Source organism: Pseudophryne corroboree, chromosome 10, assembly GCF_028390025.1.
Source record: "Pseudophryne corroboree isolate aPseCor3 chromosome 10, aPseCor3.hap2, whole genome shotgun sequence".
In the NCBI taxonomy this organism is placed as follows: Eukaryota; Metazoa; Chordata; class Amphibia; order Anura; family Myobatrachidae; genus Pseudophryne; species Pseudophryne corroboree.
The window spans coordinates 116,724,037-116,796,125 of record NC_086453.1 but is presented as its reverse complement, the minus strand read 5'-3'; the positions used below and the strand labels follow the sequence as shown (position 1 = coordinate 116,796,125).

At 44.7% G+C, this 72,089-nt stretch overlaps 1 protein-coding gene across 1 annotated transcript; it reads right to left on the bottom strand.

Moving 5' to 3' along the window:
* Positions 1-20,179: 20,179 nt before the first annotated feature.
* Positions 20,180-53,992, bottom strand: LOC134965230 (uncharacterized). The gene is made up of 5 exons (XM_063941733.1): positions 53,914-53,992; positions 24,947-25,087; positions 24,659-24,871; positions 23,674-24,043; positions 20,180-20,195 (listed from the first exon to the last, which is right to left on the bottom strand). The coding sequence occupies exons 1-5, from the start codon at positions 53,990-53,992 to the stop codon at positions 20,180-20,182; spliced, it is 819 nt and encodes a 272-aa protein (XP_063797803.1).
* Positions 53,993-72,089: the final 18,097 nt, after the last annotated feature.

Below are 72,089 nucleotides of genomic sequence, written 5' to 3'. Positions count from 1 at the left end.
ACATGCATTGCGTGTGTGTGTGTGTGTGTGTGTGTGTGTGTGTGTGTGTGTGTGTATGTATGTATATATATATATATATATATATATATATATATACAAACCATACTTGCCTACTCTCCCGGAATGGCCAGGAGGCTCCCGAAAATCGGGTGACCCTCCCGGCCCCACGGAAGAGCAGGCAAGTCTTCCGGTTTTTCAAGTTCCCCCTGCCCGGCCACCCACTTTGAGAGTAAAGTGGGCGGTCCGGACAGTAGATGACGCGATTCTTGTTGAATCGCGTCATCATAGTCACGCCCCCTGCTGTAAAATGCCGGTTATCGCGGCATTACAGAGCGGGGGGCGTGGTTTAAACATGTAAATCTATAACCCCGCCCTCGTTCCTCCTCCTCCTCCTCCTCCCCGCCCCTTTCCACCTCCTCCCCGCCCCCTCCTCTCGACATTGCCCAGCCCCTCCACTGAGCCGTCCTGGCAGCTCTCTCCCGGAGATAGCTGCCAGAAGGTAGGTAAGTATGATACAAACGTAAGCAGGGTGGCACTCTTGGGACTTGCTGGAAAAGAATGAATGACTGGCAGAGTCAGTTCCGTTCAATGTTTCGGTTTATCACCTTTTTCAAGAACTCCATGCAGACATAGATATAAACATACCTTATATGCACGCCTCAGCCCTCCGTTTTCCCGCGTGTCCGCCCCACCTGATGCGTCACACCCTGATGACGTCAAACGGCTGTGCCTGTTGCCACAGCAACACAACAATCAAGCGTCCCTGCGCTGTTCTGCGCCGGACACACCATGCCGCGTCATAGATCAGGTGTGCGTCCTCGAGGAGGCGGCCTCACCCGGGCCCCGAGGTTACTAGGCAACAATGGCATAATAACATCCTTAATGTACAAACAAGATACCCACATACCAAAATAATAAAAAACCACAAGCATGTGTTACTACTATATATAACACCAGTGAACTAACAAAATAAAATAAAAAAAGGATATATGCTATAGCGTGGGTCCTCTTCTTCACTCTTGCATGGACACCTCGAGGTACTAGTAACACATCACTTCATGTTGTTGATTTACTTTATGCACTTTTCAGGGGTTTGTTCTGAACTAGTATATGGTTAGTATTAGTATCAGCATCTAAAAGTAACTAGCTATTATTATTCATTTAGTTTGCCTGTAGAATTTGTCTGTTGTACAGCAACAACTGTAATTTTAAATCCTTTTTTTTTTATTGTTGTGTGTCTGTGGCAACAGGCGCAGCCGTTTGACATCATCAGGGTGTGATGCATCAGGAGGGGCGGACACGCGGGAAAACGGAGGGCTGAGGCGTGCATATTAGGTATGTTTGTATAAATGTCTGTATGGAGTTCTTGAAAAAGGTGATAAAGCGAAACGTTGAACGGAACTGACTCTGCCAGTCATTCATTCTTTTCCAGCAAGTTCCAAGAGTGCCACCCTGCTTACGTTTGGATAGATTGGGGTTCGGAAGACCCGGGAGGGCACCAGGGCAAGTAAAAAACTGGTCGGCAAAGGAGTGCCGGCACTTGTGATTGAATATATATATATATATATAGAGAGAGAGAGAGAGAGAGAGAGAGAGAGAGAGAGAGAGAGAGAGAGCTAAACGCAGGTGTAAGGAAAAAATATTCCTACCAGGGGATGCTGCGCAGTGAAAAGGTTACTAATGCATCTGCTTTACCTTCCATTTCATTAAGGGATGGATTGATAAGAGAACTCTGGTGCCCCAAGAGGGAAGGGGGGGGGGGGGGGTTAGCAAAATATATAGCAGGGTAGCAGGTTAGAGAAGGAGCTGAGATTAAGAGCACTGCTCCCTCTCTCCCTTCGGAGGGGCCATCTGCATCAGCAGGAGGAGGTCCTTTGTCAGGCAGCCTTCAAAATGCATACACAAGTTCTCCATTGGACACTAAGATCCAGGACCCCTAACAGTAGCGATCCCATTGTCATATCACCTGGGCAGCTTGCCCATCATCAGGAGCAATGCTTCTTGTTTCTAAAATCCTTTTAGCACAGACTGACAGGTGCTGCCTGCAGTCAGCTGCTTCTCAACCCTGGCTAACAACAACACCTGGCCTGGATTTTCTCCAGCCACAGTCCTACAATTTAAAACTCAGATTTGTACTGTCTTTGTCACACTCCTTCACCCTTAGCTTCAACCACCTGGTGAAGCTACCAGTTCTTTAGACCAACATCTTGATTCACCTACACCAGATCTTACCAGACATCCAGAACAGCACCACTTGTCTACCCTTTTCAGAGTTCCTCATCTTCAACCTCTCCTTCGCCCACCTCTAGCTTCATAAAGGAGGCTACCCACCATCTTTTGGGTCGCAGTGGCTGAGTGTGATGTCACACAGCCACCGCGGCCCACCCTGCAAATGGTCCAGACATGTCTGTGTTGTCCGAGCTGCGCCCCCCAACACCACAATGCTGCCCCCGAAATGCAGATGCAACGCCCCCGACCGCCCCGCGAATGCCTATGCTGTTGCATCTCACTGTGTGCTCACACTTCAGTGCAGCTTCTGCGTGTGCACACACTGTAAAAGAGCTTCAGCATGTGAACGCATCGCAGATGCGTTCCATGATGACTCGGTCCCATAAATCAGACTATGAACACAGCAGTGCTTTTACAGCGGTTCAATGATTTAACATTTTCATCACGAATAAAATACAGACAGTACAGATGACCTTAAATAGCAGCACCATAAGTGAAATACCACAGCCGTAATAGGTGTGTGCCAAGTGTACTCTGCCCACAAAGCATAGGCACTGTGGGTAGAGAACCAGCACATCACCAGCCCATCCTCCACCACTGCCGCCCGCATCCACCAACTGGCACCCACGTCTGTCTGCCACCGCCCGCCTGCAGCTGCACTGGCCTGTGTCATAGGTAGCCAGGTAGCACTGCAGCTTCCCGTCCCTCATTAGGCTCCATTTCTGGGCTTCCCCTGTGTGTCTGCAGCATTCGGGCAGGAGGAAAGTAAGTATAAAAACTCTAACTCTCTCTCTCCCCCCAGACTTAATGTGTAAAAGGGGACTCTACCTGCCATGATATGTAAAAGGGGACTCTACCTGGCGTACTGTGTAAAAGGGGACTCTACCTGTCGTACTGTGTAAAAGGGGACTAAACCTGCCGTACTGTGTAAAAGGAGACTCTACCTGCCGTACTGTGTAAAAGGTGAATCTACCTGCCGTTATGTGTAAAAGGAGACTTTACCTGGAGTAATGTGTAAAAGGGGGCTCTATCTGATGTAATGTGTAAAAGCGGGCTCTGCCTGTTGTTAGTTGGATAAGTGGTGGCGTAATTTGAGTAATGGAGACTACTGTGCGGCATGCACTGGCTCTATTTTAAATATGAAGGTGGGGCACCAATTCTTTCTGGCACAAGGAACCAAAATGTCTAGTTACGGCTCTGTGAAATACTCTCTCCAGTGCAAGGACCATGCACCCGACTGGCGGCAGCCAAAGTATGATGTCATCCAACATGACACTCTGGACTCCACAGGTGCTCAATGATGACCTTACACAGTGACATTCCTATCACCTAGTAACAAACATATACATTAAGGGCCTAACTCAAGGTTGATCGCAAAAGCAAAATCTTATGGGCTCTACACACAGCGCGATGTTCCGCAGAGGTGCCCGATGGCTAATACGGACAACGACCAACTCGGTGGGGTGGGGGGCATTGGGGTGACGCATTGGGGTGACGGGGGGGAGTGAAGTTTCTTCACTCCCCACGTCACCCGGCCCCATAGCCCTGCATACTAATATGGACGAGATTGGCCATATTGGCCTGCATGCATAAACGAGCCGGCACCAACGATGAACGAGTGCGGGGCCACGCATCGTACATCGTTGGTGCCTACACACTGAAAGATATGATCGTTCATATCTTTCAGTGTTATCGCTTAGTGTGTAGGGCCTATTACTCTAATGGGCAAAACAATGGTGGTAATTCCGAGTTGATTGCAGCCAGCAACTTTTTTGCTGCTGCTGCGATCAACTAGTCCACGCCTATGGGGGAGTGTATTTTAGCTTAGCAGGGCTGCGATCGCTTGTGCAGTCCTGCTAAGCTAAAAAAAAAATCCAAGCAAAACATGACTAGCCCTGGACATACTTACCCTGTGCGACGATCTCTGCGATGCTGGGGCGGGCTTTGACGTCAAACATCTGCCCTCCGTTCTCCTGGACACGCCTGCGTTTTCCTTACCACTCCCCGAAAACGGCAGCCAACGGTCCGGATCCGCCCAGGAACGCCTTCTTTCTGTCAATGTTCTTGCGGTTGGCTCTGCGACCGCTCTCTTCGTAGGACGCAATATAACCCGGCACGCCGCGCATGCGCATTCTAGACCCGTTCGCACTGCAGCAACAAACCGCTGTGTGCGAACGGGTCGGAATAACCCCCAATGTACACTGCAGGTGGGGCAGATATAACATGTGCAGAGAGAGTTAGATTTGGGTGGGGTGTGTTCAAACTGGAATCTAAATTGCAGTGTAAAAATAAAGCAGCCAGTATTTGCCCTGCACAGAAACAATATAACCATCCCAAATCTAACTCTCTCTGCACATGTTACATCTGCCCCCCCCCCCTCTTGCAGTGCGCATGGTTTTGCCCATTAGAGGAAGATTTTGCTTTTGCAATCAACTTTAAATTAGGCCCCAAATCCACTATTATGCCTTGGGTTATCATAAGTTTACATACTCTAGCAGAATTTGTGATTTTCTGGCCATTTGCCAGAGAATATGAATGATAACTCACAAACTTTTCTTTCACTCATGGTTAATGGTTGGGTGAAGCCATTTATTGTCAAACAACTGTGTTTACTCTTTTTAAATCATAATGACAACAGAAACTACCCAAATGACCCTGATGAAAAGTTGACATACCCTGGAGATTTTGGCCTGATAACATGTACACAAGTTGACACAAACGGGTTTGAATGGCTACTTAAGGTAACCATCCTCACCTGTGATCTGTTTGCTTGTAATCAGTGTGTGTGTATAAAAGGTCAGTGAGTTTCTGGACTCCCGAAAGACCCTTGCATCTTTCATCCAGTGCTGCACTGACGTGTCTGGATTCTGAGTCATGGAGAAAGCAAAAGAATTGTCAAAGGATCTGCGGAAAAAGGTAATTGAACTGTATAAAACAGGAAAGGGATATAAAAAGATATCCAAGCAATTGAGAATGCCAATCAGCAGTGTTCAAACTCTAATTAAGAAGTGGAAAATGAGGGATTCTCTGGAAACTAAATCACGGTCAGGTAGACCAACAAAAATTTCAGCCACAACAGCCAGGAAAATTGTTCGGGATGCAAAGAAAAATCCACAAATAACTTTAGCTGAAATACAGGACTCTCTGAAAAGAAGTGGTGTGGTTGTTTCAAGATGTACAATAAGGAGGCATTTGAAGAAAAATGGGCTGCATTGTCGAGTCACCAGAAGAAAGCCATTACTATGCAAATGCCACAAAGCATCCCGCTTACAATACTCCAAACAGCACAGAGACAAGCCTCAAAACTTCTGGAACAAAGTCATTTGGAGTGATGAGACCAAAATTGAACTTTTTGGCCACAACCATAAACGTTCCATTTGGAGAGGAGTCAACAAGGCCTATGATGAAAGGTACACCATTCCTACTGTGAAACACGGAGGTGGATCACTGATGTTTTGGGGATGTGTGAGCTAGAAAGGCACTGGAAACTTGGTCAAAATTGATGGCAAGATGAATGCAGCATGTTATCAGAAAATACTGGAGGAAAATTTGCACTCATCAGTCCGGAAGCTGTGCATGGGATGTACTTGGACGTTCCAACATGACAATGATCCAAAACACAAGGCCAAGTCGACCTGTCATTGGCTACAGCAGAATAAAGTGAAGGTTCTGGAGTGGCCATCTCAGTCTCCTGACATCAATATCATTGAGCCACTCTGGGGAGATCTCAAACATGCAGTTCATGCAAGACAGCCCAAGAATTTACAGGAACTGGAGACTTTTTGCCAAGAAGAATGGGCAGCTTTACCATCTGAGAAAATAAAGAGCCTCATCCACAACTACCACAAAAGACTTCAAGCTGTCATTGATGTTGAAGTGGGCAATACACGGTATTAAGAACTGGGGTATGTAAACTTTTGATCAGGGTCATTTGGGTAGTTTCTGTTATTCATTATGATTTAAAAAGAGTAAACACAGTTGTTTGACAATAAATGGCTTCACCCAACCACTAACCATGAGTGAAAGAAAAGTTTGTGAGTTCTCATTCATATTCTCTGACAAATGGCCAGAAAATCACAAATTCTGCTAGGGTATGTAAACTTATGAGCGTAACTGTACATAATGTAGTAGTTGCTTTAATAAGGTATCTAAGAAACATTAGCCACTTATTCAGTCTGACCCGGATTTAGGTTTGTCAGACACTAGGCTAATGTCCTGTTATAAAAGGGCAGCAAAATCAGAGATTTTTTTGTATAAACTGATGTAACAGATATGATTCATATAAAAACAGGTAATTTCTTGCAACATAAAAATGGATGTTTTGGTAGCACTACTTGTAACTATTGGATTAAATGGAATAAATGTCAACATCCGAGATCAGGTAAAACATATGATATTTACACCATTTTACATGCAGTTCAAAATACGTTGGGTACAACAGTGTACAGCAGAGGCGGCCAAAACGTTGATCGGGATCTACCGGTAGCTCGCGGAGCTCTCGCCGGTAGATCGCAATCCAAGTGTGACTTGCTGACTCTCTGAGTCCGGAGCATTCCCAATGATGCTTCGCGCGGGTGACATCATGACGCCAGCCGCGCACCCACACAATGCACGATTGGGAACTCGATGTGAGGAGCCTGTGCGCCTGCTGGATCTGGTTTGATCCAGTCAGTGCCGGTGGCAGCAGGACAGCAGCAGTGGGGATCCAGCCAGCCAGCGGAGAGACAGCCAGCGGGGATCCAGCCAGCCAGCGGAGAGACAGCCAGCTGGGATCCAGCCAGCCAGTGGGGATCCAGCCAGCCAGTGGGGATCCAGCCAGCCAGTGGGGATCCAGCCAGAGGGGATGCACTCAAACTAGCCAGCATAAGGTAAAGTAATGTTAGTGTGGGCACATGGCACTGTGGGGGGGCATATCTAGCACTGTGGGGGCATATCTGGCACTGTGGGGGCATATCTAGCACTGGGGAGGCATATGTGGCACTGCGAGGGCATGTCTGGCACTGTGGGGGCATATCCGGCACTGTGGGCACATGGCACTGTGGGGGCATATGTGTATCTGTGAGTATGTCTGGAGCTACTCAGAAACTGCAAAGAAATTTCTATTCGCAATTCTGCTAATCTTTCGTTCGCTATTCTGCTATGCTAAGATACACTCCCAGAGGGCGGCGGCTTAGCGTGTGCAATGCTGCTAAAAGCAGCTAGCGAGAGAACAACTCGGAATCACCCCCACGGTTTTGTCCATTAGCTAACAACTTTGCTGCTGCAATCAGATCTGAATTACCACCTATATTATATTGGTAAAACTGAGTTCATGTTCAAATAATACATTACTGTTCATCGTTATTCTAGTCAAACTGCTTAAAGTACAGGCAGCTCTGATCAGCCGGTTGCTAGGCATTTTTTGGAGGTTAATCATAGTTTGGCTACATTGAGATACTGTATGATAAATCATATACCAGCTAATATCAGTGGAGGTGATCGTGGTGCAAAACTGTTACGTTGTGAAACAAGGTGGATAATGAGATTGGATAACTTGACCCCTATAGGGCCAAAAGATCATTTGGGCCTAAATTGCTTTTAGATTTAATTTTTGGATGTGATAAAGCTAGCACAATAGATCACTGTATTGAAACTGTATTTTGTCCTCAAGTCTATTTGTGTTAAAGTGATCTATTTTAATATACTGTACATATTGATCATTTAGTATGAGCCTGGTATTTAGTATTCTCTTTCTTTGTATTTTTTTTTTATATTGATGTACAGGTTGAGTATCCCATATCCAAAATGCTTGGGACCAGAAGTATTTTGGATATCGGATTATTACGTATTTTGGAATAATTGCATACCATAATGAGATATCATGGCGATGGGACCTAAGTTTAAGCACAGAATGCATTTATGTTTCATATACATCTTGGGGGTCATTCCAAGTTGTTCACTCGTTGCCGATTTTCGCTATACTGCGATTAGTAGCTTACTGCGCATGCGCAAGGTTCGCAGAGCGCATGCGCTTAGTTATTTTACACAAAAGTTAGGTATTTTACTCACGGCATAACTAAGCTTTTTCATCGCTGTGCTGATCGTAGTGTGATTGACAGGAAGTGGGTGTTTCTGGGTTATGTGTAAAAGGAGACTTTACCTGGAGTAATGTGTAAAAGGGGGCTCTATCTGATGTAATGTGTAAAAGGGGGCTCTGCCTGTTGTTAGTTGGATAAGTGGTGGCGTAATTTGAGTAATGGAGACTACTGTGCGGCATGCACTGGCTCTATTTTAAATATGAAGGTGGGGCACCAATTCTTTCTGGCACAAGGAACCAAAATGTCTAGTTACGGCTCTGTGAAATACTCTCTCCAGTGCAAGGACCATGCACCCGACTGGCGGCAGCCAAAGTATGATGTCATCCAACATGACACTCTGGACTCCACAGGTGCTCAATGATGACCTTACACAGTGACATTCCTATCACCTAGTAACAAACATATACATTAAGGGCCTAACTCAAGGTTGATCGCAAAAGCAAAATCTTATGGGCTCTACACACAGCGCGATGTTCCGCAGAGGTGCCCGATGGCTAATACGGACAACGACCAACTCGGTGGGGTGGGGGGCATTGGGGTGACGCATCGGGGTGACGGGGGGAGTGAAGTTTCTTCACTCCCCACGTCACCCGGCCCCATAGCCCTGCATACTAATATGGACGAGATTGGCCATATTGGCCTGCATGCATAAACGAGCCGGCACCAACGATGAACGAGTGCGGGGCCACGCATCGTACATCGTTGGTGCCTACACACTGAAAGATATGATCGTTCATATCTTTCAGTGTTATCGCTTAGTGTGTAGGGCCTATTACTCTAATGGGCAAAACAATGGTGGTAATTCCGAGTTGATTGCAGCCAGCAACTTTTTTGCTGCTGCTGCGATCAACTAGTCCACGCCTATGGGGGAGTGTATTTTAGCTTAGCAGGGCTGCGATCGCTTGTGCAGTCCTGCTAAGCTAAAAAAAAAATCCAATCAAAACATGACTAGCCCTGGACATACTTACCCTGTGCGACGATCTCTGCGATGCTGGGGCGGGCTTTGACGTCAAACATCTGCCCTCCGTTCTCCTGGACACGCCTGCGTTTTCCTTACCACTCCCCGAAAACGGCAGCCAACGGTCCGGATCCGCCCAGGAACGCCTTCTTTCTGTCAATGTTCTTGCGGTTGGCTCTGCGACCGCTCTCTTCGTAGGACGCAATATAACCCGGCACGCCGCGCATGCGCATTCTAGACCCGTTCGCACTGCAGCAACAAACCGCTGTGTGCGAACGGGTCGGAATAACCCCCAATGTACACTGCAGGTGGGGCAGATATAACATGTGCAGAGAGAGTTAGATTTGGGTGGGGTGTGTTCAAACTGGAATCTAAATTGCAGTGTAAAAATAAAGCAGCCAGTATTTGCCCTGCACAGAAACAATGGCCCTCATTCCGAGTTGATCGGTCGCAAGGCGAATTTAGCAGAGTTACACACGCTAAGCCGCCGCCTACTGGGAGTGAATCTTAGCTTCTTAAAATTGCGACCGATGTATTCGCAATATTGCGATTACTAACTACTTAGCAGTTTCTGAGTAGCTCCAGACTTACTCTGCCTGTGCGATCAGTTCAGTGCTTGTCGTTCCTGGTTGACGTCACAAACACACCCAGCGTTCGCCCAGGCACTCCCACCGTTTCTCCGGCCACTCCTGCGTTTTTTCCGGAAACGGTAGCGTTTTCAGCCACACGCCCCTGAAACGCCGTGTTTCCGCCCAGTAACACCCATTTCCTGTCAATCACATTACGATCGCCGGAGCGAAGAAAAAGACGTGAGTAAAAATACTATCTTCATGGTAAAATTACTTGGCGCAGTGCGAACATTGCGCATGCGTACTAAGCGGATTTTCACTGCGATGCGATGAAAAATACCGAGCGAACAACTCGGAATGAGGGCCCATATAACCATCCCAAATCTAACTCTCTCTGCACATGTTACATCTGCCCCCCCCTCTTGCAGTGCGCATGGTTTTGCCCATTAGAGGAAGATTTTGCTTTTGCAATCAACTTTAAATTAGGCCCCAAATCCACTATTATGCCTTGGGTTATCATAAGTTTACATACTCTAGCAGAATTTGTGATTTTCTGGCCATTTGCCAGAGAATATGAATGATAACTCACAAACTTTTCTTTCACTCATGGTTAATGGTTGGGTGAAGCCATTTATTGTCAAACAACTGTGTTTACTCTTTTTAAATCATAATGACAACAGAAACTACCCAAATGACCCTGATGAAAAGTTGACATACCCTGGAGATTTTGGCCTGATAACATGTACACAAGTTGACACAAACGGGTTTGAATGGCTACTTAAGGTAACCATCCTCACCTGTGATCTGTTTGCTTGTAATCAGTGTGTGTGTATAAAAGGTCAGTGAGTTTCTGGACTCCTGAAAGACCCTTGCATCTTTCATCCAGTGCTGCACTGACGTGTCTGGATTCTGAGTCATGGAGAAAGCAAAAGAATTGTCAAAGGATCTGCGGAAAAAGGTAATTGAACTGTATAAAACAGGAAAGGGATATAAAAAGATATCCAAGCAATTGAGAATGCCAATCAGCAGTGTTCAAACTCTAATTAAGAAGTGGAAAATGAGGGATTCTCTGGAAACTAAATCACGGTCAGGTAGACCAACAAAAATTTCAGCCACAACAGCCAGGAAAATTGTTCGGGATGCAAAGAAAAATCCACAAATAACTTTAGCTGAAATACAGGACTCTTTGAAAAGTAGTGGTGTGGTTGTTTCAAGATGTACAATAAGGAGGCATCTGAAGAAAAATGGGCTGCATTGTCGAGTCACCAGAAGAAAGCCATTACTATGCAAATGCCACAAAGCATCCCGCTTACAATACTCCAAACAGCACAGAGACAAGCCTCAAAACTTCTGGAACAAAGTCATTTGGAGTGATGAGACCAAAATTGAACTTTTTGGCCACAACCATAAACGTTCCATTTGGAGAGGAGTCAACAAGGCCTATGATGAAAGGTACACCATTCCTACTGTGAAACACGGAGGTGGATCACTGATGTTTTGGGGATGTGTGAGCTAGAAAGGCACTGGAAACTTGGTCAAAATTGATGGCAAGATGAATGCAGCATGTTATCAGAAAATACTGGAGGAAAATTTGCACTCATCAGTCCGGAAGCTGTGCATGGGATGTACTTGGACGTTCCAACATGACAATGATCCAAAACACAAGGCCAAGTCGACCTGTCATTGGCTACAGCAGAATAAAGTGAAGGTTCTGGAGTGGCCATCTCAGTCTCCTGACATCAATATCATTGAGCCACTCTGGGGAGATCTCAAACATGCAGTTCATGCAAGACAGCCCAAGAATTTACAGGAACTGGAGACTTTTTGCCAAGAAGAATGGGCAGCTTTACCATCTGAGAAAATAAAGAGCCTCATCCACAACTACCACAAAAGACTTCAAGCTGTCATTGATGTTGAAGTGGGCAATACACGGTATTAAGAACTGGGGTATGTAAACTTTTGATCAGGGTCATTTGGGTAGTTTCTGTTGTCATTATGATTTAAAAAGAGTAAACACAGTTGTTTGACAATAAATGGCTTCACCCAACCACTAACCATGAGTGAAAGAAAAGTTTGTGAGTTCTCATTCATATTCTCTGACAAATGGCCAGAAAATCACAAATTCTGCTAGGGTATGTAAACTTATGAGCGTAACTGTACATAATGTAGTAGTTGCTTTAATAAGGTATCTAAGAAACATTAGCCACTTATTCAGTCTGACCCGGATTTAGGTTTGTCAGACACTAGGCTAATGTCCTGTTATAAAAGGGCAGCAAAATCAGAGATTTTTTTGTATAAACTGATGTAACAGATATGATTCATATAAAAACAGGTAATTTCTTGCAACATAAAAATGGATGTTTTGGTAGCACTACTTGTAACTATTGGATTAAATGGAATAAATGTCAACATCCGAGATCAGGTAAAACATATGATATTTACACCATTTTACATGCAGTTCAAAATACGTTGGGTACAACAGTGTACAGCAGAGGCGGCCAAAACGTTGATCGGGATCTACCGGTAGCTCGCGGAGCTCTCGCCGGTAGATCGCAATCCAAGTGTGACTTGCTGACTCTCTGAGTCCGGAGCGTTCCCAATGATGCTTCGCGCGGGTGACATCATGACGCCAGCCGCGCACCCACACAATGCACGATTGGGAACTCGATGTGAGGAGCCTGTGCGCCTGCTGGATCTGGTTTGATCCAGTCAGTGCCGGTGGCAGCAGGACAGCAGCAGTGGGGATCCAGCCAGCCAGCGGAGAGACAGCCAGCGGGGATCCAGCCAGCCAGCGGAGAGACAGCCAGCTGGGATCCAGCCAGCCAGTGGGGATCCAGCCAGCCAGTGGGGATCCAGCCAGAGGGGATGCACTCAAACTAGCCAGCATAAGGTAAAGTAATGTTAGTGTGGGCACATGGCACTGTGGGGGGCATATCTAGCACTGTGGGGGCATATCTGGCACTGTGGGGGCATATCTAGCACTGAGGAGGCATATGTGGCACTGTGAGGGCATGTCTGGCACTGTGGGGGCATATCCGGCACTGTGGGCACATGGCACTGTGGGGGCATATGTGTATCTGTGAGTATGTCTGGAGCTACTCAGAAACTGCTAAGAAATTTCTATTCGCAATTCTGCTAATCTTTCGTTCGCTATTCTGCTAAGCTAAGATACACTCCCAGAGGGCGGCGGCTTAGCGTGTGCAATGCTGCTAAAAGCAGCTAGCGAGAGAACAACTCGGAATCACCCCCACGGTTTTGTCCATTAGCTAACAACTTTGCTGCTGCAATCAGATCTGAATTACCACCTATATTATATTGGTAAAACTGAGTTCATGTTCAAATAATATATTACTGTTCATCGTTATTCTAGTCAAACTGCTTAAAGTACAGGCAGCTCTGATCAGCCGGTTGCTAGGCATTTTTTGGAGGTTAATCATAGTTTGGCTACATTGAGATACTGTATGATAAATCATATACCAGCTAGTATCAGGGGAGGTGATCATGGTGCAAAACTGTTACGTTGTGAAACAAGGTGGATAATGAAATTGGATACCTTGAGCCCTATATGGCCAAAAGATCATTTGGGCCTAAATTGCTTTTAGATTTAATTTTTGGATGTGATAAAGCTAGCACAATAGATCACTGTATTGAAACTGTATTTTGTCCTCAAGTCTATTTTTGTTAAAGTGATCTATTTAAATATACTGTACATATTGATCATTTAGTATGAGCCTGGTATTTAGTATTCTCTTTCTTTGTATTTTTTTTTTATATTGATGTACAGGTTGAGTATCCCATATCCAAAATGCTTGGGACCAGAAGTATTTTGGATATCGGATTATTACGTATTTTGGAATAATTGCATACCATAATGAGATATCATGGCGATGGGACCTAAGTTTAAGCACAGAATGCATTTATGTTTCATATACATCTTGGGGGTCATTCCAAGTTGTTCACTCGTTGCCGATTTTCGCTATACTGCGATTAGTAGCTTACTGCGCATGCGCAAGGTTCGCAGAGCGCATGCGCTTAGTTATTTTACACAAAAGTTAGGTATTTTACTCACGGAATAACTAAGCTTTTTCATCGCTGTGCTGATCGTAGTGTGATTGACAGGAAGTGGGTGTTTCTGGGCGGAAACTGGCCGTTTTATGGGAGTGTGCGAAAAAACGCCGGCGTTCGAGTTGCAAAACGCAGGAGTGGCTGGAGAAACGGGGGAGTGGTTGGGCAAACGCTGGGTGTGTTTGTGACGTCAAACCAGGAACGAAAAGGACTGAGCTGGTCGCAATGGCTGAGTAAGTCTGGAGCTACTCAGAAACTGCTAAGAAATTTCTATTCGCTATTCTGCTAATCTTTCGTTCGCACTTCTGCTAAGCTAAGATACACTCCCAGAGGGCGGCGGCCTAGCGTGTGCAATGCTGCTAAAAGCAGCTAGCGAGCGAACAACTCGGAATCACCCCCCTTATACACACAGCCTGAAGGTCATTTTAGCCAATATTTTTAATAACTTTGTGCATTAGACAAAGTGTGTGGACAAACACACAATTCATTTATGTTTCAAATACACCTTGGCCCTTATTCCGAGTTGTTCGCTCGCAAGGCGATTTTAGCAGAGTTACACACGCTAAGCCTCCGCCTACTGGGAGTGAATCTTAGCTTCTTAAAATTGCGAACGATGTATTCGCAATATTGCGATTACAAACTACTTAGCAGTTTCAGAGTAGCTTCAGACTTACTCGGCATCTGCGATCAGTTCAGTGCTTGTCGTTCCTGGTTTGACGTCACAAACACACCCAGCGTTCGCCCAGACACTCCCCCGTTTCTCCAGCCACTACCGCGTTTTTTCCGGAAACGGTAGCGTTTTTATCCACACGCCCATAAAACGCCGTGTTTCCGCCCAGTAACACCCATTTCCAGTCAATCACATTACGATCGCCGGGGCGAAGAAAAAGCCGTGAGTAAAAAAACTATCTTCATAGCAAAAATACTTGGCGCAGTCGCAGTGCGAACATTGCGCATGCGTACTAAGCAGAAAAACGCTGCGATGCGAAGAAAATTACCGAGCGAACGACTCGGAATGACCCCCCTTATACACACAGCCTGAAGGTCATTTAATACAACATTTTTCATAACTTTGTGTATTAAACAAAGTTTGTGTACAATGGCCCTCATTCCGAGTTGTTCGCTCGCAAGCTGCTTTTAGCAGCTTTGCACACGCTAAGCCGCCGCCTACTGGGAGTGAATCTTAGCTTATCAAAATTGCGAACGAAAGATTCGCAATATTGCAAAAAGACTTCTCTGTGCAGTTTCTGAGTAGCTCGAGACTTACTCTTCCAGTGCGATCAGTTCAGTGCTTGTCGTTCCTGGTTTGACGTCACAAACACACCCAGCGTTCGCCCAGGCACTCCCCCGTTTCTCCAGCCACTCCCGCGTTTTTCCCAGAAACGGTAGCGTTTTTTCAAACACTCCCATAAAACTGCCAGTTTCTGCCCAGAAACACCCACTTCCTGTCAATCACATTACGATCACCAGAACGAAGAAAAAACCTTGTAATGCCGTGAGTAAAATACCTAACTGCATAGCAAATTTACTTAAAGCAGTCGCAGTGCGAACATTGCGCATGCGCATTTAGCGGAAAATCGCTGCGATGCGAAGAATTACCGAGCGAACAACTCGGAATGACCACCAATGAGCCATCATAAAACAAAGGTTTTACTATCTCAGTACTACTCAAAAAATTCCGTATTTCAGAATATTCCGTATATCGGAATATTTGGATATGGGATACTCAACCTGTATATGTTTGTTAGTATGTGATGGGACTGTCACAGTTTAAGGTCATCACTGAGTGCCTGGGAAGTCCAGAGCATCAGGTGGGATGACGTCATTTTTTGGATGCCGATGTTTTTCAATACAGCCAGTCCTGCATGCTAACAATAGTGCCCAGGGTCGTAGCCAGAACTCGAATGGGCTCCTGTCCAAATGCTTCTATCAGTGGCGTGCGGTGAGGTCGGTGGCTGGGGAGGCACAAGCAGCCACCCCACCCCTCCATAGAGTGGGGTAAAAAAAAAAGTGTAGCCCCCCCATTCGTGAAACCAGCTCCGGGCAGAACCAGCCAGGGGGGGGGGTGGGTAATGCCATAGCAGGGGAGACACTCGGTATGGGGTCCCCCTGCCATAACATTAATCTGCCCCCCCAAACCAGTCAGCCCAGGGCTGGAATTCCTCGGAAGTGGGGACTCCAAAAAATAAAAATGGGGTCCCTCTCCCGAGCAACAACCAGCACTGGGCTGATAGCCCAGTGCTATGCCCCGCACCCCTGGTGGCGGTGGGTGCGGGGTTCATTGTTCTTGACAGGTGCCCTACAGGTCCCAGCAAGCCTGCCCCAGCATGCCGGCACTTGGAGAACCACAAGTGCCAGCATGCCCGGACATAAATGGCCCGCTGGCACCTGTGGTCCACCTGTAAAGAACAGTAATATTGTTCTTTACAGGTGGCCAACAGGTCCCAGCAAGCCTGCCCCAGCATGCTGGCACATGGAGAACCACAAGTGCCAGCATGCCCGGACATAAATGGCCTACTGGCACCTGTTCTCCACCTGTAAAGAAAATATTAAAATAAAAACACCAGTCTCTTTAAAAAAAAAAAAGTTTATTTGACAGGGTCTTCACCTGGGGGCAGCGGCCTTTAAGCTCTTTTGCATGGCCGCCGCCTCCCCAGGGCTTCCGGCGTCTTCACCTGGGGGGGGGCGCCACCTCCCCAGGGCTTCCAGCGTCTTCCTCCGGCGTCTTCACCTGGGAGGCGGTGGCCATTAAGCTCTTTTGCATGGCCGCCGCCTTCCCCAGGGCTTTCAGCATCTTCACCTGGTGGGCGGCAGCTGCTAAGCTCTTTTGCATAGCCGCCGCCCATCCAGGACTTCCAACGTCTTCTGCCTTCAGGAGCTCTTCTCCGCTCCTCCTCCGCCGTCGGACTGACAGCCGCTCCCTCGCGCTGACTTATATAAGTCAGCCGGAGGGGGCGGGGCGATGACGCAGCGAGCCGTGATTGGCTCGTGGTGGCCATCTTGAATTTAAAAAATGACGCTATGGCACCATTTTTGAAATTGGTACCGCTACGCTGCCCAAACTCTGCACCGCCGCCCGCGCCCGGCCGCCTGCACCTCCGTCGCCCGCACCTCCGCCGCCTATCGCCGCCAGCACCTCCGCCGACACCCGCACCTCCGCCGACACCCGCACCTCCGCCGCGCCCACAACAGTGATTGACAGCGGATCCAGTGAAGGATCCGCTGGCCAATCACTGTGGCCTGACTGACATGGGACGTGCTTTCATAGGTTGAAAGCACGTCCCTGTGTGAAAGCGGCACCACTAATGGTGCCGCTTTCCCATGTTATTTCAATGGGCTTTTAATGCCCATTGCTAGGCCCCGCCCGTGCCCGCCCCCCGCTCTCCATACCTTTCCCTATCTGACAGGGAGGCACCACGATCGGTGCCTCCCAACCCCATTTTACACACTAGTAATGATTAGGATAATATAAAGCAGATACTCATGACACAGAATATGTGTCATAAGTATCTTCTTTATAATATTTTAATCATTAATGACAGGGGAGGCACTGCCTCCCCTGACTGCACGTCCCTGGCTTCTATAGAGACACTTCTCTGCAGCAGTTGTTAATTTTATGCTTCATAATAATGCCCTAGTTTATTTTATGAACCACTGTAGTACCCTAGTTCACATTATGTAACACAGTACCCCCAATTCATGTTATGATAGTGTCTCCATATAATATTGGGGGTCATTCTGACCCGATCGCTCACAGCAGTTTATCGCAGTGCAGCGATCAGGTCGGAACTGCGCATGCGCCGGCGCATGCCAGGCGGCCAAAGGCAGTCGTTGCCTAGCGATCGCCTGTGCCTGATTAACAGGCAGAGGCGGTTGCTGGGCGGGAGGGGGCTGGACGGCGGTGTTAAGCCGCCGTTTAGGGGGCGGGCTGCAGCGGCTGCGTAACGTCACATGCAGCCGCTGCGTCCCGGGCAGCGAAGAGGTTCTCCTGGCCAACCTCAGGAGCTGCGTTGGCCGGGAGTTACTCCTGAAATGCAAAAGCATCGCCGCTGTGCGATGCTTTTGCATTTGTCCGGGGGGGAAGGGGGCCCGCACTGACATGCCGGGCGGACTAGTCCTGTGCTGGGCGTGCCCCCGCATGTCTGAGTGCCTGATCGTAGCTGTGCTAAATTTAGCACAGCTACTATCAACTCGGAATGACCCCCATTATCCAGTGGCATAGCTAGATATATTGTGGTCCCCATGGCAAAAGTTTTTACTGGCCCCTATGTATCTACCAATGTTGAAAAATGTATATGACACAACTTTGTCAGGAAAAGGTGGGCCCCTTTCAGCACTGGGTCCCATCGAAGCTGCACTCCCTGCACCTATGGTTGCTACGCCCTTTTATTGTTGCAGAATTTACATTTGTGATTGGGACACATATTCTGTCTAGCTACAGTTTACTTTATGCATGCAAGATGGTGAGCCCAGATGAAGAGGATATAGAGCAGTAAGGAACTATTGCAGTTGTATGGAGGTGTGGGTGCATTGGTGGATTTCTCACTGAGGCACGTGCCTAGGGGCGGCACACCAGGCTGATTACGCCAGGTGATTCTTTTTTTTGTCAATTTAACTTAGATTTTTTTATACTTTTTGTAGCAAATGACGGAAGTGGGACAATAGGTACCAAATTGTGGTCCAGGTCCAGGAGGTGGTAGTAGTGTGAGGTTGGGGCTGCTTTGGCTGGTCTCGAGGCATCCAGACGGGCTCTGAAATGAAGAGAGAAATAACGTTATTGGGGGGTTGGGGGGTGCGGCAGCCAAAAATGTGCCTAGGGGTGGCCTGACCCATAAATCCACCCCTGGGAGGGTGGTCATAGTAGCTGATCTGTATGCAACATTGGTAGTTCTACCACTGCAATATAATCTCAGTGCTTGAGCACTGTATAACAAACTACACATACTCAGGTCTCTGCATACAGTTGAAATAACCAAGAACATTCATGAAGACTAAACCAAGGAAGTTTGGATATTCTGCAGTGCTTCCAAGCTAGGTCATCGTTTGAGCAAGCTGTTAATTAAGAAACGTTTTTTTCTGTCTAGGGGCTAAATTTACTAAGATGGAAGTTCTATCTAAGATGGGATGTTGCCCATTGCAACCAATCAGATTCCAGGTATTATCTTCTAGAAGGTGCTAGAAATATGAGAAGTAGAATCTGATTGGTTGCTATGGGCAACATCTCATCATAAATAGGACTCCCATCTTAGTAAATTTAGCTGTTGAAAAACATAGTTCTGTTTATAGTGACCTCAGAGCCACTGAGAGAGGTGGGACAGGTACTAATTTCCTGGGCCCAGGCTTGTTGGAGGTTCTGCTGCTAATGAGGATATTGTCCCCCTCCTGTACACCTCCCAGGGTTGGCAATACCCCTCCCCAATACCCAGACCTGTGGACACTTCCACAAGCCTGAGTGACCTCTCAATATAAATTTTGAGAAATAATTTTTTGAGCTATTGATCATAGTTAAATAGAAAAATCATGTTTGCTCATTCAGAAGAATCACTTCCCAGCCTCACGTTCCACTTCCATAATCGCTGAGGGAGAATGATGTGTATTTGTTTGTTCTGCCTGAATGTGCAGCAGCATGTATGTTCGGATACTGCTCATCAGATGGCAGCCGTTCATAATCCAGACAGCAAACCGTCAGTTACAAAGATAGAGAATGTGTCTACGGTGACTACTGTAGGAGTGAAAATAGCAGAGGGGAGGTGGTATTCCAGCAAAGCGGACAAACCAGCAGCAGCAGCACTATCACTAAAACAAGCACTGCCATAGTTGTTGTATGGGCAGGATCTGCAGTGACATATGCAGTATCCAATTCTGTCACAGGCATGCCAGGGAGGGTTAGGATTAACCTTGGGGGATGACAGGTTTAAGCACTACAAGGTGGGTTAGGGTTAGGCTGCGGGGTGGGGGGGGGGGGAGGGTTAGGGTTAGGCACTTAGAAGAGATGGTTAGGGTTAAGAACTAAGGGGGGACAGTTAGGGTTAGGCTGCTGGGGGGGGGTTAGGGTTAGCATGCAGGTAGGGAGAGTTAGGGGTAGGTGGACAGGGTTTGGACACTTACCTATGAGCACTGGGATGCCAGTGTTGGCCTTCCTAAGCGCCGGGATCTCGTACCAAGCCCTGTGTAACTAAACATCCATAGGTTATCCAGCTAATGCAGCAGCAGACTTTGTGCTGGTGGCTACCACTTTTGATGTGGATAATGGGTGCTGATGCTCCAACTGTTTAAACCACTTAACTGTCATCACCTCTAGCAGGGACAAGATGAACATTAGCCTACATTAATGTAGCTCCTATTCAGCCTTCTCTATAAATTATCATCTTTTAAAATGCCAACATCTTATACAGCAAAACATATTAAGGGACTGTTACGTAATGACATGAGAAGGTCACAACCTAAGAGTAAAGTTGCCGACTTTCTGGCTGCCCCTTCCAGGAGGGGTAAGCCAAGTCGGCAATACAGCGTGATGGGGTCAAGTGGATGGTGCAGGGGCACAATCGTGTTATCATGGCCTCATCCGCTTGCTATAGAATGTTGCAATTACAAGCACTGAGAAGCGGGGGGGTGGATCAATGAAGATGCAATTCATCTCAAATCGCATCATCTGATGCCTGGATTGCCCACTTCACTCGGGAAGTGAGCAGCCATGAGCCTCCAAGACACTCTCCCACTCTTCTGGGTACACAAGATTTGCCAGTGTCCCAGACATCTCACAGCAGTTACAAATAAAAATAGGTATTTTGTTCCAAATTTGCAATCGAAACATATGACAGTGATGCTGAAGCAGTGGAAGAATCGATTGATGCGGCTGAGGATTTGATTCATCAGAGGCTCTATCTTTGGATGCATATAAAAATGTTAGCATTGGTCCTAATATTAACTTTGTAAAATGAATACTGTTGGTGATACATGCATCACGGTTGCTTTATATCACCAATGTTACTTCCAAAAGAGCCTTCTGGTATATGTGGTCAATCAAAATATGACAGAACTGAAAAGATTGCTCTATATGTACAGTAGACAAGGGCGTAGCTATCATAGGTGCAGGCAGTGCAGCTGCTATGGGGCCCAGAGCTGAGAGGGGCCCACCTTACCTGACAAAGTTCCATGTGTTATATACATTTTTCGCCATTAGGTAGTACGTAGGGGCCCTTTCAAACTTTTTCCTTGGGGACTGCAATAAATCTTGTATGCCCCTGGACCTAATCACTGTAGTGTGGTATAAAATGAACTGTAGGGCATTTTAATGTTATACAATATGAACCAGGGCACTGTAATGAGATGAGACACAATATGAATGGGGAGCACTATATATAATAATGTGAATTGGGGGTACTATGCAGCATAATGTGTTATTGATATTCATAAAAATTGTCTACAAAATATCACACATTCACAGGGGTAAATTTAATAAGCTCCCGATTTTGACCGAGATGGCGTTTTTTCATCAAAGTGTCATCTCGGTAATTTACTAAACTGAAATCACGGCAGTGATGTGGTCATTCGTAATATTTTGGAAGTTCAAGTTAAAAATCACGAATGAATACACCATCGGTCAAATTACGCCTGTTTAGATATGAATCTCGGTCATTTACTAACCATTCGTAATTGTAATTGCTGCCGTGAAAATGCATTTGCGGCCGCGAAAAATTACACATCGTAAAAAATTCCTAAAGAAAAAACGCGCCAGCATTTGAAAAGCGTGTTTACATGTGTACTCAATTATCCATTAGTCACACCTGAATGTTTGGCCCTATAAAAGTGTTCCAGGCACATTTTGAATTTCTCTCACTCTGAAATGGCGGCTGTGGTGTGTGCCAATGAATTTATGTTTGCTGTGGGATACCTTAGACTGCTCCATGAGGCTTCCAGGAATCAGGCCCAGGTAAGTGAACATGGTCAACAGGTTGTCCAGGTGCCGCGGAGGCTGCGCCAGCCTCGTTTTTTTAGAGGGCGTTTAAACTTAAACGCATTGTCCGATGATAGGGTCATACAGATGTTCCGCCTAAATAGAACCAACATTTTCCACCTGTATGACTTTGTCAAACTGGGCCTAGACCCTGAGACAGCACGCTCTCGCTCTGTCTCAGGCCTACACAAACTCCTGGCTGTGTTACACTTTATGGCTACTGGGAGCTTCCAGGCTGTGGCAGGCGACGTCATTGGTATCTCACAGCCCACCTTTTCAAGATATTTGAATCAGGTGAGTCTAAAAATACATATGCGGTTATGGGTAAGTGTTGCTTCTGTAAGTACAAACAACACAGTATTGTATAGAATACCTAACATGACACTCACCTTAGCTTCTTTAATGTCCACTCAGGTTTTGGATGTGTTGGATCCACACATTAATGCCTCAATCTGCTTCCCTACCGAGGAGTCGGAGTGGCGTGCTGTCAGGGTAGCTTTCTATGAGCTTGCTGGCATGCCCAATGTGCTGGGGGCCATAGATTGCACACACGTTCAGCTGAGATCACCTAGGGGCCGGCAATACATATATACAAATAGACATCTGGCACAATCAACTAATGTCCAGGTGGTCTGTGATGCAAACTTTAAAATTATGAGTGTTGTTGCAGGTTACCCTGGTGGCTGCCATGACTCCTTCATCCTCAGTCAGTCATCGCTCTTCGATAAATTTGAGGCCGGACAAATGCCTGATGGCTGGCTGTTGGGTATGTTAAAAATGTTTTGTGTGTATGTCTTTTAACAACAAACTCTAGTTTTGAGTAGGGGAAAGAATAATCTAACACATGTACTAATGTTGACTATATCTGTTTTTCAGGTGATGGGGGTTACGGCTGCTACTCTTGGCTCCTTACTCCATTGTCCCAACCTGATTCTCCTGCTGAACACAGTTACAATCATGCACATAAGGCTACGCGGAATGTGATAGAAAGATGTTTTGGTGTGCTGAAGTCACGGTTTCGGTGTCTGGATAAATCTGCAGGCCTTTTGTTGTATAGTCCCTCAAAGGTGACTAGAATTGTGTTCTGCTGCTGTTTTCTCCATAATCTGTGTTTAAGTCAACATCTGGCACATGATGAGGGAGAAAGCAGTCAGCAAGCAGAGGAGTTAGAAGCATCTGGTGACAGTGTGAGTACATATGTAGGGAGGCAGGTACGGCAAGAAGTGATCCTGCGGTATTTTTCAGGTAAGTTTTTGTAGGATGTAATTATCCTTGACTAAACACTTTGCAATACTTTCTATTGTGTGTTTTGTTACTTACTGTTTGTTGTTTATAGTGGTGTGTACATTGTACTTAGTTTATGTTATAAATACCTTTTCAGTCATTACCCATGAAAAACATACATACATACATACATAGCAGCTTCAACAATGTTTGAGACGGACACAGGAAGTTGTGTGTTTGTCAAATCCAAATTTTTATTGTTTAAATAACATTTGTCAAAATTGTTATTTTTTTCGCTTGTGTGTGCTGGGTGCTGTGCTTTGTGCTGGCTCACTGGCACGTGCTCTGGAGGAACGCCGAACAGGGGAGGTTACTGGCGTTTGGATAGGGGTCGTGGTCCCAGAGCTGGAGGTCACTTGTTGAGCTGCCATCAATGTTATGTTGTTGCTCAAATTATTAATGCTAGCATTCAGTTGTGTGTTGGTTGCAGTGTGGCTGGCTACAATCCGGGATAACGACTCATTCACAACCTGGTTGTGCTGAATGAGTTGAACGAGTGCCTGCTGATGGCGCTGTTGCTCATCAATGATGTGCGTTAAATGAGCCAGCATTTGGTTGTTGTCAGCCCTTATTTGCTCCATCGATGTTGCGATTCGGCCTACTTGTACAATCAGTCTGCCCGAGTTGCGACTAATGCGCGGTAGATGATGGGGCAGACTGGCAAGGTGTTGGGTATGTGCGGTCAGGCTGGCATTGCTTTGGGCCTGTTGGCTTGTCCAACTGGCCCAAAAGTCATCTGGTATTTGTGTTTGGGGTGGAGCTTGTGCCAGTTGTGGACTCATGGAGGCTTGGGGGATATCCTGCAGCTGTATTGGCTGGCTCGGGTCAACAGGTGTAAGTTGCAGTGTGATGGTTGCCTGTTGGTCTTGTCCCTGCTGGTCCACGTTGGCCATCAAGCTGGGCTCTGTATGGGGTGGCCAACATGCAATGTTTATTTTTCTATTAATTTATTTGCTAGTTCTACACATTACTACATTCATAATACTCCATTTTACAAGTTTTTTGACTTGTTTTTGTAAACTTATAATGTGTTTTTTCGCCAAAAACATATATACCATCACAGGCGTGCACATAGACAGACTTGAGTAATCCTCACCTAACTACCTCCCCTCCACAGCATTACAGTGTTATGTCACCTCCCCTGGCCACGATATAGACTGCTTACCTGGATAGTCCAGAGGAGCGGAGCAAGTAAGCAGTCTACATACCGGACAGGGGAGATGTGTGAACACTATAATGTTGTGGAGGATTTTTTTTTTTTTACTTTTGGTTTTTATATTTATTTTAATGTGCACGTGTGTGGCCTAAATTTGTACAAATGTATGTTCTTTTTTAATAATGATGTTGGCGATATCAACCACTAAGACCTTGAAAAATTAAACATTTTCACCTTTAGCAATTGAAGACGTAACATCACATTGCTTGTTATGTCAAACATGTAATCTCAACTCCAACTCACAACATAGTAACTGTACTGTGTAGATTATTTGCTATGTGTTTAGTTTCTGTTTTGACTCACCAGATAACTGAGGTGATCGGGGCTCATCACTCTGTGGACTCGCCAATAGTGCCAGTGGTGGCTGGGGTGACACTGCAGAAATGCGCCGCCTGGGTGGGGAAGATGGAGCCGCAGAGTCCGTGCCAAGACGCCGTGTCTTACTTGGCCTCCTGGGTAAGTGGCCCGAGCCCTGTGATGGGCGCCTTACAGGAGGTCGGCTTACAGAAGCAGAACCTATGAGAATATATAAACATTAATATTTTGTACTTCTATGTGTTTGCAGAATATGTGACTACAGTGAAGTCTTACCTGCAATCCCAGCATCATCCTGAGTTGTCTGAGGCCTGTCTGGCCGGCTGGTCTGTCGGACTGTTGAAAAAGTGGAGCAAACATTATTACCATGCTTTGTGTACAAATTACAACTGCAAAGCCTTAGTGTACTGTAACCATCTATTAGGTATTCGAAAATAAACTAATTTCTGCTTAAGATCTTCGTGCTTCCTTAATTTGTGGTGTATATCAAAATGTACATGGTGTTGCACAAAATAAATCTGTTACATTTGAGAATTATGCGTCAGATATTGCATAGATTGACTACTTGCAAATGTTACCAAAATGTAATTTTGAATTAATAGAACCTTTTTTAGGAAGTAAATAAATCAAATATTTAAAAAAACAATTAGATACAACACCGATGTCCAAGCAATATCGCAAAATTATTATGGCAAATACACATACCAGCAGGCATTGCACCTGTTTTAGCGCAAAATTTAAAAAAAAATACAGCCAAGGCAAGATGGAAAATGCCATTTCTAAACACAAACACACCTTAAGGGTGCATAGGCCTGCAATATCTGACCAACAATTTTTGCATCCTTTACCCTTAAAAAATGATTTAAAAAACATTTAGAGGACATTTAAATAAAAATATAACAAATCAAACTCACCATCCTGCGTGGGTCGGTCCGAATCCCGGACATGAGTAGCAGACACCACTTCTGCAGGAATCAATGCCCGCACAGGCTCCTCCCACTCCCGATAGGTTGCCCGGAAAGGGGGGCCACCTCCGGTTTTTCGGGCTGATTTTGCCTCTTTGGCCATCTTGGCCTTGACACGCCGCTTTATGTCATAGAACCTCTTGCGACACGTGTCCTCAGTCCGCCTCCCCACACCCTCACTATTGACAGCAACTATTACTTGCCCCCACAGGACAGACTTCCTGCGGGAGGACACCTTGCCAGCATCCTGACCAAACAATTGGCGATGGTGCTTCATCAGCTCACGCACCAACTAGAGATGAGCGCCTGAAATTTTTCGGGTTTTGTGTTTTGGTTTTGGGTTCGGTTCCGCGGCCGTGTTTTGGGTTCGAACGCGTTTTGGCAAAACCTCACCGAATTATTTTTGTCGGATTCGGGTGTGTTTTGGATTCGGGTGTTTTTTTCCAAAAACACTAAAAAACAGCTTAAATCATAGAATTTGGGGGTCATTTTGATCCCAAAGTATTATTAACCTCAAAAACCATAATTTACACTCATTTTCAGTCTATTCTGAATACCTCACACCTCACAATATTATTTTTAGTCCTAAAATTTGCACCGAGGTCGCTGTGTGAGTAAGATAAGCGACCCTAGTGGCCGACACAAACACCGGGCCCATCTAGGAGTGGCACTGCAGTGTCACGCAGGATGTCCCTTCCAAAAAACCCTCCCCAAACAGCACATGACGCAAAGAAAAAAAGAGGCGCAATGAGGTAGCTGTGTGAGTAAGATTAGCGACCCTAGTGGCCGACACAAACACCGGGCCCATCTAGGAGTGGCACTGCAGTGTCACGCAGGATGGCCCTTCCAAAAAACCCTCCCCAAACAGCACATGACGCAAAGAAAAAAAGAGGCGCAATGAGGTAGCTGACTGTGTGAGTAAGATTAGCGACCCTAGTGGCCGACACAAACACCGGGCACATCTAGGAGTGGCACTGCAGTGTCACGCAGGATGTCCCTTCCAAAAAACCCTCCCCAAACAGCACATGACGCAAAGAAAAAAAGAGGCGCAATGAGGTAGCTGTGTGAGTAAGATTAGCGACCCTAGTGGCCGACACAAACACCGGGCCCATCTAGGAGTGGCACTGCAGTGTCACGCAGGATGTCCCTTCCAAAAAACCCTCCCCAATCAGCACATGATGCAAAGAAAAAGAAAAGAAAAAAGAGGTGCAAGATGGAATTATCCTTGGGCCCTCCCACCCACCCTTATGTTGTATAAACAAAACAGGACATGCACACTTTAACCAACCCATCATTTCAGTGACAGGGTCTGCCACACGACTGTGACTGATATGACGGGTTGGTTTGGACCCCCCCCAAAAAAGAAGCAATTAATCTCTCCTTGCACAAACTGGCTCTACAGAGGCAAGATGTCCACCTCATCTTCACCCTCCGATATATCACCGTGTACATCCCCCTCCTCACAGATTATCAATTCGTCCCCACTGGAATCCACCATCTCAGCTCCCTGTGTACTTTGTGGAGGCAATTGCTGCTGGTCAATGTCTCCGCGGAGGAATTGATTATAATTCATTTTAATGAACATCATCTTCTCCACATTTTCTGGATGTAACCTCGTACGCCGATTGCTGACAAGGTGAGCGGCGGCACTAAACACTCTTTCGGAGTACACACTTGTGGGAGGGCAACTTAGGTAGAATAAAGCCAGTTTGTGCAAGGGCCTCCAAATTGCCTCTTTTTCCTGCCAGTATAAGTACGGACTGTGTGACGTGCCTACTTGGATGCGGTCACTCATATAATCCTCCACCATTCTATCAATGTTGAGAGAATCATATGCAGTGACAGTAGACGACATGTCCGTAATCGTTGTCAGGTCCTTCAGTCCGGACCAGATGTCAGCATCAGCAGTCGCTCCAGACTGCCCTGCATCACCGCCAGCGGGTGGGCTCGGAATTCTGAGCCTTTTCCTCGCACCCCCAGTTGCGGGAGAATGTGAAGGAGGAGATGTTGACAGGTCGCGTTCCGCTTGACTTGACAATTTTGTCACCAGCAGGTCTTTCAACCCCAGCAGACCTGTGTCTGCCGGAAAGAGAGATCCAAGGTAGGCTTTAAATCTAGGATCGAGCACGGTGGCCAAAATGTAGTGCTCTGATTTCAACAGATTGACCACCCGTGAATCCTTGTTAAGCGAATTAAGGGCTGCATCCACAAGTCCCACATGCCTAGCGGAATCGCTCCGTGTTAGCTCCTCCTTCAATGCCTCCAGCTTCTTCTGCAAAAGCCTGATGAGGGGAATGACCTGACTCAGGCTGGCAGTGTCTGAACTGACTTCACGTGTGGCAAGTTCAAAGGGCATCAGAACCTTGCACAACGTTGAAATCATTCTCCACTGCACTTGAGACAGGTGCATTCCACCTACTATATCGTGCTCAATTGTATAGGCTTGAATGGCCTTTTGCTGCTCCTCCAACCTCTGAAGCATATAGAGGGTTGAATTCCACCTCGTTACCACTTCTTGCTTCAGATGATGGCAGGGCAGGTTCAGTAGTTTTTGGTGGTGCTCCAGTTTTCTGTACGTGGTGCCTGTACGCCGAAAGTGTCCCGCAATTCTTCTGGCCACCGACAGCATCTCTTGCACGCCCCTGTCGTTTTTTAAAAAATTCTGCACCACCAAATTCAAGGTATGTGCAAAACATGGGACGTGCTGGAATTGGCCCAGATTTAATGCACACACAATATTGCTGGCGTTGTCCGATGCCACAAATCCACAGGAGAGTCCAATTGGGGTAAGCCATTCCGCGATGATCTTCCTCAGTTGCCGTAAGAGGTTTTCAGCTGTGTGCGTATTCTGGAAAGCGGTGATACAAAGCGTAGCCTGCCTAGGAAAGAGTTGGCGTTTGCGAGATGCTGCTACTGGTGCCGCCGCTGCTGTTCTTGCGGCGGGAGTCCATACATCTACCCAGTGGGCTGTCACAGTCATATAGTCCTGACCCTGCCCTGCTCCACTTGTCCACATGTCCGTGGTTAAGTGGACATTGGGTACAGCTGCATTTTTTAGGACACTGGTGACTCTTTTTCTGAGGTCTGTGTACATTTTCGGTATCGCCTGCCTAGAGAAATGGAACCTAGATGGTATTTGGTACCGGGGACACAGTACCTCCAACAAGTCTCTAGTTGGCTCTGCAGTAATGATGGATACCGGAACCACGTTTCTCACCACCCAGGATGCCAAGGCCTCAGTTATCCGCTTTGCAGTAGGATGACTGCTGTGATATTTCATCTTCCTCGCAAAGGACTGTTGAACAGTCAATTGCTTACTGGAAGTAGTACAAGTGGGCTTACGACTTCCCCTCTGGGATGACCATCGACTCCCAGCGGCAACAACAGCAGCGCCAGCAGCAGTAGGCGTTACACGCAAGGATGCATCGGAGGAATCCCAGGCAGGAGAGGACTCGTCAGACTTGCCAGTGACATGGCCTGCAGGACTATTGGCATTCCTGGGGAAGGAGGAAATTGACACTGAGGGAGTTGGTGGGGTGGTTTGCGTGAGCTTGGTTACAAGAGGAAGGGATTTACTGGTCAGTGGACTGCTTCCGCTGTCACCCAAAGTTTTTGAACTTGTCACTGACTTATTATGAATGCGCTGCAGGTGACGTATAAGGGAGGATGTTCCGAGGTGGTTAACGTCCTTACCCCTACTTATTACAGCTTGACAAAGGGAACACACGGCTTGACACCTGTTGTCCGCATTTCTGGTGAAATACCTCCACACCGAAGAGCTGATTTTTTTGGTATTTTCACCTGGCATGTCAACGGCCATATTCCTCCCACGGACAACAGGTGTCTCCCCGGGTGCCTGACTTAAACAAACCACCTCACCATCAGAATCCTTCTGGTCAATTTCCTCCCCAGCGCCAGCAACACCCATATCCTCCTCATCCTGGTGTACTTCAACACTGACATCTTCAATCTGACTATCAGGAACTGGACTGCGGGTGCTCCTTCCAGCACTTGCAGGGGGCATGCAAATAGTGGAAGGCGCATGCTCTTCACGTCCAGTGTTGGGAAGGTCAGGCATCGCAAACGACACAATTGGACTCTCCTTGTGGATTTGGGATTTCAAAGAACGCACAGTTCTTTGCGGTGCTTTTGCCAGCTTGAGTCTTTTCAGTTTTCTAGCGAGAGGCTGAGTGCTTCCATCCTCATGTGAAGCTGAACCACTAGCCATGAACATAGGCCAGGGCCTCAGCCGTTCCTTGCCACTCCGTGTGGTAAATGGCATATTGGCAAGTTTACGCTTCTCCTCCGACAATTTTATTTTAGGTTTTGGAGTCCTTTTTTTTCTGATATTTGGTGTTTTGGATTTGACATGCTCTGTACTATGACATTGGGCATCGGCCTTGGCAGACGACGTTGCTGGCATTTCATCGTCTCGGCCATGACTAGTGGCAGCAGCTTCAGCACGAGGTGGAAGTGGATCTTGATCTTTCCCTAATTTTGGAACCTCAACTTTTTTGTTCTCCATATTTTATAGGCAGAACTAAAAGGCACCTCAGGTAAACAATGGAGATGGATGGATTGGATACTAGTATACAATTATGGACGGACTGCCACGGTTAGGTGGTATAAAAAAACCACGGTTAGGTGGTATATATTGTAATACAATTATGGATGGACGGACTGCCTGCCGAGTGCCGACACAGAGGTAGCCACAGCCGTGAACTACCGCACTGTACACTGGTTGATAAAGAGATAGTAGTATACTCGTAACAACTAGTATGACTGACTATGACGGTATAAAGAATGAAAAAAAAACCACGGTTAGGTGGTATATATTATAATACAATTATGGATGGACGGACTGCCTGCCGAGTGCCGACACAGAGGTAGCCACAGCCGTGAACTACCGCACTGTACACTGGTTGATAAAGAGATAGTAGTATACTCGTAACAACTAGTATGACACTATGACGGTATAAAGAATGAAAAAAAAACCACGGTTAGGTGGTATATATTATAATAATACAATTATGGATGGACGGACTGCCTGCCGAGTTCCGACACAGAGGTAGCCACAGCCGTGAACTACCGCACTGTACACTGGTTGATAAAGAGATAGTAGTATACTCGTAACAACTAGTATGACTGACTATGACGGTATAAAGAATGAAAAAAAAACCACGGTTAGGTGGTATATATTGTAATACAATTATGGATGGACGGACTGCCTGCCGAGTTCCGACACAGAGGTAGCCACAGCCGTGAACTACCGCACTGTACACTGGTTGATAAAGAGATAGTAGTATACTCGTAACAACTAGTATGACTGACTATGACGGTATAAAGAATGAAAAAAAAACCACGGTTAGGTGGTATATATTGTAATACAATTATGGATGGACGGACTGCCTGCCGAGTTCCGACACAGAGGTAGCCACAGCCGTGAACTACCGCACTGTACACTGGTTGATAAAGAGATAGTAGTATACTCGTAACAACTAGTATGACTGACTATGACGGTATAAAGAATGAAAAAAAAAACACGGTTAGGTGGTATATATTATAATACAATTATGGATGGACGGACTGCCTGCCGACTGCCGACACAGAGGTAGCCACAGCCGTGAACTACCGCACTGTACACTGGTTGATAAAGAGATAGTAGTATACTCGTAACAACTAGTATGACACTATGACGGTATAAAGAATGAAAAAAAAACCACGGTTAGGTGGTATATATTATAATACAATTATGGATGGACGGACTGCCTGCCGACTGCCGACACAGAGGTAGCCACAGCCGTGAACTACCGCACTGTACACTGGTTGATAAAGAGATAGTAGTATACTCGTAACAACTAGTATGACACTATGACGGTATAAAGAATGAAAAAAAAACCACGGTTAGGTGGTATATATTATAATACAATTATGGATGGACGGACTGCCTGCCGAGTGCCGACACAGAGGTAGCCACAGCCGTGAACTACCGCACTGTACACTGGTTGATAAAGAGATAGTAGTATACTCGTAACAACTAGTATGACTGACTATGACGGTATAAAGAATGAAAAAAAAACCACGGTTAGGTGGTATATATTATAATACAATTATGGATGGACGGACTGCCTGCCGACTGCCGACACAGAGGTAGCCACAGCCGTGAACTACCGCACTGTACACTGGTTGATAAAGAGATAGTAGTATACTCGTAACAACTAGTATGACACTATGACGGTATAAAGAATGAAAAAAAAACCACGGTTAGGTGGTATATATTATAATACAATTATGGATGGACGGACTGCCTGCCGACTGCCGACACAGAGGTAGCCACAGCCGTGAACTACCGCACTGTACACTGGTTGATAAAGAGATAGTAGTATACTCGTAACAACTAGTATGACACTATGACGGTATAAAGAATGAAAAAAAAACCACGGTTAGGTGGTATATATTATAATAATACAATTATGGATGGACGGACTGCCTGCCGACTGCCGACACAGAGGTAGCCACAGCCGTGAACTACCGCACTGTACACTGGTTGATAAAGAGATAGTAGTATACTCGTAACAACTAGTATGACTATGACGACGGTATAAAGAAAGAAAAAAAAATACCACGGTTAGGTGGTATATAATTATACAATTATGGATGGACGGACTGCCTGCCGAGTGCCGACTGCCGACACAGAGGTAGCCACAGCCGTGAACTACCGCACTGTACTGTGTCTGCTGCTAATATAGACTGGTTGATAAAGAGATAGTATACAACAATATACTACTATACTGGTGGTCAGGCACTGGTCACCACTAGTCACACTGGCAGTGGCACTCCTGCAGCAAAAGTGTGCACTGTTTAATTTTAAATTAATATAATATTATGTACTCCTGGCTCCTGCTATAACAACCTGCAGTGCTCCCCAGTCTCCCCCACAATTATTATAAGCTTTTATACATTGATGTGCAGCACACTGGGCTGAGCTGAGTGCACACAGACTGAGTCACACTGTGTGACTGCTGTGTATCGTTTTTTTCAGGCAGAGAACGGATATAGCAGAGAACGGATATATTAAATAAAAGTTAACTTAACAACAACTGCACTGGTCACTGTGGTAAACTCTGTCTGCACAATCTCTCTCTCTCTCTCTCTCTTCTAATCTATTCTAATGGAGAGGACGCCAGCCACGTCCTCTCCCTATCAATCTCAATGCACGTGTGAAAATGGCGGCGACGCGCGGCTCCTTATATAGAATCCGAGTCTCGCGAGAATCCGACAGCGTCATGATGACGTTCGGGCGCGCTCGGGTTAACCGAGCAAGGCGGGAAGATCCGAGTCGCTCGGACCCGTGAAAAAAAAAGTGAAGTTCGTGCGGGTTCGGATTCAAAGAAACCGAACCCGCTCATCTCTAGCACCAACGCCATGTTTTCAGAATAGCTGAACTTAATATTCCTGCCAGTCTTGGTAGTGGTGCGTGGCTGCGGAGCCACAACACCATCACTATCACTGGAGAATACAGCAACAGGCACCCCCTCCTCCTCCTCCTCACTACCCCCCTCCACCTCACTAACAGCCTCCACCTCACTAACAGCCTCCACCTCACTACCAGCCTCCACCTCACTACCAGCCTCCACCTCACTAACCTCCGCCACCACACTGACCTCTGAGTCTGACATGATGACAAACGACAAAAAACACTGAAAAATCAAAACACAAAACACACTCCTCCACTACTACTACTACTACACACCACACAGCCAACACACACGCTCACTCACTCACAAACAATGACAAAAGACTTTAAAAAAAAACAAGGACAAAAAAATAGACAAACTGAGAAAAAACAATACGACAAATAGGACAAGACTACTTACACACACAGTACAGCACTCAACAATCACAAAACTCCTCTCCAAAACCTCCAAAAACTCCACCAAACTCACCAACTCCAAATACACCTTCCTCTCTCCTCTCCACTAGCTAAACCCACGAGGTGCGGTGTGTTTGGGGCGGTTTTATAGTAATATGCACAGACACTCCTCCTTCACGAATACAACCAATCACGGACGCGTGACAAAAACGAAACTTAGGACTAAAAACGCGGCAGCAATTTCTAAATCACTGCCGTAACAGACATGTGACGCAGTCGTAAAAATAAACAAAAACGCGGCCGCGAAACAACAAACGCGGCCGCATTATACAGCAAAAAACCACGAATGACATCGACATCGGAACAACAGAAAAACACGAATACGACAGCTTAGTAAATGAGTCGTAATCAATTCAAAAAGTTGCAATTTTACACTGTCGATGTCATTCGTGATTGAACTTTGACCTGAATCTGGAAAATACGAATCTTAGTAAATTTCCCCCACAGTCTCTAAAATGGATTAAACATGTAAATATTTATATTCATCTCATATAATATAACTGATTATACTATTGACAATATAAGGCCTGATTCAGTATATGGAAATTATTTCACAGTTGAGTGATTATTGCCTGGCTTCACATGCATCTAAGTTGCGCTGTGCATATGCCGCGATGGTCTGCACAAAGACTGACAGTGAGTGACCATTTGGGAAAGGTAAAGGGGGAATGGGGGCAAAAAAACAGGCATGTCATGACCAGTTTGGGGACATGTTTGAGCCTGTGACTGTGATCCCCTACTCAGCTGCAATGTCTCTGGCCTCTTACTTCCTGTGGCCATGCTGCATGACCGTAGGGTTACGACTCATCTGCGACAGTCACTACGCAGTAAATTTATTAAGATGGGAGTTCTATTTAAGAGGGGATGTTGCCCATGGCAACTAATCAGATTCCAGGTATTATCTTCTAGAAGGTGCTAGATAAATGAGAAGTAGAATCTGATTGGTTGCAATGGGCAACATCCCAACTTAAATAGAACTCCCATCTTAGTAAATTTGCCCCTAAGTCTTTGTACGCAGCTGTTGGGATTTGTAGAGCAGCCAGTGGGTGTCTCAATACACATCCGGGTGGCTGAGGCATTTGCATATTTTTGCACAGCCTCTTCGCAGCTGTAAATTCATTTGTGTACATCTCTGAATACGGCCCATAGTCCCTGAGTTTTCACGTGTGAACTCTTGCATCTAATGTTAGAGGTAGAATTAACGTGAATAAGATGTTTATCCAACAAGATTTATAAATGTATTACATTATTACATCATGTATCTATCTAAATATGATGCAAGTTTTTCATTAAAACTGACCAATTGTAAAGCGCAACAAGATATCCTGGCACTATATAAATAATGTAAATTTTAATGATACAAAAAACTATTCTTTGATATTGGCAAATTAAAAGGTGCAAATTAAATGACCAATCTTACATAGACCATATGCTTTTTTAGGGCTAGCCCGTCTACATTTTAAACTGCACTATTGAACATTGAAGTTGGCACAGCTGAAACTGGTGTAACAGCCTGGGGTTGGCAGGTGTGTCTAAGTGGTTGGTAGAGGTATCACAGGTGTTCGGTGGCTATGTGACACCCTTTCTCTAAGATGTTTTCCTCTGTACCTTGTTCTTTCTATCCTGCTCAGAGAGTTAGGATAGATTGATACGCAACGGTTATGTACGGACAGCAATTCCAACAGGAGTTTCTTTTATTGAGCCACAATGAACTCATTAAAGATGGTGATTAATTATTTGGCAAAATTGAGCAATCACAATAATAATGATGAATTAAAGAAGACAAGTAAATCACATTTGACTACAGCTCACAATACATTGGAACATTCAATAATTCAGTGGTTTAATCAATCTAATCACAGATACGTGCATATTCCAAGGAAAAGAATAAAATAATGAGGACAATGAAGAAGATGATTAAGAATACTGGGGCAGATGCATTCAGCCTGGAGAAGTGATAAAGCAGTGATAAGTGCAAGGTGATAACGCACCAGCCAGTCAGCTCCTGCCAATTTACATATTGGAGCTGATTGGCTGGTGCATTATCACCTTGCACTTATCACTGCTTTATCAATTCTCCAGGCTTAATACATCTGCCCCACTGTTTCAGTGGCATGTACTACTTTTTTAACTATCCCTAATAAGAAAGTACCAATCTTCATGGGCAGTTTTATGTTGGAGCTCTTAGATCTGACAGTACCATAGTGTTTCAATGGGGCTGTGGGGTAACTGTTCTTGTTGCACAAGGGATGGAGATCCCACAATTCCACCGTATTGCAATGGGCGTAACGGCGCTTGTGAAGCAATACTAATCCTGGGTTTTATTAGCAGTAATGTCACTGTCCTTTAGTAATGCAAAAAGATTGTACATAGTGAAGGTATCTCAGAATCTCTAGCAATGCAACTTTCTCGTAATAATTATTCCCGGAACAAATAACTGAGTCTTTACTCTATAAAACAACTCTCTCTCAAGATGTATCTGTCCTGATAACTGTGTTCAAGCAGGGCTACTCTGTGGGATGTTCTATTAAGGGGCCTGGTAGCACCCCTTCTCTCTCCCTTCTGCAGTAGTGAGCAGTAAGTGTGTAACAAATGGACAATTGGGTCTAACACTTGCCCATTTGCAGTCCGCACCACAAACAGTCTCTGTTTATGCCCTCTGAACGTTATAGAGTATTCCGCTCTCTGGCTCCTCTTCTGAATCAGGGCCCAGTATTATGGTTGGGTCTAGTTCAGGGATTTTCTAACGTTGAAAGTTATAAGTGTACTGTGCAGTTGTGTTAGCATGCAATTGTGTCTGTTTCTCTGTATATATTTATTATAGTCAGGGCCGTTTCTAGTCAGGATGGCTCCCAGTGTAAAACTGCACCCTTGTATGTTTTACAAATGTTTCATAACAAGAAACACTTGTGTGTGCCTTAAGTATGCACAGTAAAAAGGGGGTATGGCCTCACTGAAAGGGGCGTGGCATTGCAGGAAAGAATACCCCAGTTTTACACCCTGCACCCCCAGGAGCCACATAAAAAAACATTGAGAAAGCCAGACCCAGTTAAAAAAAAAACATTGAAAATACCAGATCCACATGAGGGGCATCTTACTTCCAGGATCTCTTCCAGGTTCTTCACAGTGAGGCAGGTGGTAGCTGGGCAGTGCTGATTGGGCGAGACAGAGCCCCTCTAACAACTATGGGGCCGATTCAGACCTTGACACTGATGTGCAAAAATCGCTATGAAGCTATTTCTGCACATCTGCGCATGCGCATATGCCGGTACGCGCATGTGCAAGGTCCTAAACTGTATTCTCTTCAGAACACAGTTTAAGACCTGGAGGCAGGGCCGGATTAACAATGGGGCTAATGGAGCTGCAGCTCCAGGCCCACACTCCAAAATAGGCCCACTGCACTTGCAGATCTCTTTGCCTCTGTAGACAGGATAAAGAAATTCCTTCTACTGCAGCGCTCAGGCCCCCTCCGGCTTCACACCCAAGACAACCTCTACTCTCCCCCTTCTCTGCCGCTGTGCAAATGCCGCTGCTGGCATAGATATTTTGGCAATGACGGCGGTGCAGTGGAAGGCTTTCCCAGCCCTCCCTGCACGGTAGATGCTAGAATCAAGTGGGCTAAGGGACCTTTTCCGTAAGGGGGAGGAGTTACGATGCAAGGGGGAGGAGCTAGACCAGCGGGATAGTTCCTCTACTATCCACGCCACCAACTATTACCTTTAGTAATTAGGTGGTGAGCGAAGCGGAGCGGAGCGAGCCACCGTGCCCGAAGCGTGGCGAGCGAAGCGTGGCGAGCGAAGCGAGCCCGCGAGGGTACTTTTCGGGTACCCTGTTCGCCCGTAGCTCCTCCCACTGGTGATGTAGCTCCTCCCCTCAATACGTCACAAGGTCCCTTCAGCCCCTCCGATATAGAACCAACCCTCCCTGCACCGCATATGCACGCTGTGGCTTGGCACCTCCTCTGCCCTGCATGATGTCACGGCATAGGTGGGTTCAGGCGAGGAGGGGGGGGGGTTATCCAAAGGCGCTTGCCCGCCCCCTCTCCCCTGTCGTTTAGGATTTTTTTTACCTTCATTTATATAGCGTCATCACACCCGCCCATGGCGTCCAGCGCCCTCCCATCCGCCGGCCACCAGGGGAGAGCTGACTAATTAGCCCAGCAGCTCCGCGGCTCTCGCATTTTGCTTGGCGCGCTAGCAGCTAGAGTTGACCCTGAAAGAGGTCAAATGGGATCTGTGCTGCTTACCAGATGATGAGCAGCAGAAGGGCAAGAAGCTGGGGGATGGCAGAGGGTCGGAAGGCACACCACGCACGGGATGATATGAAAGGAGGTGGGGGCTTACCAGCAGCAGCTGAAGGACCTGGTGACAAAACAGGAGGCTCTGCTCAGGTACTGGCTCACAGAGTTCCATCGGACAGCAGGAGCAGTGTGGGGATGGGAGCAGCACCTCCACCACAGGAGCATCCTTAATTGGCTTAATGGTAAGTGCCTGGCTCCCCATGCAGAGCTGACTTTGTCAATAGTGCTGCTCTAGTGATTTGTGTTCCATGTCCTCAGAATAGTATGCACTTCGATGGAAACAGGCAGCAGTGTGCTGTCCTGAAATGATCCTGGCTGTCAAAATACAGACGCCGGAATCCCAACACGGATCAGAATGAGAGTGCCAGCATCCTAAATAGGATCACAATGCCGACGCCAGCATCCCAACAGCTGGGATCCCAATCGACGGACTGCCGTGCCGCCGGAGGGGTAAACTGCGTGGGAGGGGTATTTTAGGTTCAGGCTGCTGGGGGAGGGTTAGGGTTAGGCTGCGGGAAGGTGGGGGTTAGGTTTAGGCAGCAGAGAGAGGGGGTCAGGGTTAGGCACCCCTGGGAGGATTATTGCTAGGGAGAGGGTTAGGTTCAGGCTGCGGGAAGGGTAGGGAGGATTAGAGGGTTGTTAACGCCCCCCTGCGTCGGCTGTGAATGAAGCTCAATCTGATGATATCATCAGATGCTGCATGTTCGCGGCACGATGTCACTGTGAGATACTGCTAACGATATCGCACAGTGACAATGCATACTGGCCCTCATTCCGAGTTTTTAGCTCGCAAGCTGCTTTTAGCAGCTTTGCACACGCTAAGCCGCCGCCTACTGGGAGTGAATCTTATTTATCAAAATTGCGAACGAAAGGTTAGCAAAATTGCGAATAGACACTTCTTAGCAGTTTCTGAGTAGCTCCAGACTTACTCGGCATCTGCGATCAGTTCAGTGCTTGTCGTTCCTGGTTTGACGTCACAAACACTCCCAGTGTTCGGCCAGACACTCCTCCGTTTCTCCAGCCACTCCCGCGTTTTTCCCAGAAACGGTAGCGTTTTTTCGCACACACCCATAAATTGGCCAGTTTCCGCCCAGAAACACCCACTTCCAGTCAATCACATTACGATCACCAGAACGAAGAAAAAACCTCGTAATGCCGTGAGTAAAATACCTAACTGCATAGCAAATTTGCTTGGCGCAGTCGCACTGCGGACATTGCGCATGCGCATTAGCGACTAATCGCTCCGTTGCGAGAAAAATATAACGAACGAACAACTCGGAATGACCCCCACTGTCGGCAGACCGGGAGAGGAAACACCATGCGATGTCGCTCCTGGAGCGAATCGGCCAGTGTGTATGCACCTCAACAATTGGGGTGCCATGGTTGGTATTTTGACCGCTGGTATCCCATCCTCCGGCATTTCAGCCCCAATATGTCCTGACCTACCACTAAAATAACCAGTAAAATAATAAATATTTTTTATTTCTAGAAAGTTACTTCACAAAGGGACTGGCACCATCAATATGTGCTCTACACCGGAAACTTTCTTGTTTTTCTGATTGCAATGAACACTTTGTGCATCTATTTGTTTATTATTTATTGTATTCGGTTAGCCACTGCCAAGCAGCACAGAGTACTGTATGCTGCACTGTCCTTATAATAGTTACACAAATGATTAATCCTACTACTCTAAAGGGGGGTACACAGGGGGAGATCCGTGCTTAAATTCTAAGCAATCTAACTAGATTGCTTAGAAATTAAGCACGGATCTCTCCGTATGTATGCCCATAGTGATAGCGATGCGCGGCCCCATGCGTCGCTATTGCTGACTCTAGATTTGGCCTGCATGCATGCCAAATCTAGCACATCGCTCATTTCACCGCTGGGTGAAGTGAGCATCCCCCCGTCTTCTCCCCCTCACTCGGCCACATCGCGCTATTTGCTGAGCAGGGGGAGAGATGTGTGATAAGCGGTCTGTGCTATTTCGCTCAGCACACATCTCCCCGTGTGTGTACGGTGCTTAAGGCTGGGTACACATTAGACAATATGTCGTCTGATATCAGAGCAACATAACGTACTTATCATCTAATGTGTACGCACTAACGCACGTCGTGTGCTGCATGGCAGATGGGACAACCCGGCGTCTGACAGCATACAGCCGAATGCAACCATAAAAGATATAGCGTGTATTTACACACTATATTGTTAGAGTGTATGGCTGACTAACATCTTGTCCTGTTGGTCGCGTCATCGGGACAGGGATGTAGTGTGCACCAAGCTAACACTAACACCCCACAAAGTGCCACCGGTAAAGCTGAGCTAAGGCAACTGCAGGGACTCCCAGCTAGGCCAGCCTCCATAACCACAAGGACACTACAGTCCAGATGCCCAGCAAGCCTTGTCACGAGGAGGACGCCGCGCCAGACCTGAATCAGAAGATAATGCCCCAGCTTTCTTCAGTTTATGATCGGTGAGTAGGGGGCAGATGTATTAAGCCTGGAGAAGTGATAAAGCAGTGATAAGTGCAAGGTGATAACGCACCAGCCAATCAGCTCCTGTCATGTTTCCAACCTGTAATGATTGGCTGGTGCGTTATCACCTTTCACTTATCACTGCTTTATCACTTCTCCAGGCAGCCTCCTCCATTTGGGCAGTCTGAGCACTAGAGCGCTCAGACTCTACTGCGCATGCGCAGATCTCCGGGAAAATGGCACTTCTGCCATTTTCCCAGTGATTTTTGTACGCCATTTTCATGGTGTTTTAACACTGCCACGGACGTCGGCGAGGGACTCTGGAGGGGTGAGTATTTAGAAAATGGGTGCAGTGCTCTGGACTTAGGGGCCCGTTTGCACCGCACACACTACACCCATTATAGATACGCCAGTGTCTCCAGGCTTAATACATCTGCCCCTAGATGAGCAGTGCATGGCTTATGAGTATGGCATTCCCTGTAAGGCTACACCCCTTGTTACAAGGCAACACCCACTTTTTCAGATCACACCCTACATCACAGGGCACACCCCCTGTGACAGTGCACAATAGGCCCTTCATAAATTTCAGCTCCAGGCCCATGAGGACCTTAATCTGGCACTGCCTGGAGGAGGGCCGCGTTTTGTGGGCGTCAATGCTCCGTTTTAGGGGCACGGTCCGGACAACACAGGTATGTCTACACCATTGGTGTGGTGGGCTGTGACAGCTGCGTGATGTCACACGCAGCCGCTGCGACCCTTAACATGGCAGGTAGCCATCTGCCTTTGCAGCTAGGCTGCGCAGGGAGAGGGCTACTCAAAACATGTGAAACATGCGAAAGCATCGCTTCCGCGCGTTGCTCACACATGTCTGCTGGGGGGGGGGGGGTCTGGGTCTGGCATGCGGGGTGGACTTGCCCTGTGCTGGTTGTAACCCCGCATGTCAAAGAAAATAATCATAGATGTGCATTTTCTCGCACATCTACGATCTAGTCTGAATTAGGCCCTATATCATTTGGGAGAGGATCCTATTACCAGTCGCTGGCTGATCTGGCTGAGCAGCCCCGGCATGGAGACCCTAGCAGCCATGGAAAGAGTGACAGCATCGGTGGCATGTAAAATGTAGCGCCAGCAACAAGCCAATCACAACTCGCAGTCAAACAACCAATCAGGAGCAGCCTCTCCTGATTGACTGCTGGTCCGCGAACTCTGGTTAGCTGGCAGACAGCACCACATTCTAAATGCCACCAGCACTGTCTCTGTCTCTATGGCTGCCCGCTGGTTAAGCATTACACATAGCTGCTACCCGGGTCCCCTGTCTGTACGAGCCCGGGACAAAAGGCCAGACGCTCCCCTGCTGATGGTGGCTGCAGGTGCCCCATGTAATTGCATGGATCACACGCCGCTCGAAACCGCCACCAGCACTGTCTCTGTTTCTATGGCTGCCCGCTGGCTAAGCATTACACATAGCTGCCACCTGGGTCCCCTTACTGTACAAGCCCGGGACAAAAGGCCAGACGCTCCCCTGCTGATGGTGGCTGCAGGTGCCCCATGTAATTGCATGGATCACACGCCGCTAGAAACGGCCCTTATTATAGTACATGGGTGAATTGTGTATTATTGTTTGTTTAAGCAAAACTCCATTCTCCTGAGATATCTACTTATGTTCCTGTATTTAGTGTTGACTTTCTAAATGAATTCATTTGGGCTCAATTACTTAAGTTGTGTTAGGCAAGTCAATTAGGTCAATTCATTCATTAATTTTGTAAACTAAAGCAAAATACACAAGCAAATAACTCTTAATGAAACAAACCAGTATTAATTACATTTTGTAGTGTACTATAACAAAGAAAGATTACAATGTTTATTTGAATATTTTGTGCAGACAACAGTAAGAAGACGCAGTACACAGAACATAGGGCCTGATTCAGGTTGGATGACAATCACGATCCAGTTCTCCAATGGACGCGAAACTGCGCATTTGCAGGACTTGTTCTGCACCTGTGCAGAACGGATCGCGCAATCGCCTTGGCCTCGATTGCTAGTCTGAGTAAGCTCAGGTTTACTCAGCCTGCAGTCACAGATGTTCATCCAGAACTGCGATCGTAGATTAGAGATAGCAAATGCAGAAAGGAGGTGATATGCACCTACTCCTGCATGTGCATTGCTAAAGATTGCAATTGCAAAGCTGCTGCGAGCAGCTTTGCAAATACAGGGCCTAATTCAGAGGCGATCTGAAGCCTTTTGGGGAATGCGCATGCACCCAGTGAGATGCAAAAGCATCCCACTGGTGTGATCGCCTTTGCCTGATTGACAGGCAGAGGCGGTCGGGGGGTGGGAGGGGGCGTTGGAACGCCGTTGGTGGGGACGCAGTCCGGACAACGCAGACGTGTCCATACCGTTGCTGGGGCGGGCCGCGGAAGCTGCATGAAATCACACGCAGCCGCTGCGACCCAGAACATGGCAGGTAGTCGTCTGCCAGCGCAGGCTAGAAGGAGCTACTTGGCAGGTGCGAAAGGATCGCCACTGTGTGATGCTTTCGCACCTGTGCGGAGGGCTAGGGCCGACATGCGGAGCGGACTGGCCCCTGTGCTGGGCGTCCCCTCGCATGTCAGTGTATCTGATTGTAGGTGTCCTAATTTTAGCACATCTAAGATCAGCTCTAAATCACCCCCACAATCCTTACTGAATTAGGCCCACAATCAGTACTGTACTTTATATTTCCTGCTCTGTAAATTTAGACTGCACTTTGATGCATGGTTTGTAAACTAATCAATTTATTAAAGGTCAAAAAGTATATCAAAACTGCAAAGTTTAAAACCGGACTACCAATTTCTACATATGGACGATATATAAAAAATTACACAATTGAGATAGGTGAAATATCAGAAACCACATATTATTAGTGCTAATTTGCCTTTAAGAGTGGAAAAAAAACCATCAAAAGAGAAGTCCTTCCCTTCCATTGGGCAAACGCAGTGAAAGCTTTACTCAGGGTAGAGACAGTAGCATACCAAGGGGCGGATTGGCCATGGGGTTCACCAAGAGGACTCCTGGTAGGCTGACATGTCTGTAGGGCCTGTTTTGTGTGTTGTTATATAGCCCCACCCCCCACATGACAGGCAGCCCACCGCACTCAGTACACTGCACTGTCCCCAATCATTCTTTTATTCCTTTTCGCCTTCTCAGGAGGGAATTCTGCCCCTAGTAATCGTAATAACACTTCATCTGCTTCTGATCATTGGAAGCAGATGAAGGTGTCATTACACAGTCACTAGGGGCAGAATTCACTCCTGAGAAGCCTCTATCAATTATCTGATCATTGCATTTTTTTCTTTCTGTTTGAGAGTCAGATGATAATAATAGCGATTTACATATCACCCTAACTAGCTCTATCAATATCCATTAAATACATCTATACAATTGATATTCTAAATAGTGGATCTATATAAAGAGTTTCCCCTGATGAAGTCTCAACGAGAGGCGAAACGCATTGGATAATTTCTTGCTATTGTGACTCCTAGATCTGCCTAAACAGTGGATGCGAGAAGTTAACTGTAATACATTATGGTCACTATTGTGATATGGATATTTTATTTTGCTGATTGAATTTGTGAACTTTTATAACACTTTTAATAAATATGAGGGATTGGAACATTTTATGCATTCATAGATACATGTAAAACTCACTAATGGTTGCTGGAGCCAAATTAATAATTTTATCAGGTTTTTATATATTCTTATGGCGCTCCTCTACTATTGTTGTTAATTTGTTTGAGTTTGCTTCTGGCTAACAGTGTCTTGTTACTATTTAACAAGACACTAAAAGTTTATTAGCGCAGAGGGAGAATATTGTTTTATATATATATATATATATATATATATATATATTTATTTGCAGAGTCCGGCACACAATAAATGTAAATAATTACCCCGGTGTCCTTGTCCAATTCGGCATTCCCGCAAATGTAGAAGCAATAGATGGGACAGCACTCTGAGTTTTTTTTGCAGGTAATTATATTCAGAAAGTTATTAACAGAACATCATATCAAACCATCAATGTTTCGGTGTCTATATACACCGCCATCAGGATGCGATACCGCTTGAAAAATAGAAAAGACACTAACCAAAGGGTTGGTTAGTGTCTATTGACGAAAATGTAGATTCTGCATTGAAACGTTGACACCAGCAACAAGGCTCATGTCATTCTTTTGTAGCTGTGAGTGCCGCCAACCTGTGTTTAATATATATATATATATATATATATATATATATATATATATATAGATAGTTACGGATCAGAGCGGCACTCATATATATGTGTGTTTAATATATATATATATATATATAGTTACGGATCAGAGCGGCACTCATAGGACTTCAATCAAATGAGCAGGACATCACCCCGACTTTAGCAACGTTTCGGTTTTATTGAAAAACCGTCATCAGGCTTACATGATATATATATATATATATATATATATGAATCGCAAGTCCGGCACTCCATGCTTCTGCTGTAGCTGCGGCGGTGCCCTCACAGTGATGGGGTACAGATTTCAAAGGTGCGGCACTCATACCAAAAAAAATAAGTACTCAGGAACCGTGGTCAGGTTTGTATCATCAACGTTTCAATATTTTCATATTGTCATCAGGATGACAATATGAAAATATTGAAACGTTGATGATACAAACCTGACCACGGTTCCTGAGTACTTATTTTTTTGGTATGAGTGCCGCACCTTTGCAATCTATATATATATATATATATATATATATGTGTGTGTTTAATATATATATATATATATATATATATATATTGTAAATGGTTGTATGGAGAGCGCTCTTAACGTGTAGTTATGTCACTTTAGCTGTTTTTTCTCTTTAGGACAGTCCTTCAGTTCTAGCTTTGATCACGAGAAGATGGATATTTCTGCAAAATACCCTCTCACCAGATTCACCCAGATAACAACATCACTCGTTAGTTTAAAACTTCCATGAAATTTATTGTTGATAAAATCTTCTTATTTTAAAATAAATGAATGACTCTTACATTAAAATTTAACATTCGTGGGATAAGATCTCATTGGCACTGCTGTCTACCCCAGCCGGGGAGGAGCTCCTATGACAGCCCGTCCAACCCACAAATGTTAATTCATCCAACGCGTTTCGTCTAACAGACTTCCTCAGGGGTGTCTTTAACAAAATACAATAAAAAATACATAATAAATAATCAACTAATTACATATATCACCAATTAGATAGATGGACAATGCAATTGCCTTACAGTTACATAAAATATTGAGTGACCTAGTTATGGGTACTGGTGCAGGATAAACAATACGTAATTGTAATATGGACAAATATAGAACTTCAGAATAACCTCATAGATTCAAAAATCACCTCATAGATTCAAGAAAAATTAGCTCAAATGACACGTGAGATATCCTTATTAGCATAATGTTACATATATGGAACAGCATCAATTTCTAGCAAAAGGAGTTTATTAACAATGATTAATTATCACATCCATATCAAAAAATAGCAACTTACCGTATATACTCGAGTATAAGCCGACTTTTTCAGCACCTTTTTTTTGTGCTGAATAAGACTCTTCGGCTTATACACGAGTGAGTATTTAGGAGGGACATGGGAGGGCACAGCGCGCGGCTCTCCTGTGTCCCTCCGGCGGCATTGGCGTGTGTGTGTTAAAGGAGGGACACGGAGGGCACAGCGCGCGGCTCTCCTGTGTCCCTCCTGTGTCTCCGGCGGCAGCGGCGTGTGTGTGTTAAAGGAAGTGCCAGAAACCGGCACTTCCTTTAACACACACACGCCGCTGCCGCCGGAGACGCAGGAGGGACACAGGAGAGCCACGCGCTGTGCTCTCCGTGTCCCTCCTTCAGAAGACAGCGCGGGAGCGACGGGACAGCGCGGGAGCGACAGAGGGTAAGTAACAAACTGGCACTGTGGGGCAAATCTGGCACTATGGGCATATATGGCACTGTGGGGTATATCTGGCACATCTGGCACTGTGGGGCATATTTGGCAGCATGATGGCATTTTTGGTACTGTGGGGCATATCTGGCACATCTGGCACTGTGGGGCATATTTGGCACATCTGGCACTGTGGGGCATATCTGTCAGCATGAGGGCATATCTGGCACTGTGGGGCATATCTGGCAACATGAGGGCATATCTGGCACTGTGGGGCATATCTGGCACATCTGGCATTGTGGGGCATATCTGGCAGCATGAGGGCATATCTGGCAGCATGAGGGCATATCTGGCACTGTGGGGCATATCTGGCACATCTGGCATTGTGGGGCATATCTGGCAGCATGAGGGCATATCTGGCACTGTGGGGCATATCTGGCAGCATGAGGGCATATCTGGCACTGTGGGGCATATCTGGCACTGTGGGGCATATCTGGCAGCATGAGGGCATATCTGGCACTGTGGGGCATATCTGGCACATCTGGCATTGTGGGGCATATCTGGCAGCATGAGGGCATATCTGGCACTGTGGGGGCATATCTGGCAGTATGAGGGCATATCTGGCACTATGAGGGCTGTGTACGGCTAGAGCTGCATTTCCCACCCTAGGCTTATACTCGAGTCAATAAGTTTTCCCAGGTTTTTTGTGGTAAAATTAGGTGCCTCGGCTTATATTCGGGTCGACTTATACTCGAGTATATACGGTACTTTTTATATGTAAGAGCGATGTCTTAATATGAAAATAGATGGGACAAATCCCATATAGTTCTGTGGATACAGGATTAGTATTTATTAGCCCCAAAACCATATTAAATTATTATTATATTGGTTTTTGATCAATATTAGTCTAATACTTACTATCCCACTTTTAAATCCTATAATCAGTAGGGACCAGTGTAGAATATTCCAGCTTTCTAGTGGAAAAAACAGCTAAAATGACATAACTACATGTTAAGAGCGCTCTCCATACAACCATTTACAATGTTTAACCACCTGGTTCTCGACTGGCAGGAGGACCCTTTTGGAGAATAGCAGTCGATCTTCCCCAAGGACTATTAGGTCTAAGGCGGATTTATAGCGCAATTTGGTTTTATATATATATATATATATATATATATATATACCAGCAAATAGAAAACCACAGCACTCGCCACCCCAGAAGCGGGGTGCAGTATCCGCACTCGCCACTAATAGGGTGGGGTGCATGTAGCCCATAGCCACCTACTCAAAAATATAGAAACAAAAAGTTCAGCACTCACCAAAATGAGCTCACTTATCCTCACAACATCAATGAATAAATGAATAAATGATGGGGGTTTAGTTAGTGAATTGGCCAATGCACGGAAGCCTGCATACCGCTCACCAAGGTACCCCACCTTCATGCAGGTCCTACACTATCACAAAATCATAAAAATTAAAACCTGGCAACTGTATCACATAATATAACTGCAAATATGCCCACTTGGTGTAAGGTGTACCTGCCATGAACTGCATGGCTTTTAAAAGGTACACTAGTCACCTGACACTGGCTGATAAATTACTAAAGGGCAGCTGACACAGGTTTAAGATAATTGGGGTGCATGAACAAAGTTTGTGGCCACAGTTAATGAGTTAACCAAGGATTAACCCTGAAATATACCAGCAAATAGAAAACCACAGCACTCGCCACCCCAGAAGCGGGGTGCAGTATCCGCACTCGCCACTAATAGGGTGGGGTGCATGTAGCCCATAGCCACTATTTGCTGGTAAATTTCAGGGTTAATCCTTGGTTAACTCATTAACTGTGGCCACAAACTTTGTTCATGCACCCCAATTATCTTAAACCTGTGTCAGCTGCCCTTTAGTAATTTATCAGCCAGTGTCAGGTGACTAGTGTACCTTTTAAAAGCCATGCAGTTCATGGCATGTACACCTTACACCAAGTGGGCATATTTGCAGTTATATTATGTGATACAGTTGCCAGGTTTTAATTTTTATGATTTTGTGATAGTGTAGGACCTGCATGAAGGTGGGGTACCTTGGCGAGCGGTATGCAGGCTTCCGTGCATTGGCCAATTCACTAACTAAACCCCCATCATTTATTCATTTATTCATTGATGTTGTGAGGATAAGTGAGCTCATTTTGGTGAGTGCTGAACTTTTTGTTTCTATATATATATATATATATATATCAGAGATGAGCGGCGGACACTTTTCAGGTTTTGTGTTTTGGTTTTGGATCATGATCCCTGCTCGTGTTTTGGATCTGGATTGATTTTGCTAAAACCACCCTTTCGGATTTTGGTTTTGGTTTTAGATCTGGATGATTTTTTAAAAAAAACACAAAAACAACTAAAATCACAGAATTTGGGGGTAATTTTGATCCTACGGTATTATTAACCTCAATAACATTAATTTCCACTAATTTCCAGTCTATTCTGGACACCTCACAATATTGTTTTTAGGCCAAAAGGTTGCACCGAGGTAGCTGGATGACTAAGCTAAGCGACACAAGTGGGCGGCACTAACACCTGGCTCACCTAGAAATGACACTGCAGTGTCAGACAAGATGGCAGTTTTAAAAAGTAGGCCCCAAAGAGCACATAATGCAAAGAAAAAAAAGAGGTGCAACGAGGTAGCTGGATGACTAAGCTACACGACCCAAGTGGGCGGCACAAACACCTGGCCCATCTAGGAGTGGCACTGCAGTGGCAGACAGGATGGTAGTTTTAAAAACTAGTCCCCAAAGAGCACATAATGCAAAGGAAAAAAAGAGGTGCAACGAGGTAGCTGGATGACTAAGCTAAGTGACACAAGTGGGCGGCACAAACACCTGGCCCATCTAGGAGTGGCACTGCAGTGGCAGACAGGATGGCACTTTTAAAAAAAGGCCCCAAACAGCACATCATGCAAAGAAGTAAAAGAGGCGCAAGATCGAATTGTCCTTGGGCCCTGCCACCCACCCTTATGTTGTAAAAACAGGACATGAACACTTTAACAAACCAATCATTTTCAGCGACAGGGTTTGTCACACTACTGTGGCTGAAATGATTTCTTTGTTTGGGCCCCCACCAAAAAAATATAAATTAATCTCTCCTTGCATAAACTGGCTCTACAGTGGCAAGATGTCGTCCCAAACTGGCTCTAGAGTGGCAAGATGTCGTCCTCATCCTCAGATTCCCCCCCTTCAATGTTTACATCCTCATCCTCACAGAGAAATAATATTCAAACAAAACCACATCATTTAGGTGTCAGTGGACTGCTTACGCTATTACCCAAAGTTTCTGAACTATACAATGACTTATGATGAATGCGCTGCAGGTGACGTATAAGGGAGGATGTTCCTAGGTGGTTAACATCCTTACCCCTACGTATTATGGATTGACAAAGGCAACAGATGGCTTGACACCTGTTGTCCGGATTTGTGGAGAAATAATTCCACACCAAAGAGGTGGCTTTTTTGGTATTTTGCCCAGGCATGACAATAGGCTTTTTCATCCCATGGCCAACAACTGTCTCCACTGGTGCCTTATTCAAACAAACTACATCAGAATCCTCATCATCAACTTCCTCTGCAGCTACACCCATATCCTCCTCATCCTGGTGTACTTCTACAGTGACATCCTCAATCTCAATATCAGCAACTGGACTTGCGGTGCTCCTACCAGCACTTGCACGGGGTGTGCAAATGGTGGTAGAAGCCTCCTCTTCCCATACAGTGTTGTGAAGGTCAGGCCTAGACATCACAACCGCAGAGAGTGCCAGCACCCCTGTATATTCACAACACCCCTATCATTTTACAGCATACAAGACAAGGCCAGTATACATTGATTTTCACTGCACTCTAGAATAATTACAACATACAAAACAGGGACAATGTACATTGATTTTCACTGCACCCTAGAATAGTTACAGCATATAAGACAGAGCCAGCGTACATTGATATTCACTGCACCCTAGAATAATTACTGCATACAAGACAGGGCCGGTGTACATTGATTTTCACTGCACCCTAGAATAATTACAGCATACAAGACAGGGCCAGTGTAAATTGATTTTCACTGCACCATAGAATAATTACAACATACAAGGCTGGGCCAGTGTACACTGATTTTCACTGCCCCCTAGAATAATGACAGCGTCCAAGACAGGGCCAGTGTACATTGATTTTCACTACACCCTAGAATTATTACAGCATACAAGACAGGGCCAATGTACATTGATTATCACTGCACCTCTGAATTTTTACAACATACAGGGCCAGTGTAATGTTATTTGAACAGCAACACCCCTATATTTTACAGCATACAAGAGCAGTGTGCTTTTAACTTTTAATAACTGCACCTCTGAATTTTTACAATATACAGGGCCAGCAGTACCCCTATATTTTACAGCATACAGCAATGTGCTTTTAATAATAATAATGACCAGTGTAATGCTATTTGAACAGCAACACCCCTATATTTTATAGCATACAGCAGTGTGCTTTTCATTTTTAACAACTGCACCCCTGAATTTTCACAACATACAGGGCCACTGTAATGTTATTTAAACAGCAACACCCCTATATTTTACAGCATACAGCAGTGTGCTTTTATTTTTAACAACTACACCCCTGAATTTTTATAGCAAATACGGCCACTGTAATGTTATATGAACAGCAACACCCCTATATTTTACAGCATACAGCAGTGTGCTTTTAATTTTTAACAACTGCACCCCTGAATTTTTACAACATTCAAGGCCATTGTAAAGTTATTTGAACAGCAAGACCCCTATATTTTACAGCATACAAGAGCAGTGTGCTTTTAATTTTTAACAACTTCACCTCTGAATTTCTACAACATACAGGGCAAGCAGCACCCCTATCTTTTACAGCATACAGCATTGTACTTTTAATTTATAACTGCACCCCTGAATTTTTACAAAATACAGGGCCAGCAGCACCTCAATATTTTACAGCATATAGGAGCAGTGTGCTTTTAATTTTTAACAACTACACCTCTTAATTTTTACAACATACAGGGCCAGCAACACCCCTATATTTGACAACATACAACAGTGTGCTTTTCATTTTTAACAACTGCACCCCTGAATTTTTACAACATACAGGGCCAGTAATGTAAAGAAGTAAAAGAGGTGCAATGAGGTAGCTGTATGACTAATCTAAGTGACACAAGTGTGCGGCACAAACACCTGGACCATCTAGGAGTGGCACTGCAGTGTCAGACAGGATGGCACTTAAAAAAAAATAGGCTCCAAACAGCACATCATGCAAAGAAGTAAAAGAGGTGCAATGAGGTAGCTGTATGACTAAGCTAAGCGACACAAGTGTGCGGCACAAACACCTGGCCCATCTAGGAGTGGCACTGCAGTCCCACTGCACTAATGGTGGATACCGGTTGTATGTCTAACACCAACATAGCTGTCAAGGCCTCAGTTATCCGCTTTGCAACAGGATGACTGCTGTCAAATTTCATCTTCCTCGCAAAGGACTGTTGGACAGTCATTTGCTTAGTTGAAATAGCACAAGTGGTCTTCCGACTTCCCCACTGGGATGACGATTGACTCCTAGCAGCAAAAACAGAAGCGGTACCACTGGACTGGATTTATATGCCAGTACCACTGGATTTATATGGCAGTACCACTGTATATATATACGGCAGTACCACTGGACATATGCGGCAGTATCACTGGAATTATATGGCAGTACCACTGGACATATACAGCAGTATCACTGGACTGGACTTATACGGCAGTACCATTGGACATATACGGAAGTATCAATGGATTTATACAGCAGTATCACTGGACTTATATGACAATATCACTGGACTTATACGGCAATATCACTGGACTTATACGGCAGTACCACTGGACTGGATTTTTTACACCAGTACCACTGGATTTATACGCCAGTACCACTGGACATGTACGGCAGTATCACTGGACATATACGGCAGTATCACTAGACTGGATTTAAATGTCAGTACCACTGGATTTATATGGCAGTACCACTGGACTTATACGGCAGTACCACTGGACATATACTGCAGTATCACTGGAATTATATGGCAGTACCACACTGGACATATACGGCAGTACCACTGGGCTGGACTTATATGGCAGTACCACTGGACATATATGGCAGTATCACTGGATTTATACGGCAGTATCACTGGACTTATACGGCAGTATCACTGGACATATGCGGCAGTATTACTGGACTGGATTTATACAGCAGTACCACTGAATTCATATGGCAGTACCACTGGACATATATGGCAAAGAAATAAGGTGCAAGTGCAAGATGACATAAATTGGAGACATGGAACAAGTTATTAAAAACAAGAATGTTTTATTTTGATTTACCAAAAAAAGAACACTCTTAGGCCTAGATGGATGCAACGGCAGGGACCATGGACATAAATCAGAGATATGGAACAAGTTATTCAAAAAATAAACACAAACACCTGGCACATCTAGGAGTGGCAATGCAGTGGCAGACAGGATGGCAGTTTTGTTTTATGCACTATTCCCAAAAAATGCTCCAAAGAACACATAATGCAAAGAAATGAGGTGCAAGATGGAAATTGTCCTTGAACCCTCCCACCCATCCTTATGTTACATATTAAACAGGAGATGCAAAGTTTAACAAACCAATCATTTCAGCGACAGGGACGGTCACTTAAGTTGTGGCTGAAATGATTGGTTTGTTTTGGGCCCCCACAAAACAAGCTGGCAAAGGACAGTGCACAAACTGGCTTTAGTTTACAGCCATGATGTCGTAGTTGTCATCTTCACAGTAGCGGATCTTGCCACGGGCAAGCAGGAATTTTGCACCGGGGAGCCACCTTCCGGAGGGCGCTGGCGCCATCCGGAGGGCGCCGCACCATGGCAAGATCCGCTGCTGCTGTGGTGCCCCCCGCTGCCGCGGCCCGCTGTCCGTTGTGAAGGGAAACTAGACGCTACCCATCTAATTTCCCTTCCTGGAGAGGACCTTCACTGTAATGATGTGCGGTGCGCGTTGACGTCATCGCGCACCGCACAGCAAAGGTCCTCTCCACGAAGGGAACTAGATGCTTAGCGTCTAGTTTACCTTCGTGGAGAGGACCTTTGCTGTGCGGTGTGCGATGACATCATCGCGTACCGCACATCCTACAACAGTACAGGGGGCATAACTGACCACGCCCCCAGTATGAAGCCACGCCTCCTAATGCCGCCCGGGGCGCCAGAAGCCCCGGAACCGGCCCTGCATCTTCATAATCTCATTCCCCACCCCCATCAGTGTATACATCTTTTTCTTCACAGACTATTAATTCGTCCCCGCTGGACTCCATCATCCCAGGTCCTTCTGTACTTTTAGGAGGTAATTGCTGGTAAAAGTCTTCCTCATAAAATTTGTCATTAATTTTGATAAACATCATCCTTTCCCCATTATGGGAAAGTAACCTCCTATGCCGATCGCTGACAAGATGCTTGGCTGCGCTAAAAACTCTTGAGTACACACTGGAGGGTGGAGAACTTAGGTAAAAAAAAAACAGTTTGTGCAAGGCCTCCAAGTTGCCTTTTTTCCTGCCAGTATTCAAACAGACTGTCTGACATACCTATTTGGATGCTGTCACTGAAATAATCGTCAACCATTCTTTCAATGGTGCCAGCATCATATGCAGCGACAATAGACATATTAGTGATTGTATGCAGCTCCTTTAGTCCAGACCAGATGTCAAAAGTCTTTCCTGACTGATGTTCATCACCGCCAGTGGGTCTCTTTGGAAAGTTTAGTTTTTATCCTTACAGACGCATTTGCCGGAGAAAATGGTGGAGGAGAGGTTGGCTTGTCACGTTCCACTTGAGCTGACAATTTTCTCAACAACAACTCTTTGCATCTCTGCAGATTTGTACCCATTGGAAAGAAAGACATGACGTATGACTTAAACCTAGGATCAGGTACGATCGCCAACATATAATGCTCTGATTTCAAGGGATTGATGACCCTTGAATCCAGGGAAAGCGATTGTAGGGCTTGATCTGCAAGTCCGACATACTTAGCAGCGCAATTGCTCCATTTAAAACCCTCCTTCACTTTCTCCAGCTGCTTTTGCAAAAGCCTGATGAGGAGAATGACCTGACTCAAGCTGGCAGTGTCTGAACTAACTTCCCATGTGGCAACTTCAAATGGTTTGAGAATATTGCACAACACAGAAATTTGTCTCAACTGCGCTTGACTCAGATGCATTCCCACTCCTTTCCTTATGTCATAGGTGGACATTTAGGCTTGAATGGCCTTTTGCTGCTCCTCCATCCACTGAAGCATCTAAAAGGTAGAATTCCACCTCATTACTACCTCTTGCTTCAGCTGATGGCAGGGAAAATTCAAGAGTTTTGACATGCATGTTCTGAATGGCGAAAATGTCCACACATTTTGTGGGCCACCGACAGCATCTCTCGCATGCCCCTGTCAATTAAAAAAAAAAAATCAGCACTACGGGGGGCGTGGCTTGGCGGCCATTGGGACCAGTCGTGCTCTACAGAAGCTCCTATCAGGAAAGGATTTCTGGGGCGATAGAAGCCTTCATTCTCCCACAAAACCCACCCTGTCAGCACTTCATTGTCCCGCTGCACTGGTGGTCCTGCTGGGGTGAAGGCTCGCGGAGCCAGGAGAGGCCTCCTGCCTCTCTGCAGGTTGCGGCCTACCCCTATTCCACAAGCTGGGGACTCAGTTACTCACCAAGTCCCGGTTCTCCGACCCCGATTGGTGTGCCGCGGCTCGATGCGATCCTGCTCTCCGGATCGTGTCCCCCTTCACGCGGCCTGTCTCTGACCCCTGCTGGGACACTCGTGTAACCCGCCGCCCGCCCATGTGGCCAGGTGGACTGACGCCCGCCGTCCTGCAGAGTGTTGCCGGCGGTGCTGCGCTGGGACCGTACATGCGCCGCCTTCTCAGAGACGCTGTCTCTGGTGAATCCAGGTACACATCCAGCCCTCTCATCTCCTGGGGCTGTGCCTTACTAGTGACTGCTGGAATAGGCAGGCCCTATATACACTGTCGAATACTGGGACTGAGGCAACCTGCTGAAGGCCTAACAGTTATGTGTGTGCACTACGGGATAGTACGTATATTATGTATACACCCAATAATCACAGTAGCAGAGGGTTCTGATATTCACTAGTAGAAGCATAACAGAATCCATTTTGATTCTAGCTAGATGATATAGCAAATTCATCTTGAACTTTATACACACCCTGAGAGAAAAACAACTTTGTTGGCTAAGTATTAATTCCACATACGCACTTTCTAAAAGCTCATAGAGTACAGATGTAATTCCTAATATGGACACAGTTGAAGCTCACGAGTATCTTTTTAGTATTCTTGACAATTGTCCTAATATTGCATAATAATATTGCATAATAATATTGCATAACAATATTGCCTAACACTGTATTCCTGAGGTATGAAATCATATGGGAGGGACATACAAAAGGGGCGTAACTGTGTATTATATAAAACTCATTGTTGATACGTGTATCTGGTGGTTGTTGTTAAATGAGTTGACACAGGACGAGAGAATGCTACCTCTCCCCTGTATACGGGCGTGGCCCTTTGAATAAATAATAATTGATTTTTATAAATCCATTTTCAATTCATTCTTTTACCTAACAACCCAAACAGCAACAAGATGGTTAATTTAGTTAATCTAGGAGAATTCAACAGATGGGGGCTATGTCCTTGGAACTATAGATCTCGATCTCTTCATCAAATTCTCAAAGGGGTGTGCCAGCCAGCCAGCAGCTGATGATGGAAGGAAAATCCCAAATCATTACAGCACTGGTAAGTATAGAATACCATGGCATGTGCTGTATTCCAGTACATGCTGTTTCTATACCTGCCAGCTGTCTGTGTGACTGTATTTTTTATAATATGAGAATTAGTGGAGAGATTGACAAAAAACTAGTAAAATAACTCAGGGAACTGTTTGTTGTTGCTTGTTTGTAAAATTATGTCCAAATCGGTTGAAGGACCAAGTAACTCGGAAATGATGATTGACAGATGCTGTTGCATGTAAATAAGAATACCAAAATTAATTCAAAGTTTGTATTTGGGCAAAGAAACAGTAACCGGGGTTTTTTTACTCTATGAATGATTGCGTGAATAAGTGCTTTGGACCAAGAGCCAAAATAAAGTATAAAGCACATAGACCACCTCCCCTTGTTAGTCAGCTACATACGTGTAAGAAGGGTACTTTAAATAAATAGAGTGAACAACCCGAGGTTATAGGGATTATATGTAATTGAGTGTAATAATATATTGCAATACTGAGCTACTAAGAGCTGCTGGTTGTTTTAAGCATAACCTAAGCATGTTGCTTTGTGATTGTAGTTGTGATAAGAGGATCTACTGCAGCTTCCCAGTTGACAGACGTGTCGCGTGTGTGAAAAATTGCAGGGATTGCGAATTTTTCCAGCGTATGGGAAGGGCAGGGAGGATTAACCCTAAGTGTGCATATCATGTATGGAAGAAATATTCCATAGAAGCACTAATTTTGTATAGTACTGTGACAAAGGGTACAGTCTATGTTTTGCATTTCAATCATGCTGTATAATATTGGCCTGATCAACCAATACTAAGCGTATTTTGAAATCGGCATAACTGTTGAAATCTGCAGGTAATTGAAGTTTGCAAACTGTATTTAATTTTTTGTGTTACGGTTTTTTGTGTGTGGAACGTAATGAGCAGTTAAGTATATTCTCAGATCTGTGTCTAATGGAAACCTTCTGTCTGTGATTGGCATGGTTACAAGTTTTGAAATAAAGTTTATATATATATATATATATTTGTGAACGGAGGAAACAAAAATTGATGTCCGTGTTAAAATGGCTTTTGGAAGATCTGTAGTTAACAATATGTGTTTATCTAATGTTACTATCTAACTATGAAGTGAAGTTTCCATATGGTATTGTTTAACACGTAAATATTCTTTAATGCAATATATTGTGAGAAGGTCTGCCAGCAGAAAGGAAAAAAAAAAAAAAAAAAAAAGAAAACCCCTTCAGTTTCCAATGCTGTAAAAGCACAGAGAGCACGGAGAGTTGTAAAAGCCCAGAATCGTGTGACCCCCCTCCTTTCCAGCAGCAGTGTAAGCCATGACGCAGTAAAGAAAAAAAAAAGTGTTCAGTGAGCTTTGATTTTTTTCATCTAATAAGATGGATCATAATAAGCATAAGTCAGTGGTTTCCAAATTTTTTTAATCATGTGGCCCTAGAATATCAGAATTTTTTTTTCACAGCACCCCTAGGAAAAAAAAAAATGTATTATTGAGAAATGTAAAAATAGATATTACATTAAGTAGATGGCGTTTATATGTCATCCTTAGAGTCAGTTGTGTGGTGAGGGATATTTGCTTCTGTTTGGCCACATATTTTATGACTGGCAGCCACCAGCACTGGATAATTTGAATTGGTCCTGGACCACCAACCCAGGGAACCCCTACAAGTGTCCTAGGCACCCCAGGTAGCTACGGTACACAGTTTGGGAACCTCTGCATAAGCAATACTCTAGAAATGTTTGTTATACAAACTATCTACTCCCGTTTTAATATAAAAATTAATATCTTTACCAGATAACCTGTAGAAAATGCTGCCAATTTCTTTCTACAGCATAACTGTAATCAGAAAAAAAAAAAAAAAAAATCCCAATAACAGATATGGGCTAGAGATGCGCTAACAGCGTTAAAGCTAACAGATTTGCATCTGGCAGACAGTCAAGAAGACAACGCCCTCTCTCTGATGGGTTAGACGGGAAAAAAAGAGTTTTCGAAGCAGCAGCTAAAATCATAGGGAAAGATAAAGGAATACGTATTCTTTAATGTATATGCTGTAAATCAAACATTGCGACAAGCAATTAAACACTACGATTCCAGTATTAACATACTTTTAGACAATTCTTCAAAGTTATTTGGAAGAAACCTAATGTAAAAGTTACAGTGTAAAATCATACTACATCACGGATTAGGTATTTCTAAAGATTCCAGGAAGAATAAAGTAGGAACAGATTAAGTTGGATGCGTAGCATATCTATATATCACTTACCCTGGGTTCGTGAGGTAAAAAAATATGCTTGCTAAAATCCATCTCATTGTATAGGCATCGATATAATACATTGCAAAAGTTCTTAGTGGACTGCACAATATGCAGTGATGAACCAGGTTCCGTAGCCAGGAAGTGTGGGGATATGATTGTATAGAATAGTTATACAGAAAATAGGAGCGTTGTTAAGTTTGTAAGTGATTTTTCAGTGAATATGTATATGTGCCAAGACATTCCATAGGATGGACACAGTCCAAGAAAAGTTTGCTTGGAAGCACATAATTGGTGTGCATGAGAAACGTACAGTTTGTGTGGACTGGCCAGTCTGAATGATATGTTGAGATAAGTAAAGAAATGTAACCAGTATGTGGATGATATACCTTTGTGTTACAAATTATTTGAAGTATTGGTGTCAGATACTAAACAGTTGTGTTTTCTTACAGAAAAGACCACAAGGTGTCGCAAGACAAAAGTCAACGGTGTGCTGACATAGTTAACTACCTAGATCATTATTTGGCGCTAGGCCAAAGATAGTTAAAACCCTTAGAGGGTGGAGCCTTGGTATACATTTATTGATAGATAGATATGTATGACCAGATGATAAATCTCTAGATACAGTAATTTTTTTTTTTTTGAAATGCTATATGCATACATTTAAGTTCATAACCAAAGAAATTATAGAAGGTAATACAATATTACACTTTATCATGAATAAAACATTATGGATACACAGTCAGAGCCAAACCATCCACTTATGCATAAGCAAGAACATATATGTTTAATACTGAGTATATATGATTAATACTGAGGTTAAGCAGTAGATTTTATATGATGTGTACATTTTACCTCTGACAGTATACAACTTAGATATAATATAGCAATAGTGTAGCTTACAGAAGGATTTTAGATTTAAAGATATATCCCTTCATTCAATAGGGGATATATGAACCAACAGGGAAATTGTGACAAATGATTTGTTCCATGAAACATGTGTTTATTAGGACACATAAACTCATTGACATACTACATACATAAAGTGCATGGGTGAATCTGGACCAGTTAAAGTGACCGTGTGATAGATGTAAATCTCTCACCATATAATGGGATTGCGTTGGGCTAGCTTAAAGAAGCAACATGGGTCCAAGGCTGAAAATAGCCTAGGCACCACCGCAGATGGTTTATTCAGCGTATCAGTCCTTTTACTTGCTTCACTGACCCTCGTCACCCGATTCCCCTGTCCAAGAACCTATCCTGGTAGGGTTTCCTCTGGTGGCACAGTGATGCCCAGCTCAGAGTGTTTCCTGCTGATGATCCACCACAACTTAAATACAGCTGCATACTTGTCTTCCTCACCCCCAAAAGTGGGGAGTATAAGGAATATAATGTGGATGAGTAAGACAATTATAATGATTACATCGCATTTTACATTGCATTTAAAGGAATTGAAAAAAACAAACAAACAAACTGATTAACAGGAGAATCATTTCTTGAGCATCCATAGGGGATAATGGGATGGTGAATTAGTGAATTAGTATTATTAATAATAAAGTGTTGTTGCCAATTTTCATTAAGGGGAAATGTCATGAGTTATGCAAATCTAAGGGTAATTAACATGAAATAGATTCACAAGCTTTCTATAGTGGGATGAAGTTTAATGGAGAAGTGTACATTGTGTTTTGGCATGGGACCAAAATAACAAATTATGTGATAATAAGAGGGATCGTGATGGTGATAAAGAAAGCTATAGCATGTTTACTGCAGATGGTTGGGTTGATTAAAAACAACATTGTTTTAATACAACATAGTTTAATGCAAAAAAGGAACTATAGTATGTGTAACAGGTGTTAAGGGGTTATTTGAGAAATGAATAATAAGGCCAGAGGAGTGAACCTCAGAGCTATTGTTTCAAAGACAGTAAAGTTTCTTTACTGATAGAGTTTATAGGAGTTTGAAAAATATTTTGTGTTTAATATGTGTAATGTTGAGAATAAAAAGTCATAATGTGACAAGGAAAGTTTAAAGAATTAAGCATTATTAATCTACAAAAGAGACAGGAAAGGCAGAATTTGAATCATGGCATGGTCCAATCGTTGGTTCAATAGTGGTAGAATTACACCTAAGCCTCTGCTTTGTCTCTCTTCTATATCATTTTTTGTTATTCTTTTTGGAATCCAGCAAAGATATGTTATCCAGCAAAGATATATTATCCAGAGACTGATTCAAAACTACAAAATGATTTGACGATTCAAATGTGTCACACAAATTATTTAAACAGTTACAAGAATATCAAAAGCTGCAAGAACCTTGGAAAGATATTTAACCAACACGAAAACCCACAGTCCGGCACAGGACAATCACTAAAGAGAGTGAAGACGGTGTTATGGTGAGAAGTTGCTTATGTTTTGGTTCCATTACAGATCGCATAGGATGGTCCTTGGCAAGTACCGCTGACTCTGATACAGCCGTTGCAAAGGCTGCAGAAGAAGGACACCTAGATCCATGAGCTTGCAATGAAATGAAAAGGTCAGAGACCAGAGCTTAAAGGAACCTAAAGCTAAAAAACTATTGTATGGAGATACAATACAGAGACTGTTACTACTGTTACTACCACAGAGTTGTATTTGAATGAACCCTTCAATCAAGATAGAGATGATTCTGATCATTGATAATAGACTATGTGCTTATAAGCTAATATCCTACAGAACTTTTAACTTTTCTGAAAGTATACAGGAGCGACGTTATTTATAACAGCATTAGGACTTAATTTATTTATTTTTCTTTGAAGAGAGAGCGAGCAAACGTGTGGTGTAGGTATGAGTACTCATCCATTATTGTGGATGGGAATTATTTCAATAAGACCCTTCCTTCCTCTTTTCTTTTCTAAGCAGGAAATCCAGAGGGATTTATGACCGGTGTAACGAACACACACTTTGAAAAACGTGGTTGTGAGTATTATACTCCACTTGAAGACAGATGTATAGATTAATGCATGGATAATTTAAATAATTTAGGATATTATTCTGAGGAGTATCCAGTCCAGCAATACCATTAATTGTTGGAAAGATTTTAAGTACTGCAGCTATATAAATTGTATTGCTAATCATTATTTAAGACTATTATAATTGTTAGATATGTATACATAGACACTAGCAGGCCAAAGTTCTCTATGCAATTTACATTTGATGTGATTACCAAAACTTTATAGAGTCGTGACTCGTGATAATAGTGAAACACGGTACATGTGTATAGATACAACAGTATCTCAAGAAAGAACCACTGGTGATAATATTAGCTACACATATCGGGTGTATTTCAGTTAGTGGAAATAAAATAGGTCAATAATACAGGGAAAAAAATGATCTTATGTAGATAGAAAAGGTTGATTTAAGGGAATGTGAAAGGATTGTTACAATATACTAACCTAAGGTTTCTAGATGTGCTAGATATAATGAGTTAGGTATATAAATAGTAATGGTTACATAGGATGTTCATTAAAGTTTATGATGTAATATGTATTTTACTAGGAGTAGATTCAAAGGTTAAAAGAAGATATCATACATAACGGGGAATGGTAGTTGTCACCATGTCCTTAGGATATGATATATAATTGTTTACCTATTAATTCTAAAAATGTTTGTTATTTAAGAAGATTGATTTAGCAAGAAGATTTATTTAGCAATTTTATACAAAAATATATTAACTTGAGAAAAGTTTTCTTGCAGGATGAACTATTCCTAAAAAGGGTAATTGACTCAGTAATCAGGAAACATGTTCCTGCCACCAGAGTATCAATAAAACCTCGAAGTGGTAAAGGTGGCTAATAAAGTTCTCCTATGGCTAATGAAGTCGTATGATTAATCAGCTGGAAGTTGACGTTTTATTTCAATTAAATTATTGATAACATGATTGATCTTTATGATAGGATATTCCAGAACTGTGGACATTTATGATGATTCCAGGACATTGGACATAAACTATTACGATACCATATTGTTCTACATTCTTTAATACCACAAATTGGAGGATGTTGTTGATTTCCGGGAAACAGCACTTTGAGCTCACTGCTGTGCTTATTTGACCAAAGACATTACGGATCCTGATACGTGTATTGCCAAGTATATAAAGGAGGTCCATGATATAAAAGAAGAACTTTAACCAAGGCATTATGATATGGACTGGAAAAGATAAATGTTTAAATCCTAGTATTCAATTTTCAGGATTAGGAAAATGTTTTTAAGTATATTGTAGGTGATTGTATGTGATGATGTATTCTGTGATGAGGTTTATTCTTTGGCGACCCCGATGACATTCATTTGATGTTCACCGCCTACAGATGCGGCCTATGTTGTATTTAGAAGGCTACTGTCAAATGCAGAATAGCAATACTACATGAAATGATTATTAGCGAACTATACGTTCCCAGAAATTCTCCTGAGATGACAGGGCACATGGATAATGTCCCTGATCAAAGGGTGGAGCTGTCGAATACTGGGACTGAGGCAACCTGCTGAAGGCCTAACAGTTATGTGTGTGCACTACGGGATAGTACGTATATTATGTATACACCCAATAATCACAGTAGCAGAGGGTTCTGATATTCACTAGTAGAAGCATAACAGAATCCATTTTGATTCTAGCTAGATGATATAGCAAATTCATCTTGAACTTTATACACACCCTGAGAGAAAAACAACTTTGTTGGCTAAGTATTAATTCCACATACGCACTTTCTAAAAGCTCATAGAGTACAGATGTAATTCCTAATATGGACACAGTTGAAGCTCACGAGTATCTTTTTAGTATTCTTGACAATTGTCCTAATATTGCATAATAATATTGCATAACAATATTGCCTAACACTGTATTCCTGAGGTATGAAATCATATGGGAGGGACATACAAAAGGGGCGTAACTGTGTATTATATAAAACTAATTGTTGATACGTGTATCTGGTGGTTGTTGTTAAATGAGTTGACACAGGACGAGAGAATGCTACCTCTCCCCTGTATACGGGCGTGGCCCTTTGAATAAATAATAATTGATTTTTATAAATCCATTTTCAATTCATTCTTTTACCTAACAACCCAAACAGCAACAAGATGGTTAATTTAGTTAATCTAGGAGAATTCAACAACACCCACTGGAGCTCCCACACAGTATAGGGAGTTGCTACATGGTGGCTCATTAAACCCCTCCTGGAATGTTGTGTATGTCATCTCGCCCCCGCACTGCCTGAGGGAATCAGTGTTACTGCAGGCTGGACCTGGTGCTGCAGTGAGGGATTCCTAGCCACAATCTTTTCTGAGGTCACCTGCTTCACCCAAGTTGTACCTTGCTTTTGTTTGCCCTTTCCAATGTTCATTTGGCTGCTCCCTGCCCAGGTCAATGGTGCCTGTACCGAACTCAGACATGCCCTCAGGCCTGACCCCAACATACTAACGGAGCCCCCTCTGACCCATTCCTCTGGACCGCCCCTTGCCTTGGTGTCCTTCGCCCCTGTGGGACCATTCTATCCGGGTGTGCCTTGTTTGATTTTTGCTGGGTGGAGACACCCCAAGTTTATGGCTCTCCATGTGACGCTGTCCTGATTGCTATGCCAAGTCGCTGACAGGAGACTATGTGCCTCGACCCCTCATATAAGTTTTAGTGATGAATAACAACGTGTCTTCGCCCTCTATGCTCTTCTAATAGGAAGGGGCAGGAGGAGTTCACAAGGGAAGGGTCCTAAACGTGTTGTTCTTCCTAGATCTACCCTTCGCTCATTTCTCCCTGCCACTCAACTCCAGGACTCTTCTTCTTCCGCCTTGGAGACCGACACGCCTCCCTAACCCGCTATGGCTCAATCTCCTCCTTCTGGGGACTTTTAGATTCAAATGTCCTAACTTTGCAGTGAAATTGGAGAAGTCCTGATGCACATCCGCTCTTTACCCACCAAGCAAGATATGCAGGCACTCGCGTCTCGCCTGCAGGATTCGCTTCAGACAAAGATCACCTCAGTACAATCAGATATTAAACACTTTGGGTCCAGAGTGGTGGTATTGGAGGAGGAGAAGGAGTCCATGGACGACCAAATCGTGCATCTCCACGAAGTCATTTCTCAACAAGCTTCGGACATGTCGGCTATCCAAAGTAAACTGGAAGATTTGGACAACAGGGGGCGTCGAAACAACGTCCGTGTCCGTGGTCTCCCTAAATCAGTTCCCTCGACGGGTCTCATCGATGCTCTTAATAAAATATTCTTAGAACTTTTGAGTCTTGACCCTAATGATTCCATTGTATTCGACCGGGCTCATCGGTCGCTCCGACCTAAAGGCTCTGCTTCTGATCGACCGAGGGATGTCATTTGCAGGCTCCACTACTTCTCGCAAAGGGAGGCGATCCTTCGCAAGGTGCGAGAGTTGAAGGGAGTTGAATTCAATTGTGTTCGAATACAGATATTTCAAGATTTTTTTGTGGAGAACACTTCAGCAGCAGAGACTGGTGAAACCCCTGACGGAAGCGTTACGTAAAGCTAATTTGAACTACAGGTGGGGCTTTCCATTTTCCATCCAAGTCATGCATGCTGGAAAGATTCTGTCTCTTCACGCCCCAATGGATCTCCCTGCCTTCTGCTCTTCGCTGGGTTTGGCGGCCATTACCCTTCCTGATTGGCAGGCATTCCATTTGCCTGATCCGGCTCCTCCTGCCTCTTCCTCTGCAAAAAAACCAAGATGGCAACAGGTTTCACATACTAAAAAGAAGTCCTCCACTGAAGATTCCACTCGGTCCTATGACCCCACCTGACAGACTCTGGCTTATCATCACCTTGCCCTTGTTCCTGTACATGGGCCAGTTCTCCCGTTACAAGACTTCCTCACAGGTCCTGCTAAGGAAGTCAACCTACCAACAGACTGGCCTTTAGATCTCCACGAGATGTCTCTTTCTATGTGCTCGTTTCTATGTTGTTCCATATAGTGTTTACTCTCCTTATGTTCTGCTATTCCCTGCCATCAGTGGGATTATTTGTCTAGTGGGATTGGTTAGGGTGTTTGTCTCTTTTCTCTATTTTATATTTCTCTGCCCTTAATGTTCTGAGTATGTTATAATTAGTTTATTGCGGGTTTCGCTGAGGGCGGCGATTGTCTGCGACTGTATGCAACTGTCTAAATATTGTTATTTGCTAAATTACTGTTTTATTTTTTATGTTTAGCTACCAACTATTGAGTGGGTCGGGGTGCACGTTCCCCTAGTGTGCCCTCCACCGCCTAATTTTGGATCTCCGAGACATGGGAACTTTACTGTTCCCTTTTTTGTCCGGAGGCGTTTTTTTTCTCGCCTTGACTTCAAGGCTAAACCGTTTCTTTTTTGGTTTCATTATTCTGTGTTTTCTCTCTTTCTCAGTCTGTCTGTTTTTCCCCCACATCTACTCCTGGCCTCTTACCCTTCTTTCCCTGTCTGTCCTCCTGATCCGATCCTTACCATTGCTCGATTTTGCCACTAAATTGCCTCTATGGCTTCTACACTTAGATTAATTTCACTTAATGCTAGGGGTCTTAACGTCCCTTAAAAAAGGTCCCAGGCTCTCTGCTCCTTCCGAGCTGACAGGGCAGAGATAGTATTTGTCCAGGAGACGCACTTCCGCTACTCCCCATCCCCGCCTCAACTTAAAAATAGATTTTTTTCCTTCCGCCTACTACAGTAATTACCCTCTTTCTAAGTCTAAGGGGGTGGCAACATTGTTTGCTGCTCACTTGCCCTTTTCTGTAAGCGGAGTCCACTGTTTGGAGAAGGGGAGATGCCTTTTATTGATTTGCACTATATTCAACACTACTTTTACCATTGTGAATATTTATGCCCCTAACACGGGACAGTTGCCGTTTTTGGAACGGGTTTTTATAGGATCGACTTACTTAAACAGGGTGTTTTGATAGTGGGTGGGGATTTTAATTGGGCACTTGACCCTCAACTTGACGTCTCCTCTGGCTCCTCCTCCGTTTTGACCCATCGGTCGAGACGATTGAGGCGCCTGTTGCACACTCACCAGCTGTCTGACGTTTGGAGAATACTCCATCCAACTGACCGAGATTTCACGGATTATTCTGTCCCACATCGTTCCTACTCTAGGATTGATTATATTCAGATAGATCATATCCACCTTCAGTACGTCCGACTTGGTCGGACCACGCGCCCATCAGACTTGATTTGATGTTTGGCCCCTCCTGTCCCTCTTTCCGCACTGGGCGATTTAATGAATCTCTCCTTTATGATCCTTACTGCAAATATCAAATAGAAGACACCATAGACCTGTATATTGAAACCAACGTCTCCCCTGAGTTCTCTAGCCTTACCACCTGGGAAGCCCCCAAATGCGTGGTGCGCGGCAAATGTATTCAACTGGGGTCCTATCTTACGAAACAGAGGCAGGGTCAGATTGATGGTCTCTTACAAAAAATTCAACTTTTAGAAGCCTCTCATAAAAGTTCCATCTCACCCGATGTCTACGCGGATCTCGTGACGGCTCATTCGTCACTCAATAAAATGCTCCTTGATAAAGTAAAATTTGCTTTTAGGAAATGTTGCAATAGATATTATAGATGGGGGAACAAACCTGGCAAGATGTTGGCCAGGGCCTTGCGTTCTCAGAGGGCTCTTTCCTACCCTACATCTCCTCCATTAAGACCGATCAAGGCTCCACTGTGCACAACACAGACGAGATAGCTGCAACGTTCTGCTCCTACTACTCTTCGCTATACAATTTGCCTTCCACTGTGGACCTCTCGAATCCTGATGTAAGGCGGAGAGCCGTCCACTCTTACCTTACGAAGATCGGTTTCCCCAGACTCACGTCTGACGCTTGCGAGGTGCTTGAGAGACCCTTCTCCTCTCTGGAACTTGAGGAGGCCCTCAAATCGACCCCATCCGGGAAGAGCCCGGGCCCTGATGGCTTCATGATTACCTATTATAAAACCTTTAGAGACAGACTGCTCCCCTTATTACTGGAGGCCTGCAATACTGTTTCAGATAGGGTGTCTTTTTCTAGCCAATCTCTGGAAGCCCATATCACTGTCATCCCCAAACCTGGCAAAGACCCCTCCCTGTGCCCTAGCTACTGGCCTATTTCCCTCCTCAACACTGACATTAAGCTCTACGCTAAACTTCTTGCGAACAGATTAAAACACCTTTTGCCGTCTCTCATACACCCTGACCAGGTGGGTTTTGTCCCTGGCCGCGAGGCAAAGGACAACACCACTAAGATAATAGCTCTCATTCACCACATGTCCTCCTCACCCTCTCCTGCTATTTTGTTATCTACTGACGCTGGGAAGGCCTTTGACAGGGTCGACTGGGGTTTTATGGCTGGACTGATCGGTCACATGGGACTGGGTCCTTTGTGCCTTCAACGTATCCTGGCTTTATATACTTTCCCGACAGCTAGGATTAGGATTAATGGACCTTTATCACACTCCTTCAACATCCATAATGGTACCCGTCAGGGGTGCCCACTATCACCCCTGATATTTATTCTTTGTATGGAGGCCCTTGCGACGGCAATCAGGCTTAATCCTAACATTACCGGTATCGAGGTGGGAGGTGTTGAACACAAACTTGCCCTGTTCGCCGATGATCTACTGGCCACTCTTACGAACCCCGTGATCTCCGTTCCAAACTTGATGGAGGAGTTTAAAGTTTTCGGAGATCTCACAAACTTTAAAAAAAATTATTCCAAGTCAGTTGCCTTAAACATCACGTCCCCGACTGCAATGGTGGCGGGGCTTAAAACGAAGTTCTCTTTCTCATGGGACACTTCCCACCTCAAATACCTAGGGGTTACTCTTCCTAGAGATCTTTCACGCATCTTCGATTCCAATTTTGCCCCACTATTGGCTGGGCTACGATCTGATCTCCAAACATGGAAGTCAAGACCGTTTTTATGGTTTGGGAGAATGGGTATTCTCAAAATGAATTCTCTTCTCAAGATTCTCTATTTACTACAGACTTTCCCTATCAAAATACCTTTAAAGTGGTTTCAGGACATCCAATCATTATTTAGGGACTTCCTTTGGGGAGGGAAGCGCCCACGATTGAGACTCACTCTGATGTTCAGCCAGAAAGATAAAGGTGGGATCAGTCTACCAAACGTCCAGGAGTACTATTCCAGACCGGATTCGCCCAAGCAGTGGACTCAGATAGAAAAACATTCTCAGTCGATTCCTCTGGACATTGCCCCATGGCTTCTAACCCTCTCTAGCCCCCACATCCCACTATTGGCCCGACCCTGTTGTGTTGGAAAAAGGTCAGGAAATTGCCGTCAGTCTCTTCCTTACAATCCTCCTACCTCTCCTTTTTGCTTAACCCCCATTTCCCCCCGGGCCTGAATTTAACGGCTTTCCATTCCTGGTACACCAGGGGCCTTTATCGTGTCGGACAGCTGGTGAGTGGGGATGGTATTGTCTCTTTTTCTGACCTGCAGACTAGGTGGGGACTGACTCAGGGAGACTTTTGGCGTTACCTACAGGTTCGTCACTTTCTGCAATCGTTGGGCCCCTTAAGATCTTGGTACTCTGTTTTGACACCTATTGAACGATTATGTGCCAGCTCAGAGACTCCTGCCCATTCTATCTCCAAGATCTACACCATCCTACTTACAGATTCCAGTTCACCCCTCCCACCTTTTACCCAGAAATGGGTGTTAACCTAGATGAGGACCAGTGGAACAAGATTTTTAAATTGGCCCACGCCTGCTCCACTAGCACGTTAGTTATTGAGACTCAATATAAGTTACTCTCCAGGTGGTATAGATGCCCTGATACCCTCTCCAAAATGGGTTTGGGTATCCCTAACACCTGTTGGCGCTGCTCTAATCACGTTGGTCACCCGTTCCACATTTGGTGGCTCTGTCCCGCTATTCAACCCTTTTGGAAGTAAGTCCTTTCCCTGTCCGCTATAATAATAGGGGGGATGTCCCTGTTGACCCGCTGTTTTGGCTTTTTCACCTCTCTTCTGGTTCTATCCCTAGCTATAAGCACTCCTTGCTGTGCCACCTAAATAACGCGGCGAAGGCGGTTGTCCCTGTATTCTGGCGCTCACCCTCTCCTCCAACAGTGTTGGACTGGTTCCATAGGATTGATCTTTACATGGACGATGTCATGTCTTCTATAGACAACCGGTACGACCGTTTTAGAGATACTTGGTTCCGGAGGATGACATTTAAAGACTCTTCTGTATATCGGTAGATCCTCACTAATAATTGCCACCAATCCCCCTAGTATCCCTGGCGGGGCATTTCATATCCTAGATTTTACCATATAGATTGCTTTCCCTTTTTTTTCTGTTTGTTCTTCCTCTCTTCCTCTCGCTAGTAATTTTCGGATCAGGATTTTTCTCCTGTTTCTCCCCCTTTCTCCTCTTTCTATTCTTGATTTCTTCTTGTTCAGTTTGTATTTTTCATATTATTTCTCGTAAAAGACGGGTCTGTGTATATTCATGCTCTTTGATTGGGATTGTTATTTTCTAAGGTTTACATAACTGTGTGCTGTATATCTGTTAGCCCATAGACTGTCTTGCACGGTCCAGGCCTGCTTTCCCTATCTGTTTTTGCTATTAGTACAAAGTACTGTTATTATATGTATTGATCTTTGTTACGCAATAAAAATCTAATTTGCACTAAAAAAATCAGCACTACCAAATTTATTGTTTGAGCAAAACATGTTGGTATTTGCCCAGATGTAATGCTTTAACAATATAGTTGGCATTGTCAGATATCACAAATCCCAAGGAGAGTCCAAGTGGGGAAAACCATTGTGCAATGATTTCCATGAGTTTTTGAAAGATGTTCTCAGCTGTGTGCCTCTTACAAAACTGGTGATACACAGCGTAGCCTGCTTTTGAATGAGTTGTCATTTGCGAGATGCTGCTGGTGCTGCTGTACCTGTTGGTGATGCAGAAGGCAATACATCTACCCAGTGGGCTGTCACAGTCAGATAGTCTTTAGATTGTCCTGTTCCACTTGTCCACATATCCGTGGTAAAGTGGACAGTGGGTACAACAGCATTTCTGAGGACAACACTTTTTTTATGTTTATGTACAGGCTGGGAATGGCTTGTTTAGAGAAGTGGAATCTAGATGCCATTTGGTATTGGGGAGACAGTACAGTGAATCTGGAAAGTATTCACAGCGCTTCACTTTTTCCACATTTTGTTATGTCACAGCCTTAATCCAAAATGGAATACATTCTTTTTTTCCATCAAAATTCTACACACAGTACCCCATAATGACAACGTGAAAAGTTTTTTTGAGATTTTTGCAGATTTATTAAAAATAAAAAAACGAATAAATCACATGTACATAAGTATTCACAGCCTTTGCTCAATAATTTGTTGAAGCACCTTTGGCAGCAATTATAGCCTTAAGTCTTTTGGAATATGATGCCAAAAGCTTGGCACGCTTATCTTTAGGCAGTTTCGCCCATTTCTCTTTGGAGCACCTCTCAAGCTCCATCAGGTTGGATGAGAAGCATCGGTGCACAGACATTTTCAGATCTCTCCAGAGATGTTCAATCGGATTCAAGTCTGGGCTTTGGCTGGGCCATTCAAGGACATTCACAGAGTTGTCCTGAAGCCACTCCTTTGATATCTTGGCTGTGTTCTTAGGGTCGTTGCCCTGCTGAAAGATGAACTGTAGCCCCAGTCTGAGGACAAGAGAGCTCTGGATTAGGTTTTCATCCAGGATGTCTCTGTACATTGCTGCATTCATCTTTCCCTTTATCCTGACTAGTCTCCCAGTTCCTGCCACTGAAAACATCCCCACAGCATGATGCTGCCACCACCATGCTTCACTGTAGGGATGGTATTGGCCTGGTGATGAGCGATGCCTGGTTTCCTCCAAACATGACATCTGGCATTCATGCCAAAGAGTTCAATCTTTGTCTCATCAGACCAGAAAGTTTTGTTTCTCATGGTCTGAGAGTCCTTCAGGTGCATTTTGACAAACTCCAGGTGGGCTGCCATGTGCTTTTTACTAAAGAGTGGCTTCTGTCTGGCCACTCTACCATACAGGCCTGATTGGTGATTGCTACAGAGATGGTTGTCCTTCTGGAAGATTCTCCTCTCTCCACATGGGAATGCTGTAGCTCTGACAGAGTAACCATCTTGTTCTTGGTCACCTCCCTGACTAGGGCCCTTCTCCCTCGATTGCTCAGTTTAGACGGCCGGCCAGCTCTAGGCACAGTCCTGGTGGTTCCAAACGTCTTCCATTTATGGATGATGGAAGCCACTGTGCTCACTGGGACCTTCAAAGCAGCAAATATTTTTCTGTACCCTTCCCCAGATTTGTGCCTTAAGACAATCCTGTCTCGAAGGTCTACAGACAATTCCTTTGATTTCATGCTTGGTTTGTGCTCAGACATGCACTGTCAAGTGTGGGACCTTATATATAGACAGGTATGTGCCTTTCCAAATCATGTCCAATCAACTGAATTTACCACAGGTGGACTCCAATTAAGCTGTAGTAACATCTCAGGGATGATCAGTGGAAGCAGGATGAACCTGAGCTCAATTTTGAGCTTCATGGCAGAGGTTGTGAATACGTATGTACATGTGATTTCTTATTAGTTTTTTATTTTTAGTACATTTGCAAAAATCTCAAAAACTTTTTTCGCTTTGTCATTATGGGGTTTTGTGTGTAGAATTTTGAGGGTAAAAATGAATTTGTTCCGTTT

Coding starts and splice junctions, on each gene's coding strand:
- LOC134965230 (XM_063941733.1), bottom strand. CDS start 53,992: ATGTCTATTGTCGCTGCATATGATGCTGGCACCATTGAAAGAATGGTT. Junction 25,088..53,913: donor CAGTGACAGCATCCAAATAG/GTATGTCAGACA, acceptor AATACCTAATAG/ATGGTTACAGTACACTAAGG. Junction 24,872..24,946: donor GGATGATGCTGGGATTGCAG/GTAAGACTTCAC, acceptor ATATTCTCATAG/GTTCTGCTTCTGTAAGCCGA.